This window comes from Artibeus jamaicensis, unplaced genomic scaffold, assembly GCF_021234435.1.
Source record: "Artibeus jamaicensis isolate MK-2021 breed Jamaican fruit bat unplaced genomic scaffold, CSHL_Jam_final contig_252, whole genome shotgun sequence".
Taxonomy (NCBI): Eukaryota; Metazoa; Chordata; class Mammalia; order Chiroptera; family Phyllostomidae; genus Artibeus; species Artibeus jamaicensis.
Genome location: NW_026521538.1, coordinates 49086 through 115222, shown reverse-complemented (window position 1 = coordinate 115222; position 66137 = coordinate 49086). Strand labels below are relative to the sequence as shown.

General features: G+C 45.1%; 1 protein-coding gene across 1 annotated transcript; it reads left to right on the top strand.

Annotated features, from left to right (window-relative positions):
• The first annotated feature begins 11562 nt into the window (after positions 1 to 11562).
• Positions 11563 to 53471, top strand: PDLIM1 (PDZ and LIM domain 1). The gene is made up of 7 exons (XM_037138851.2): positions 11563 to 11781; positions 28866 to 29017; positions 30645 to 30729; positions 34819 to 35018; positions 45395 to 45546; positions 52391 to 52508; positions 52945 to 53471. The coding sequence occupies exons 1-7, from the start codon at positions 11686 to 11688 to the stop codon at positions 53129 to 53131; spliced, it is 990 nt and encodes a 329-aa protein (XP_036994746.1). The 5' UTR covers positions 11563 to 11685; the 3' UTR covers positions 53132 to 53471.
• The last annotated feature ends 12666 nt before the right edge of the window (positions 53472 to 66137 follow it).

Here is a 66137-nt window from a genome sequence, read left to right as displayed (position 1 = left end):
TCCAAAAAGGAGAGGTATTGGAAAAAAACAATGTGCTGGGAGTCAGAAGACCCGGTTTGAAGACTTGCTGCCTTTGAACCCTGTTAGGATGTGAGACCTCACAAATGCTGCAGAAGCTTCCTGAGCCTGAGTTTCCTCAGCTGGGAGGAGGAGATGACTGGACCAAAGTGGAGCTCCGTTAGGAAGGAGGAAACAGTGATGTTTGAAAGGCAACCTGCAACGCCCACAAGGAGCTCCCCAGTTATTCCAGTGCCTACTACACACCAGTGCTTTCTGTACATTATCCCATCCCAACCCTATGAGGTAGGTGTCCATTTACAGGTAGGAACCTGAGACTCAGGAATTCAGCCCAAGGTCATACAGCAAGTAAGTGGATGCAGTCTGACTCCAAAGCCAGTATCATTTCCCTTGATCACCCTCCACTGCCTCCAAGGGTCAAAGGGCTGGGATGAGTCTGCAGACCAGTATACCCCTGGAAAATCTAGTTTACTCAAAGACAATAATATCTCCAAGAGTGACCTCGTGGAATAATGATAGTGATAACCATTTGATGAGCATCTACAATGTGTTTGAACATTGAAAGTTCAACAAAAGATCTATGTCTCTTCTCAGTCTTCTGCCAGAGCCAAGAGAGCAGCAATAGCATAGAAGAAATCTTCATGCACCACTGCCGATTCCATGTCATCCTATTCTTTACCACCCTGAAGCCTTTCAGAACTATGGTCCAGTCCCACTGCCCATCCTTCCTCACCATGCCTGCTCTCTGACTTCTGTATGTAGTGTCATAGATCTGCAGAGCTCAGAGTCCACCAAGAACTTTGCACTCCATATTCTCTGTATCAGTGAAGGATAACTTCAACTGCAAGAGCAGTTGCCCCAACAAGTGACAGCTTATGTGGCACAGAAATGTCTCATATTTCACAGAAAAGAAGATGGGCATCTGGGTTAGCATTTGTGATTTTCCTGGCTTTTCTGTCCTGATTACAAGTTGGCTACTACCCTGACAACTCCAAGCATCCTATCCTTATACGACTGCTTCTGAAGGCAGGAAGTGGGAGCAGTGTAGGGCCAAAGTTTTTCTCTTTGCATGCTCTCCTCATTAGGGAAGAAACATCTTTTCCAAAAGTCCCCAGTAGACATCTTCCTGCATCTCATGGCTAGAGCCAATCACATGGTTACTCCTACCCGTAAAGAAATTGCCAAAGGGAGGGAGGTGGGCAAGGCAGAAGGGGGCGAGAATGGCTTTGGGGTAACCAAAGTCATTGGGAATAATCACCCAGCAGTGAGTATCACCAGCAAAGTCCTGCCTGGGCTCTCTCTGTTTCCTGGGCTCCCATGAGACAGTGCTGCCTTTCTCTCGTTGCTTCTTTGAATTCCTTCCCAGCTTCTCATCCTCTTTTCAGCCCTTAAATATGAATGTTCTTCAAGCTTCTTTATATAATCTGTTGCCTAGGCAATCTTTTCTCCTAACTTTAATTATTACTCCTTTTCTCTACTTTAATTTTTTTCCTTTGGGAGAGGGAAAGGGAAAGAGAAAGAGGGAGAGAAACATAATGTGTGGTTACCTTTCATGCACCCCCCTACTGGGGGCCTGGTCAGCAACCCAGGCATGTGCCCTGACTGGGAATCGAACCGGCAAACCTTTGGTTTGCAGGCCCACACTCAATCCACTGAGCTACATCAACCAGGGCCTTTTTTTTTCCTACTTTGTAAAATTTTTATTATATTTCATTTTTAAATGTGGTTTCTTTCTTTTTAAAAATATTTTATTTATTTTTAGAGAGAAGGGAAGGGAGGGAGAGAGAGGGAAACATCAATGTGTGGCTGCCTCTCACATACCCCCCACTGGGGACCCAGGCATGTGCCCTGACTGGGAATCGAACTTCGATCTTTTGCTTTGTGAGACAACACCCAACCAAGTGAGCCACATTGGTCAAGGCCTTTTTTCTACCTTACATCAAACAAGAGAAAGTTATTGAAGTAAAACAGAACTCACATAATTACTACCATTGAGATATACCCTCTTTAAGAGTTTTACACACACACACACACACACACACACACACACACACATATGAAGGTCTGTTCCTAAAAAGTCAAGCCATTGTTAATATAATGAAAACACTTTGAGTGACATTGATTTAGGGTGTGGATTTAGGGGTGCCCTCATCATCTTCATTTTGGGAATCCAGTTGTAGAAGAATGGGCTAAAGTATTTTTTTCTCAAAAGAATTAAGTGTGGTTCCTTAACACAGGGTCTCAGGAGTGAAGGAAAGGCAGCCTTTGTAGAGGGGCATGTGCCAGAGCAGAGGGTGTGGAACCAGGGTGCACGTCTAGAAAATTACGAGAGGAACAGACCAGATGACAAAGGGGAAAGTGGGACAAGAGAAGGAGAGACCAGAGCTTTCAAGAAGAGCTGCATAAAGGAACATGACAGAGAGGAGCTTAAGCTTTAATCCAGGGGGTAGGATCAGACCAGAAAGAGAATAAGAGTACAGTAGTGTCCCTTATAGTGTAGTAACAGTAGAAACATTGAAGTCCCTTATACACAGTAATATTTCCATGACCCTGCAAAGAAGGCCTAGGCCCCACTTTTCATTTAAAGGAAGACCTCTCCTGTTCCTCCTCCAGCCACTGCCTCCCTTCTCCCATTCACTTTACAGCAAAAGGCCTCAAAAGGACAGTCTGTACTTGCTGTCTCCAATCCTCTCCTCTTGTTTCCTCCTGAATCCACTCCATTCAGGATTTTGCCCCTAAACCCTCACAAAACCCTTCTCTTCAGGACCTTCCGTGACTTTCAGGCCACTAAATCTTGTGCAAGATCTCAACTCCCAACTCCCTGGACTTGGAGCAGCATTTGACACACCGATCACTCCGGAGTCCATCCTGGAAACACTAGGCTTCCGGGGCACCACCCTCTCATGCTTCTCCCAGCTCAGTGATGGCTCCTTCTCAGTCGAATATGGAGGCGGTTCCTCATTTCCCAGGCCAACATCGTACGGTCGGTGTCTTCAGGCCCAATCCATGGTGCTTCCCTGTTTCCCTAGCCCTTGGTGCCTTAAAAATCCACTATATGCTCCTCTCTTGCCTGGGCCTCTCCTGTGGACTCCAGACTCCTACATACAACTGCCTGTTCCACATCCCCACTGAAACTTAAATACACCCAGAATTAAATTCCTTAACATATCCCTAAAGCTGCTTCTCACACAGGCTCCCTGTTTTAGTTAATGGCAATTCCATCCCTGTAGCTGCTGTTTAGGCCAAAACACTTGAGTCATCCTGTACCTCACTTGCTATCCATCTGCAAAGGCTTGACAATATAGCTGGAATCCCAGCAGTGCTCATAGTCTCCTCTGCTTTCCCACCCTGGGTCCCAGCCAATAATCATCTCTCGCCTGGATTATGACAACAACCGACTCACTGCTCCCTGCCCTGCTCTTGCCTCCTCTTCCATCTGTTTCAACACTGCAAGCAGAGTGATGAAAACAAAAGGCAGATCATGTTAATCCTCTGTGTAAAGCCCTCACGACCTTCCCTCTCACTCCTAGTGATTCTCAAATGCCCTGCGAGACTCTGCCCAGTCAGGGTCTCTGTTATTTCTCTGACCTCATAGCCTACTCCTCCCTCACTGGCTCACCCCAGCTCCCCTGGACTCCTTGCCAGGGAACACGCCAGCTGTTCCATATTGGAACCTATTTCCTCAGTCTGGAACGCTGTTCCCAAAGACATCTGCATGGGCCACTCGCTCACTTGGTTCTTGACTCAAATCACTTTCCTGTGCTAGTCTTCCCTTATCACTTTAATTTTTGACATTTGCCATCCCTCTTTATTTTTCTCCATAGAACATAACACTGTCTATCATGCCATATTTTTTTTCCTTTTTTAAGCAACATTTTATTTGGAAATAAATTCAAGATCACAGAAAAGTTCCAAGAATAAGGACAGTGCAAACACCATGTATTCTCTACCAGATTCACTTTTTAACATCTCATCCCATTTGCTTCATTTGTGCTCTCTCTCTCTCTCAGATACACATAACTGTGTTCTGAATCATTTGAGACGTAGCTGCATACATGCAGCCCTGTATCCCTAAATAACCCTGTGTGCATTTCCTAAGACAGGATTATTCTCTTATACAGCCACCATCTAGTTATCAAACAGCACTTTTAACCTTCATTTATTACTTTAACCTCTCATCTGTATCCATTCATTCCCTCCAGTAACAGGGGCAGGTCTACCATGAGATATATTTATTTGATTGTCTGACTCTTTAGTCTTCTTCAATCTGAAACATTTCCACTAAGTTTGTCTTCAATAGCATTGCCATTTTTGAAGAACATAGTTCCTCCCCCAACACTTTTCGTTTAAGAGGGGGTTGCCTGATGTTTCCTTGTGATTATTTTCAGGTTATGCTTTCCCGGCTGGAATGTTATATAACACAACCTCTCCTCAGCCTAGAATGTGGCCTAATGTGAGGGGTCGGGGACAGGTGGTGATACCTGGAGCCAGCATTGTCATTTCCAGCTGGCCTCCTGCTCTGTTCTTACTCTGCAGCAGTTCCAGTGCTACCCAAGGAATGATCACATGGAAGCAGAGTATTAGAGGTAACAGGAGAGAAGATGAACCCAGAGGGGGTGAGTGGGGTCCTAGCAGAGAGGAAGCCACCCTCTAGGAGCCCTGGCGTCATGGAAACTGGCCCTGCCACTCCATCTGTCCCCAAGTGCTATAAATAGTCAATGTCAGTATCAGCCATAGCCAGGCCAGGCCAGCAGCATGCAAACCCCAAGAGGAAATGGACTGGGAGGGGACGTCACAGAGAGAGTGCACGGGTGGAATGGGTGGAATGAAGCCAGAGGGAAGGAAGCCTTTGCCTGTCCTCCTTGCACACCACAGCAGGTCATTGGTATTCAGAGCCCTCCCAACAGAATTTTCCAGCCTGCCTATTGTCTAATGATGTTATTCCAGCAGACCATGTTCTGCCCCTCCTACTAACCTTGTTCTGTTTCTGCTACCTGTTATGGCTTTTCTGCCTTCATATTCGCTGATACTTTTGAAGCTTATCTCAAATTCCAGCTCCTCCAAGGAGGAAGCCCGGAAAGCCACTCGCTAAGAGATTGTCCACTCGCCACTCGCTAAGAGTTGAGTGGCTGACAGGATTGTCGTGTCCCTGCCAGCGGAGCAGGGACATCTGGCCCTGGGACCTCTTTGAACATGGACCTGAGGAGTTTTCTGGGATCCTCTGCATAACCTCCTGCCTGCCTCTCCGTTTTGTTACAATGCTTCACAGACCCTACAGCTCTTCCTCTGCCTCCCCAGCCTAAACTTTGCCATGTTACTTGGTTACTGAGTGATTTTAGGGAAACCTGTTACTCTCTGGGGCTATTGCAGGCTGGATTCTCGGATCCCAGAGACAGAGTACAGCAGGCATGACGTTCATGAAGGAGGGGCCTTGGACTCAACAACACATGTGGAGGTGCAGGAGGAGGAAGCTAAATTGGGCAGAGGGTGACACTGAACTGCGATGTAGGCCTGACAGCCTCAACTTCTTCCACAGGGCGCTCTAGAGCTGGAATGAGTAATCAGGGTTGTCTAAAGTCCTTAACCCCACCTAGATCAACCCAGCGAAGGGCCTGCCCTGGGGCAAGGCTGCTCTCTGCAGCAAAACAGTCCCTGAAGGGGCTAAGAGCTGATGCTATCCACCTCCTAGCAGCCGGGACAAGTCTTTCCATGAAGAGGGATCTGGGCTGTGTTTCAGTGCCTCAACTTCTCCTGTAACAGGAGTTTATGACATTTCACTGGAATCTTGTTCCAATAAAATGCAACAAAATGTGTTAAGTTCTTAGTAAACACTCTCACAGTCACTGTTCAATAATGAGGAAAATGTTTATTGTCTGCGTATTGGGCTGAGGTCTGTTGGGTAACCTTGACCCCAAGCCACCTTTTCTCTCTTGGGTAGGGGGTTAAGGGGTGGCTCCATGTGAGCTAGGCCCAAATGTAGACTTTTGAAGTTTCTCTGGATGAAGTTACATATAAAACTACAGGAATACAATAACATAATTAAATATGTTCATCATACAAATTTACAGATAGGTATGGTTAGCAGATTAATAACATTTTCATTAATTTTTATTATCTTGTGAACAACAGTTATATCACACTTTGTGTGTATGTGTGTGTGTTTTGTCCTTTCTCCAATATAAATGTTTAATATGAACCACTTCAGCTATGATCCTGTTTTTGAAATTTCTTCTCAATATTCAGGCATGCTTGAGAAATGGTAGCGGTCCAGGCTTCTCTCTGCCTTTGAGAACTGTAATGCCACCTGCCCAGGTGGGAGCCAGGAGGCAGGTGGGTAACATAGCTCTGGGGCTGGAACCTCAGTTTCTTGTCCACTGGAAACATGGCCGTAAACCCCACTGCTCATCTGCCAGCACCTTTATCAGCCCGGAAGTAACTCCAGCCAGGTCTAGTGCACAGGTGTCCTACACACCACGGAGCATGCTCTGTGCCTCCTGGAATACAAGAGGCGCCCAATCCCAAGTGGCCACTTCATGTATCCTCTGGGCTGAAGCCGGAAGTGAGAAAAGCAAAAATTCGGAGCCAGTTCCTTGCCCAGGCCCTGGCTCGGCCGCGGGTACCTCCCCTGGAGGTTGCGCTCGTCCTGCCAGCTCTGACCAGCCACCGCGCGTGGGATCCTAACAGAGGACGCGCTGCCCCTGGAGGCACGGTTGGGAGTTGAATGCTCCTGGACAGGCGGGCGAGGGCGAGTGGGAGAGGTGTCTTTGTTCTGCGAGCTTCTGAGTTTAGGATTCATTCTTTTCACAAAACGAGAAAGCAAGTTACTCTCGGCTGTCATTTGACTTAGGGCGCCCCAGGCGGTTGTGCCGTTTCGGGGACCTGGGAGTTGCCGCGCGCCTGGCCAGGAAGCTTCCGGCTCTCCAGCGCCTGGGCAGAGCCTGCGTCTGAACCCAGTGTTGGCGTTATGTGTGGGAGTCACCTACGCTCTCCCCTGGGCCCGGCCCAAGTGGCTCCGCCTCAGGGGAGGGGCCCTGGTGGGAGCTCTGCAGTCCACTGGGGGAGTCCAGGACCAGGAGACTCAGTAACACCATATGCGTAGCCCAGCACAGTCCTGGTCTCTGTCTCCATCCACAGAGTGGCCCCCCGGGGTCGGAGTGGGGCTGTCCTGGCAGTGGTACCCTGGGTGTGGGGTTGCCAGCTCTGCAGAAGCCAGACTGGGGGAATCCTCCTGCAGACTCCTCCCTTCTACCCTGTCCACACAGGAAAAGTGGACTGAAACCTGAAACACCCACCGTCCCCGCTGACTTCTTGGACCACTGCTCTGGTGTTTTCCTGCCCTCTTTGCTCCCATTTCTACAGCGTTCCCCTGCATCCCCTCTTCTTCCCCAACTGTCCCCTCCCTACAGTCCAGATATTTGGTGGAGGCTGTTTAGGTCAACAGAATTTTATGGAATACATTATAATAATAGCAAGGCAACTGAAGTTCAGAGAGGTTGCTTAAGGTCTCCGCAGGAGTCAAGGGTCTGAGGAAATGGGAGAGTAGGGATAAATAAGTACCGGTGTTTAAAACAAGACAGGGTTGCTTGTGTTGGGAGACCCTGGGGGAGTCAGGTCTGTGAATGCTTCTGAGTAGTGCTGTGTGCCCAGCTTGGTGCCAGCCCCTAGAGGAGATTAAAAAGAAAGAAGATGAGATTTTCTGCCCCCAGAAAGACAGGCATTTAGTCTCCAATCCAAGAAGCTGAGACCATTTCATGTATTTTTTATTTTGTAAAATTCTTTAGGGTCCTCAACAACTTTTTCTCCAAGATCGTGGTTGCCTCTCCCGCACCTGCAACTGGGCATCTGGCCCGGAACTCAGGCATGTGCCCTGACTGGGAATTGAAACTGTGACCCTTTGGTTTACAGGCTGGAGCTCAATCCACTGAGCCAACTCAGTGGACGACTCAATAGCTTTCTTTTTCAGGGTTTTTATTTATTTATTGTTAGAGAGAGGGATGGAGGGAGAAAGAGAGGGAGAGAAACATCCATGTGAGAGAGAAATATCAGTTGCCTCTTGCACACACCATGAGCAGAGACCAAACCCACAACCCAGGCATGTGCCCTGATGGGGGATTGAACCTGTGACCTTTTACTTTGCAGGATGATGTCCAACCAACTGAGTCATACCAGTCAGGGTGAGACCATTCTATTTTCATTTTGAAAACTTCACATCGTCATTAGAGGAAATTATTTTTTTAAAATTCCTCAATTCCATCTCCCAATACAAAGTTTTTGTACTTTCTCCTAATTGTTAGCAATAAGAAGACATAATTTTCATTTTTAACATAAATTTTACAAATAATAATATTTGGTTTACAAATAATTTTGCTCCACTTATGTTTATCTATCCTGAAAACACATGTCCCTGTCTCCTCTTAGTCTTCATGGTCATTATTTCCACACTGCACAGTATTCCCTCATATGGCCACACCATATTTAGCCACTTTTCTGTTACTGGTTGATTCCAGGGTTGTTTTTTTTGGTCATTATAAATAATGTGGTTATAAATATCCTTGTACATATAGCTTTTTTTTTCTTTTAAATTATGTCCTTGGAATCACTGCCCAGAAAGGAGATGACTGGGTCAAAGGGTTGGCTGTTTTATAGCTTTTGCTACATGGATCCAGGCTACAGCTGAGAACATTTAACAACTAAATGAAGCAACTGAGGACTCACAGCCCTCACATGTGTACTAGCGCCCCTGTCTGTAAAGAAGGTTGTGTAAAATAAGCACGGTCGGTCGGCACTTAGGACGTACTGGCCCCTGCCAGCAGGACTCACGGGGTTGAAAGAGAGGCAGCCCCCCTCCTTGGGGAGCACAGAAGCTGTGGCTTTTCAACCTTTTTGCTCCTCCTAAGACACAAAATACTCAAAACTGTTACTCAATACTCAAAAATACTCAAAACTGGCGATTCAGAATCGGGCAATTCCCCCCAAATTCTGCAGGGACATGAAACACTAGCGTGTTTTCTAATCAGAAGAATCTTAAAGCAGGTGGATTTGGGGCTTCGATGAAGCAGGTGCATGGTTCCTGGCCGTAACTCCATTCCTTTTTCTCAGACTCAAGAAGGAATATCAGGGTGCAAGGGGATAGAGGATGAATAGATAATGTAAATCCACTTTGGTTTCTAACTTTATGCAAACCATTCTTAAATGGTTTAACCATTATGTCTCATTTGTACTGTGATAACAATAGACAAGTAAGATGACCCCTTCAGGTGTAAATCTGTGTACAGGGCTCCTTGGTAGGTAGGCCAGGATCACAAGGAGACAGAGCCCCGTTTTTCACAAACATTAAATTGGAGTGTGGGGTGGGGGTTGTCCTCACCCCAACAAACAATTCTTAGACACCAGCAGGGTGTCCAAGAATTCAACTCAATTTTGACACTGTCTACCAACCTGGAGACAGCATCAGATTCCATAGGTTACGTAAGGGCTGGGTCCTATAAGACTGCCCACTCCCCTCCACGCACACATACTTTCTCCAGCCTCAAGCCCCAGCTCATACCTATGCTTCTGACCAACTGGCTATAGATTGGCAGTTCCAACGACCCTCTCTAACTCAGAGTGCCAATCACAAGTCCAGGCTGTTACCTGCCTCTTCTGGCTATAAATTTAGAGGTTCCCACAACCACCTCCTTAGATTCAATTAATTTGTTAGAACAGTTCACAGAACTCAGAAACCTGTAACTTGCTATATCACTGGTTTATTGTAAAAGGATATGACTCATGAATAGCTAGATGGAAGAGACACTGGGTAAAGTTTGTGAGGAGGGGTGTGGCGCTTCCAAGCCGCTTCCAAGTGCACCCCTCTGCCTGCATCTATGTGTTCACCAACCTGGACAATCTCAGAAGCAAATTCTCCAAACCACGGAGAAGGGTGTGGGAACTTCTGAGTTACGGTCAGTTGATTTTTATGGAAACTTCATTACCTAGACACGACTGATTAATTCACTGGACATTGGTGGTTGATTAGATCTCCAGCCCCTCACCCCTCCTGTGGGTGGTGGGGGTAGGGAGGGTGGGACTGAAAACTCTAAACCTTTAATCACAGGGTTGGTTTTCCTGACAACCATCCCCCAGCCATCGGGGCTTTCTTTTTCCCTTTATTCACATAACAAAAAACACCCTTACCTTTCTCAACGCTTGGGAAATTTTGTGGATTTCAGGAGCTGTAAGCCAGGAATTGTAAGTCAGGAATTGTGGACAAATCCCAAACATTTTTGTGAAATGTATTTTGGTCATCTAAATGACCAAATATATATGTTTTAGAAATCACTATATCGCATACATTGGACACATGCTCTGTGCTGGGGCCCTGGAGCCAGGATGAATGAGTGCCTGGAAAACTGTGAAGAACCTGGAGTCCAGAGAGGTAAGTGGTCATATGAACAGTCAATGTACATTAATTAACTACTATGTGCCATGCACTATTCTGGACACTAGAACACAGCCTTCATCAAACCGATAAACATCCTACCCCCACGAAACTAATGTTAGGTGTGGGGACAAGTGAAATATCAGGTATATCCCAGGCTGATAAATGCAACAGAGGAAAATAAAGCAGAGGCAAGGTGACAGTGTTATAGAGATGAGGTTTAAGTAGGGAGTTGAGAGATGGTGAGAACTGAACTCGGAAAGCCCTGGGGTGACGAAGAGCATTCCAGACAGGCCCTGAGGCAGAGGACAAAGAACCCTGAGCAGGGTGGGGGCTGCTGGAGATGAGGTCAGAGAGGGTGTTGACCTCCCTGTGGGTGGCCCTACAAGCATTTCAAGGATTTCGGCTTTACCCAGAGTGGACGACGTGCGACGTGGTCTGGTCTGGCACGGCACAGAGAAAGCACTCAAGGGCGAGGGTGCGAGGAAGCCGGCGGGAGCCAGAGGCTGGCTGGGAACCCAGGTCTAACTACTCGTCCCGGTGCCCTTTCGTCGTATTGGCCCTGGTCCCGCCCCAGAGTGGAGGTCTGAGGTTTTAAGGTTAGAACCTACTGCGAACTCCAGCCTGGAGGGAAGTTGTCTGGAAAGGTTTTGAATTCTAATTACAACCTCCTGTGATGGTTCATTAGCATTTAAAAAGTACCCCTACGGGCTTCCTAAGCACTAGGAGAGGCGAACTGTGCTGTAGTCTCGGGCAAGTCTTTGAACCCCTTGTCTGCTTCAAAGCGTCAAATGAGACCTTTCGGAAAGCACCTTTTACACAAAAAGCAAACGTGAAGACGGAGCTGCTCTCAGAGGGCTGACTCCGCACAGTGTTTCTAAACTCGTTTTACGAAGTGCTAAATCCCGGTCTGTCCGTACCTGCATGCCTCTCACCTATACTGCCTTCGGCCGTACTGGGAGCCGAGGCGGAGCTGGAGGACCCGGCCCCCACATTAGACTCCAGGCTCCCTCGGAACCACTCCCTAATCCTCGGCGAGACCTAGCTGGGAGGACGAGAGGCGCAGGCGGCCGCACCGCAGGCTGGGCGGAGCCGCCCCCGCCCTCGCCCTCGCCCTGGCTCCGCCCGCCCGCGACTCCTCTGGCCGGAGGCGCGCACACTTTCTCCGGTAGTTGACTGAGAGCCCCAGAGCGCCCAGCCGGGTCTATCTGCGTCTGTCCCCGTGGGTCGCTGCTCGCCACCGCCGCGCAATGACCACCCAACAAATAGTCCTCCAAGGCCCGGGGCCATGGGGCTTCCGCCTCGTTGGGGGCAAGGATTTCGAGCAGCCTCTCGCCATTTCCAGGGTAAGACCAGCCTGGGACGCGTGGGGAGCGGGGCGCTCCTGGGCTGGGGAGCGGCGTGGCTCAGACGAAACCTGGGAAGGCTGGGGCCCCGCGGGCGCTGTCGGAGACGGCGGTTTCGAAAGCAGGAGACGGAGCTGGTACCGCCGGGCGCATCCAGGTGCGGCGGGAGCAGCGTGCGCTGAGCGCTTTCCGCGCGCCACGGCCCGCCGCCCCTTCCCAGACGGGAATCTTCGGGGCGAGCCGGTCTGCAGCCGGGCGCGGGGTTACCGTGTCCGCGGGAAAGAAGTGGGCAGTTTTCGTTCCTTCGCCCCCGCAGCGCGGCTGGGCGTGTGGACACGCTTTGTCAAACGGCGAGGGGCTGAGGGTCCCAGCAGATCCCGCACACTCTGGGAAAAATCACCTTTAGATTCTTCACAAGTCACAGAGTGACGGAAAGTCGTTTGGAAACACCTGGATCATTTGTAAAGTGAGGTGGCGTGGGTGGGAAGTTTACTGGATGCAAGTGGTATTAACTTTAAACACAAAACCGAAACGACTCGCTTCTCATACTTTGGACCAGATCCATGGCCAGGTCTCAGTTCCCTAATACCTTTTGGAGAAAAGGTGGAATTTTGGAAACAAAAAACCCCGAATACACCCTCTTGGACATTCTCCTTCCCCTGCAGGAGTGGCCATGGCCATATTTCTTCCTGACATTCCCGGATTATCAACCGATCAGCCCTTTTGTAAACCCTGGGAATACTTGAATCAAAGGAACTAATTTCATTCTTAGAAGGGCCTCATGTCTTTGGAGGGCCAAGGTTCAGTCGGAGACCACCAGACCCATCACCGCCAAGTAAAGCAGAAACCGCAGGGAGACCCAGACTCTCAGTGTTTGGAGGCCCAGGCATTGGTCATCTAGTCTTGGGTGAAAGGCAGGTTTGGTGTCCAACTGAGAGTTGTCACATTCAGGGCCTGCACCCGCAAGGCGGCCAGTAAATTTTTTTCGTCTAAATGAGAAAAGGAAACAAAAAGCACTCCCTGGTGTCCAGGCCCTGCCGTGGGGCCTCACATTCCATTCTTGGGCCCATCTACTTGCTGAAGCTGACCCTAAACTTCCCTCCCCGGCTATCTGGCCATCTTTTTTGTTGAAGGAGGGTGAGGGTGGAGAGGGAAGAAAAAGATCCCTATGGGTCCTTTTGATGCAAGTCCTTGCCAGCAGCGGCTGAAGGAGGGAGTGGGTGGGGCAGTAAGAAAAGAATTGGAGACCTCTTGGCTTGTCTGCCACCCACAGTCCTACATACACTTCTTCCAGGTGGGCCTAGCGGGACTGAGGGTGTTTTCTGTGACCACACTACCCCCCAAAATGCAGGTGTCTCAGTTAGTTCTTAGACCCTATCTTCCTTCCATCTTCCATGTGCTGCCCTGAGGTGACCTCTTGGATTATTCTCTAGGTACACGATGTCTTACTGAATTCCTCAAGCACAGAAACTGTGCCTGCTTTTATCTGGATCCCCACCCCCAAGCCTGACACAGAGCTGAACCTGGCCATGCCCAGTAAATCTTTGCAGGCGTATTAATAAATGCCCGTCCAGGGAAGGCACATTTAGACGTGCTTACCTCATAGCCCATTTGTCCTCGCTCTTTGTGTCTATTATTAACCTGTCAGCCCTCTCCACTTCTGAATTTATATGTGACATGCAACCTTTTGTGAGAAGTGGAAGATATATGGGCAATCTGTTAAAAGGACAGCTACCACCTGGCATTTTAACTATTTTAAAAAGGCTTGATGTAGGTGGCACTGTGTAGGATGACAATATGGGGTGCAAAACAACACTGTATATTCATTAGTTTGTCCTTCATGTATTAATTACTTAGCACATGTTTAATGAGCACGTTCTAGGAGCCCTGGGGTCTCAGTTATGAGAGGACACTATGTCCTCGAGGTGTTATGGCCCAGTGAGGGAAGCTAATCTTTACCTTGACAGGTGCTTTATGAAAAGTGAAAGTGACTCAGAGGAGGTGACATTCTCATACTGACAGTAATTTACTTGTTTCTTCATCTCATTATTTCTGCGTAGAAAAATTTGGGCCTCCTCCTGGGAATGGGAAAGTGGCCATTTGAGATCAGGTGCTGGTCTGGTTTCTGCTTCCTTGAGCTGAACCTGGGGTAAGCCTGCTATTGTTGAGGGTGCCTTTAATTCCGCAGTGGAAATAACCCCAGCCATTGGCTCTGAGATACGGAAAGTGCTCTGTAAACAGTGAACAATAGTGAGGAGGTGTCAGCACTGACCTAGAGTTGTACATACCTTTCTGGTTGGTAGGTGTGTTACATTTATAGAGTTTGCATGTATGGTTTTGTATATGTAGACTTTGAGTCTCCACACCAAGGCAAACCATAAAATTAGGCTGGGAAAGGAGTGCCTCTCATTTAAATAGCTATCGTTGCCTTCTCTCTTAAAATTTTTTCTTTTATTAATTCTAGAGAAAGGGGAAGGGAGGGAAAAAGAGGAGAAAAAATTTGATTTGAGAGAGGAACATCGTTAGGTTGCTTCTCACATGGGCCTCAACTGGGGACTGGCCTGCAACCCAGGCTTCTTCCCTGAAGGGGAATCCAAACCCATAGCCTTTGAGTTTGCAGGAGCGATGCCCTCCCCCCTGAGACACCTCTGTCAGGGCTGTTTTTTTCTCTTGCATGAATTACTCTGGTACTGGCTGTAGTCTTTTGTTAAACTGCTAAAACTTCTGAGTGGAACTCTGTAATCTGTATACTTGAAATTGTTTTCTTTTTTAACGTTTTTTAAATTGTGGAATAAAGTCATAAAATATAAATGCATAGCAGGGGATTATAAAGTAAACACCTGTATGATTGCCACCACCCAGGTCAAGGGCGCATTGCCAGCGCCTCAGAAGCTCACTTACACGTAACCGTCATGGCTAATGGCGATCATCTTCTTGCTTTTCTTAGTAGTTTTACCACCCAAATAATGCTTCCTCGACACCGTAGCTTAATGTTGCCTGTTTCTGAGCAGAATTGTACAGAATACATTGTGTGTATGTAGCTGATTTTTTTGTTGTTGTTCTGCAATGTTTTTATCTACATTATTGTGATGACTTAAAATTTCAATCCAGATTTTCAACTTTAAATGAACATAAATTAGCTTTCTTCCTCTCCCCAGTTTCTCAATTAAGGCTTCTACCATGGACTCCCTGATGAACCAGGCATTGGTCACTGTCTCCTGAGATTTTTTTCTGTTAGTTCCTGCTCCAGATCCACACTTGTGTATCTTCCCTATCTCTGTAAGGTTTTTGCCCCCCACTATGTCAATTTCTTATTTCCTCTAGTTGCTTTCAAGGGAAGCCTTCAGAGAATCCACACCCATGCTGAAATTGCTGCTCTGTGCATGTTGACTGTTTTTCTCTCCCAGCAACTGACAAAAGACAGGAAGGGGTGGGGTCACAGATAAGGGATGCTCTTGAGGGGAGGAGCTAGCTGCTCATTTGCCTCCTGAGTCCTGGGAGAGCCCATGGTAGGAGCCCTGTGGTTTTGTGGCAAATTGCTCAATATCCTAAAGGGTGCTTAATGAATACTCTGTAGCCAGAGGGTGTTTTCTAATTTTTTAAGAGTCTTATATCCGGACTCACTTAAGTAGGTTTACATCATGTCCTTAAGGTCAAAAGCAGGGCTCATCTGTCAGATTATAAAAAGCAAGAAATGTCCATGAAGGCTCCTTAGGTATTAATGGCCCATGCTCTCCACTCCCACATTCTGTGAAATTGATGATCTGAGAAATACTAGCTACTCCAGCTGATCCCAGCTGATGTAAGGAGAGAGGAGGAAGAGGATGAATGGAAGGGAGTAGCATGTACTATATTTTTCGGACTGAAAGGTGCATCCCCCCCTCACATTTGGGAGGCATAATGGTTGTTAATGCTGCTTTTGAGTTTTGTTTACATTTACATTGGTGAAATATTATGTTACTTATGTTATTAAATATTTTACCACCCTGGCTGGTGTATTGAGCTCAGTGTATTGAGTGCAGACCTATGGATCAAAGGGTTGCTTGGTTCAATTCCCAGTCAGGGCACATGCCTTGGTTGCGGACCAGGTCCCTGGTTGGGGGTGCATGAGAGGGAACCACACACTGATGTTTTTCTTTCCCTCTTTCTCCCTCCCTTCCCCTCTCTATAAAAATAAATAAAAATCTTAATTAAAAAAAATTTTTTTTGCTTCAAAAATTTTTTTCCTATTTTCCTCTAAAACGTAGGTGCATCTTATGGTCTGAAAAACATGGGGTAAGTGAATGCTCGAACCTCCTGACCTGAAATTCATCAGGCCACGTTACGATCCCCTAACCAGAGATCCTCCCTCCCCACACTGTCAGACTCCTGGATGCCAACAGTGGTGGTTTGGTTTTGAGGAGAGAGGGGACAAGAATGACCTTAAGGTATTGCAGTGTGGCAGGTGACTAAAAAGAGATTATCATCTACCCACTGAGGTCACATTCTCCTGCTGATCAGGACTGGGACAAACACCAAGGAGTTGCTCTCGTGATGGGCCTGGGCTCAGACTGGTTTCCAAGCGGTGCTCGTTCCTAGGCTGTGCCCTGCATTGCTCCCCTGGGGAGGACAGGAGAGCTGGGCTTTGCTTTTTATGGAGAGGAAGCTCAGGTCCCCATAGGTTAGGTAATTTGATTGAATTGACATAATTTTTTCATTGAGCTACTTCTTAATGGCCTTGTAAAGGAAAAGACAGAGACTGGTTAAAAATGAGCAATAGTAGCTATGTCAGATAATTAATTTTTAAAGGATGATCTGACTTCCAGTGCCTCAGAGGAAGGCCTGGAGAAGCCGCCAGAATTTCGATGTGGTGCCTGGTAAAGTGTCCAGGGCAGCGATTCAAGCTGAGCACCACACTGGGTGACCCTGGGCAGGTCCCCTACCTTCTCTAGGGTCCAGTTCTCTGTAAAGATAAAATAAGCAAGTGAACCCAATGGTTTTGTTTACTGTGAATGTGAGGGCCCACTTTTTAGTATGAAAAAGTGTCCCAGTCGTCCTGCTTTCAACCAAGAATTAATTGAGAAAATATATTATGAATTCAGAAGTGTTTTCAGGTGAATTTGCTATTCACCTGTGAATATGGTGTCCAGATGACTGCATGATCATCACACTTGTGCAGTTATACTTGGTTTGTGTGAGAAATGTTTATTCGATTGGCTTTGATAATGACTGTAGTTAAAATGTATGTTGGACTTTTTATATGTGAGGTGCTTTTCTAAGTGCTCTCAGTTATCCTCACAAGTATCTTGTGAGACAGAAACAATTAAAATACCCATTTTAAAAGTGAGGAAACTGAGGCATGGTATCGTTAAAGTACTTTGCCTGCATCGTATGGTAATGAATGATAGAGCTGGCATTTGGCTGGGCAGACTGGCTTTAGGGGCCATGGCCTTAAACTCTGTGGTAGGTGTGCAACTGCATTAGTTTCTGTCCTTCCCACAACCCCTGACACAGGGATGCAAGACACATGGTGTATTGCAGTGCTAGGATTTGAAGCTCGTCAGACTGACTCCAAGCCAGCTTTTAGCCACAATATTCTGCCTCCTAATAAACTATAATTGTCAATATTTCACTGGTCAATATATTTTTATTTATTTATTTTTAGAAAAGATGGGAAAGAGAAACATGGATTTGTTGTTCCACTTATTTATGCATTTGTTGGTTGATTCTTGTCTGTGCCCTGACCAGGGACCAAACCCGCACCTTGCCATATTGGGAGGATGCTCTAAGCAACTGAACTACGCAGCCAGGGCACTAATAATATCACCACACACACAGCTCAGAGAAGTACTGCGGACATTAATGTGAGGGATGGGACCCCAGAGCCTCTTGTGCCCAGGAGTGGTGGCCAGCATGGTCTTTCAGCTGCTTTGTGCCCTCAGCCCGAGTAGCTCAGTGTCCCCAGAGAGCAGGACCTCCCCACCCTCTTCATCCTGAAAGCCACAGTCCTGGCCTCACCTGGGAGAATTAGCTGTCCAGCTGTAGGATTCCGTGCCCATGTGGACAGGGCAGAACAGAAGAGCAGGGGAGTTGAAGGGCTGGCCTGAGAAAAGCCTGCCTGGGGTCCAGGCGGGAATTTGGGGGCAGTTTTCATGGCATATGAAGATAATCAGGGAGTGGACAGACCCACCTTGCCTAGCCAGTGATGGGTCTGGAAAGGGTAGTAAAGCCAAGTCCAAAATGACATATACCCATGATGACCTAAGACAAAAAAGGTAATTTCTGTATGGCAGCAGTCCCCAACCTGGGACTGTTATAAGAGGTGAAATGCAGACCCCAGGTAAGCTTTACTCCCCTGCTGTGGATGGGAGATGAGAAGATAGGAGGCAGGAGCTCAGGTGAGCTTTGCTTGCAACCTGATTACTAATAGACCTGAAGCTGGGGGTTGGGACCCCTGCTGTATGGTACCTAGTACCTTGTGTGATTGGTGCTATGGTTATTAGCCTTGCTTGAGGCTGTGCTTGACAGAAACTGAGGACCGTGGTGTACTGTCATGTGTACAGCACGCTGCCGTCTTGGTAAATGCCATCAGTGTTTTCCTGAAGAACACGGTGGTCTTGTAGGAGGTGGAGCTCTTGACCAAGGAGTCAGGGCCTGATTTTTATAGACATATGACTACTCATAACAAACAGCAGAATAAAGACATAGGTTTGACATATATATGATAAAGATGACTAAAATGCATATAGATAAATTTGGGTAATGCAGCATGTCTTTATTTTTTTTTAAAGATTTTATTTGTTTATCTTTAGAGGGGAAGGGAAGGAGAGAGGGACAGAAACATCAATGTATGGTTGCCTTCGTGTGTCCCCTGCTGGGAACTGGCCTGCAGGGAACCAGCCTGCAACCCAGGCATGTGCCCTGACTGGGAATCGAACCACGATTGTCTGGTTCGCAGGCCCGCGCTCAATCCACTGAGCTATACCAGCCAGGGCTGCAGCATGTCTTTAAAAAAATTATTAAAAATACTTATGCTTCTGAATCTGAATGTACCAGTGACTCAACAATTCTAGTTAAAGACTCAGTAGAAGTATTTGCATGTGGGCACCAAAAGCCATGTGAAGAATTTTCAAAGTAGCACTATCCACAGTAGCCCCAAACTCAAAAACTGCTCAGCTGTCTAAGGACAGGAGAATGGACAAGTAAATGGCGAGTTATATGATCTCAAACACCACAGCAATGAGGCTGAAGGAGCTATAACTGCCCACAATGATATGGATGAGACACACGAGTATGTAAGATGAGGGAAAGAAGCCAGACAAAAGGGTCGCCATATACATTTACATATTCATATATTTCATAGAGTTACCATTGTATGTTATCTATATATTTATATTGAACAATGTTATCTGTAAGTATATTTATATATAAACAATATGAAAGTAATGAGGCAAAATTATGGTGTTGGGAGTGAGGACCATGGTAGCCTTTGCAGGAGGAAGTTGGTGATGGGAGGAGGCACCAGGGGGCTTCAGAGTTCACCTCCGGTTCGGTTACCAGCTCTGATGAACCGCCGCTGGTTCCCGGGTGTGCTCTCCTTGTGGGAGCCCAGCCAGCTGTGTATTTACGATTTGTGGACTTGGCTATATGTGTGTTATACTTCAATAAAAAGTTTACCTAAGAACCATTGTGCTTGTTAGAAAAGATCAAATTGTATAAAAATGTGGAACGCATAAGGTAAAAGCCTGCTCTGCACCCTTCTGCAGTCTTACTTCCTAGAGGCAAACTCTGCTAATAGTTTGCTGCTAAAGTTTGCAGATGGTTTTTTCCATTCGTGGAGCTTTTTTTTTTTTAGCCTCACCTGAGGATTTTTTTTCATGGCTTTTTAGAGAGATAGGAAAGGAGAGAGAAACATCAATGTATGAGAGAATCATCAATTGATTGCCTCTTGTATGTACCCTGACCAAGGATCATACGTGCCCAGACCAGGGACCGAAACTGTAACCTAGGCATGTGCCCTGAGAACTGAACCTGCAACCTTTTGGTTACAGAATGCTGCTCCAACCAATTGAGCCATGCTGGCCAGGGTTCATTTAGCATTTTTGACATCAAAACCATAGCTGGGCAAACTATTTAGATATTGCTTTGTACTTTCTGCCTTATTTTTACTGTAGCAAATGAAGAATTAAAGCCATCTTGATGTGGGAAAATGTGGTCTGGGTATCAACCCGATCTGGGTTCCACCCTGTCTTGTCCATTTATTAGTTGTGTGTCCTGGGGCCAGGGCAGCCCCTGAGGGTTCAGTGCTCTCATTTGTAAAGCAGGAATAATAGTACTTGTCTCAAAGGCTGTGGCTCACACATAGAAGGTGCTGGGAGACAGTGGTACTATTAAATAGTAATGGTAACTTCTGTATATTGAGTGCTTATTATATGCCAGTCTTGTAATCTTGTTTAATCCTTCCAACACCCTAATGAAATTGATGCTGTTATATTTTGCTTGATAAGTGAAGAAACTGAGGCCTAGAGAGCAACTTGACCAATATTATGTGTTTAGTGGATGGTTAGGATTCAGGTTATGGGTGGTTATTACCCATGGGGTCCTGGGGGCTTGTTTGGAGACTTCTGAGAGATTCGCCAACTTCTTGGTAACTCAGGTACTCTGTCTGTTACCTCATTTTAAATTATATTCCTACCTAAGAAATGATGGTTGGTCTTTCACACCAAGAGCAGTGAGTCTCTGAACCGTCACCCCTGGGCATTAATAACTTCTTTGCACTGAGCATGAAGTGAAGCTGGATTAAGGCACAAATCCTCTACGAGTACCTGAACCTTATGCTATTGCTGCATTTCCTTGAGAAATGGTTGTGGAGTAACCAAGAACATCTTGAAACATTCTTGAGGTTTTTAGGCCAACCCGCATAAACTCGTACTGTTTCTGTGGTTGTAATGTGGCTTAAAATTGGTGCCGCACCCCGGGCCCACAGAGACATCGATCGAGTCAGAAGCCTAACTGCAGGGAGTTCAGTTTCCACGTCTAAATGGTACAGTGCAGAGCTGGGTCCTGCTTTGTCCCCCAGTTCAGGATTTTTTGAATTTATGCCTGAATACTTTGGTGACAGAGCCATTAAATCAATGGAAGTTGTTCCTAAAGGCCCATTGCACTGAGAGTGAACTTGAATTCCAAATTTCTTTATTTCAGTCTTGTTTTGTATTCTATTGAATTATAACTTTCTTCATTTATCCTCTCACCTACTTGTAAGAAGGATTTAAGGTGATTTACAACAGCAAACAGATATTTATAATACTTAAAACATAAAAACACACGTAAGATTTAACAAAAAATTGGAACATAGAAGAAGAAAGAGATGTGCCAGGGCCTTTAAATCAGGTGGTTTCTGAAATTGCATCCTACGTTTAGCTGTGAGTTTTCTGGGCAAGGCAAAATGGGAACCAGGTTGAGTTATCGATATTTACACATCTGGAATGAAATTACTTCTATAGTATTCCATTTGCAAAGAATGTCAAGGATGCTGACCAACATTATAGGGACTATATGTTTTTTGTTTTTTTTAACTTCTTAGAAAAATACTGTTCTAATGACCATTTCTTTTTTTTTGTTTTTTTTAAAAATATATTTTATTGATTATGCCATTACATTTGTTCTATTTCCCCCCTTCATTCCCCTCCACCCTGCACACCCCTCCCCCACCATTTCCCCCCTTTAGTTTATGACCACGTGTCTCAAGTTCTTTAGATTCTATATTTCCCCTACTATTCTTGCCCTCCCCCCTATCTATTTTCTACCTACCATCTATGCTACTTATTTTCTGTACCTTCTCCCCCCTTCTCCTTCTCCCACTTCCCTGTTGCTAACCCTCCATGTGATCTTCATTTCTATGGTTCTGCTCCTGATCTAGGTGTACTCTTAGTTTGTTTTTGTTTTAGGTGTGGTTGTTAATAACTGTGAGTTTGCTGTCCGTTCACTGTTCATCTTTTTTATCTTCTTTTTCTTAGATAAGTCCCTTTAACATTTCATATAATAAGAGCTTCGTGATGATGAACTCCTTGAATTTGATCTTATCTGAGAAGCACTTTATCTGTCCTTCCATTCTAAATGAAAGCTTTGCTGGATAGAGCAATCTTGGTTGTAGGTCTTTGGATTTCATGACTTGGAATACCTCTTTCCAGCCCCATCTTGCCTGTAAGGTCTCTTGAGAAATCAGCTGACAGTCTGATGGGAACTCCTTTGTACCATTTCTTTCAAGGGCCTTCTATGCACTTTATTGGGAGTGTAAGCCCTTACAGTTTCTGGAGGAGCTGTGGTTTAGGGCTAAGTATTTTTTTGTTTGTTTGTTTGTTTACCCAATGACTTAGTGCCATTCAGGGAGGGAACTTCAGGGGAAAGGATACACAACATTCCCCTTGATGTTTCTAAACCTGGCAAGCATCAGAATTTTCTGGGAAGCTTTAAAAAATGTAGATTTCTAGGTCCCACTGTGGAGACCCTCTTCAGTAGATCTGAGGTGGGGGTGTAGAGATCTGTTTTTATTTTAAAACCCCCCAGGGGATCTGATGACTAAAGGTGGGAACCATTGCCTCATCCTTGCAAATATTGGAGTTTCCCTCTGACTTATTGGTGAGTGCAGTCAATATTTGGCCTAACATTTAGATGCCAGTTCCAAGGGGCATGGTTAACAATGTTGTATGAAATGAACATTCAAGAAATTGCCTTGTATGCTACCAAGGCAGGGAGTTATAGCAGCTCTACCTAATGCATAGAAACAAACACAAGGAGGCTGCCAAAAATGAGGAGACAAAGGAACATGGCCCAAATGAAAGAACAAAGCAAAACTTCAGAAATAGAACTAAAAATGGAGATGAGAAATCTATCAGATGCAGATTTCAAAACACTGGTTATAAGGACACTCAGGAAACTTACTGAGGACCTCAGCAACATAAAAAAGATGCAGTTAGAAACAAAGGATACACCAATTGAAATAAAGAACAATTTACAGGGAAACAGTAGTACAGTGGAGGAAGCTAAGAATCCAGTTAATGTTTTGGAACTTAAGCAAAAAACAACCGATCAGAACAAGAAGAAAAAAGAATCCAAAAAAAATGAGTATGGTTAAGTATTCTTTGGAATTTTAAGCATTCTAATATTAAAAAAATAGGGGTGCCAGAAGAAGAGAAAGAGCAAGAAATTGGAAATATATTTGAAAAAAATAGTGAAAGAAAACTTACCTAATTTGGTGAAGGAAATAGACATGCAAGTCCAGGAAGCACAGAGAGTCCCAAAAAAGATGGATGTGGAGGCCCATACCAAGACACATCATAATTAACATGCCAAAGGTTAAAGAGAAAGAGAGAATCTTAAAAGCAACAAGAGAAAAGCAGTTAGTTACCTACAGGAGTGTTCCCATAAGACTGTTAACTGCTTCTCCAAGGAAATTTTGCAGGCTAGAAAGAATTGGCAAGAAATATTCAAAGTCATGAAAAGCAGGGACCTACAGCCAAGAGGGGTATGTGGTGCAGTGGGAGAAGAGGTGAGGGGATTAAGAAGTACAAATAGGTAGTTACAGAATGGCCTGGGAATATAAAATACAGTGTAGGAAATGGAGTAGCCAAAGAACTTATATGCATGACCCATGGACGTGAACAATGTTGTGGAGATTGCCTAAGGGAGTGGAGGTGCTGGGTGGAGGGGGGCAAAGGGAGAAAATTGGGACAACTCTAATAGCCAGCTCCCATTGGTTGGCCTGGAGGCTGACTGGGTGAGTCTTGAAGGGTCTGTTTCTTTGAACTGCCATTGTGAGAGTATTGCCATTCAGTCACCTTAATCTCAGCAAAACTAAGGCTCAGTGGTTGTTTCTTGGCAGTAACTGGGGGCAGTTGAGTCAGAAGCTATGTTTAGATTGCTTTGTTGTTCCCCATTGTTTTCCAATAAAGTATAGTCTTCTTAGAAGGAAAATAACAGGCCTTTTACGGCCTCGTCTCTTTACATCTCCAGCCTCATTCCCTTCTTCTCCCTTCTGTTCCTGTGTTTCATCCATGCCAGTCCACATGCTGTTCCTATAACTTAGCATGCTTTTTCCCACCTCTTGTAGTGCCTTTGCAGTTTTAAGTAACACTTCTTCCAGGGAGTCTTCCCTGATTCCAGCCTTAGGTTCCCACTGCCTCTTTGCTTGTTTCTAGCACAGCACTCCCCAGCTGTGTGCATGCCTGCCTCCCCTAGTAAGTTGTGAGCTCCTTGAAGACAGGCATCACCCTTTTCCATCTGTATGCCGTGCAGTTCCCAGAATCTACAAACAATAGCTCACATTTTTAGAGCTTGACAGTGTGCTCTTCCTGAATCATCTCATGCAGTCCTCACAACAGCCTTTTGATGCCAGGACTGTTATCATTCCTGTTTCATAGATAAGAAGGGCAAGGCACACAAAAGTGAAATATCTTGCCCAAGGACATTTGGCTTATAAGTGGCAGACACAGGGGACTTGAACCCTTCTGGTTTCAGAAGCCACATCTTAATAAGCCCCACTGTCTTTCAGAATGTACGTAAGGAGTGACTGATGAATGAATGAATCATAGGAGGGATAAAGTAGAAACATGCCATGATCACAGAGGAAGGTTTTTCTTCATTTGTCATGGCCAGCGGGTATGCATCCAGTTCTGTATAGAACTGGATGTAGCAATATTTATTTAGATGTAAGTTGAAGAAAGCAGGAGAGCTGTATCATAGTCCTATTCTGCACCATTTACAAGTGAAATTAAAATCTTCGAAACCTGTGTGTTCAGGAGTCTGGTGCAATGCACAGGCTTTAAAGATGCATTTAGGAACTCAGAGGGTAGGGCGGGTGTGCAGGCTGGTCTGCCTGGTGGGGGAGGGTGGGGCGGGAGTGCAGATGACAGGAGTGCATTCTGCAAAAAATAGCAGGCTGTCCATCAGTGGAAATTATTGTGCCTAAACCCATTCTTAGGCAGCAAGAGTTGTGTGATTGAGTTGTATGGTCTCTGGGGAAGAAAACTGAAAAGGGTTTTTGAGGATGTCCATTGACCTGCTAGGTCTGTTTCTCTGGAGGAGAGTATAGCATTTCCACTTTAGAAATTGAGCTGACTTCATCATGAGCTGGTTCTGATGGAATGATGGTCGGGAGGAAATTAGAAAGGACATTGTGGTATATACTGGGTTAAGTGGGTAGACTCTGGAGCCCCACAGCCTGCCACTCACCAGCTAATAACCTCAGGCAAACCACTTAACCCCTGTCCCTCCATTTCCTCATATGTAATGATGAGTAACAATCCCACCTGATAGCATCATATGGGGATTGGTAAGTTAACCTTTGCCAAATACTTAAACTGTTCTTGGCACATAAAAAGCATTCATTAACTGATGATGACAATCAATAGTTAGAGTGTAGTAAGGGTTGGAGTCCACTGGTCCAGATGGGAAATAAGTGATGTTGGAGATGCAGGCAGGTCTCTCCTGAGGCCCTTTTCAGTCCATGTTCTGATTTGTGTAGTTTTTAAGGGATGAGGTTGCTGGGCTCAGGCTCCGTTCAGAGCAACTGAGATGACTGTCCTGTGGCAGGAGCCACCCAGGCAGTGGCAAGAGTCTGTGACACTCCGGTACCTTTTGTAGAATGCCATGGTAGATGAGTCTCCTTAATTCTGGGTTTTTCTTTAGCTCCGGCACTTGGGCTTGGACCATCTGCCTGTGGCATCCTGGTAAAGCAGAAAAGGAGTGGGATAAGGATCCGGTGTTGAGTTCAGGCTCAAGCCTTTAGCTGTGTGAACTTGAATCAGTTACAGCTTCTGTGAGTCAGTTTCCTCATCTGTGAAGTTATATGTTGGTGGTGAAGTCACCATTATTAAAATCTCAAATAGGAGACTGTATGTGAAAGGGCTTTTGTAGAAGGCAAATGTATAATTTGTTTAAATCCCTTAAAAAAAAAACAATGGCTCTCAAAAGAAGGTTAATTTAATCTGTTTATGGGTGAGTCCGTCCAGATCCCACCTGATGCTCTGGCCTTGTCACACTCCAAGATTTCCTTTGGCTTCCCGTCAGTTTGGCTTTCAAAAAAAAATCAGACCTAAAGAGAGGATGTCCAGGCCTTGAGTATGCAGGCCCGGAGCTCTTTAGACTGGTTCTAGCTTGTCCAGGACCTCCTGGGATGTACTTAGCAGAAATGCCTCTCCCACATGACAGTTTGAACCAAATGCTGGAGATTCCAGAGCTCTTAGCAGCTGAACATATAAAAGAAACTTCCATTTTCATCTTTTCAAACTTCCCCCCATCCCCCATCATTTTAGTTTTGTGAGTGGTCATATTCTAGGGTAGCAATGTTGTGAAAATGATTAGTTGATCCCCATTAAAATAGACATCTTTTAAAGGATAAAATTAAATAGCATGATTACACATTTATTTATTTTTGATGACAATGAAGATGAAAGGCAGATGAAATCTGCTTTCACACACCCTACTGGAGGTCCTCAGATATTAAATAAATAAACCCACAAAATAGATTTATAAATCGAATGCGACAAGTGCCACTGTAAAGAAGAATAGAGTGTATCGGGATGACGTGGGCATCTAACTTAGATGGGAGGACAGAACGGCCTCTCTGAGAAGGGCCATTTAAGCTGAGACCTGATGGATGAGAAGCTAACTAGAGGTTAGAGCAAGTGCTCAGGTCTTGCGGTGAGGAAAGAAACAAGGAAGACCCCTGTGGCCAGAGCTTAGCCGGGGAACGGCATGATGAGGGTGAGGAGGGAGACATGGTCTTCAGGGACCTGGTTGATAATTTTGGATTTTATTCTTGGGGGAGTCTCTTTAACACTATTAGGGTTAGTCATGGTAATAATGAGTTTGATCAGGCTGCTTTCTCTGGGGGTAGAGTTTGCCAATCCAGAAGCTTTGCTGATCCAAAATAAAGGCATGCATAGGTCCATTATTTAAAAATCATCACTCGAGGATATGTTTATTGATTTTAGAGTGGGAAAAGGATATGGAGAGAGAGGAAAAACATTGATGTGACAGAGAAACATCCAGAGAAGTTGCTTCTTGTATGCTCCTGGACCGGGGACTGAACCTGCAGCCTACATATGTGCCCTGACTGAGGATCGAACCTGCCATCTTTGGGTGTACAGGATGACACTCCAACCAACTGAGCCACCTGGCCAGGGCTGTAGGGTCATTTTTTTAAACAGGGGGTCTATTTATTCTTTAGAAAAAGTCACATATACATGAAATCACATAAGATCAGACTTCTCAGTAAGATGGGCAGAAAAGGAGAAGAATTTGTTTTCACTGGGTGTCCTGTGTGACTCAGAGACTAGTTTCACCATGTTGACTCAGAGAGGGGCCCACACTTGCCTGTATAAATGTCTTTTCCCAGTGGCTGGATGAGAAAAGGTCTGACCTTGGGCTAGTGTTCTGGTAGATGGATGATGGGAAAGCCAGAAAGGAAGGTTAGAAGGTCAGGATCTCCGCACTGGTTTCCACATCCTGCTACATTCCAGGCAAGTTTTGCCTGATAAAGTCATAGCATGTCTAAGCCAGAAGGGACCTCAAGGATCAAGTCATCCACCCTTTGTTTATGGGGCTGAGGTGCTGACGAGGACGTGGACCGTGACAGCACACCAGCCTCAGAAGGGTCAGTATTTTTAGTTTGGTGAAATTGGAAACCATGGCTGCTGCATTCCTGCATCAGGTATGGAGACTTAGGGCTTAAGCCTTGTGTCTTGCTTTGGTGCCTTGTAGGGCCTCTTACCTCTGGTTCAGCTTTTCAGAGGCACATGTGCTCACAAGGTCTTCCCCAGTTGGTTCCCAGGTGTCAAGGGCCCTCTCCAAGGGGAGGGCAGAACCCAGTGGGCCCTGGATGTCCCCATGTGTTACCACCACTCTGCTCCTGGGGGACTTAAAGAATTCCTTAAGATTCCCATTAAGGAATGTCTTTTACGTCAAAAGTCATGGACTGACACTGATGTGGTAGTAATATTTTTAGTATACCTTGGTTTAGAAAATACCTAATAACAAAAAAAATTACTCCAGGGTTAGTACTACTTCAAACTGAGTTTGTATTTTGTTCATCTCAACAGCATCTGCATTTACCTGAAAAGTAGTTGTGCATCTGTGTGAGAGTCGGTAGCAGGTGGGTTCGATGGCCCATTGCAGGAACTGACTGGCTCCCCCGGCACTGGGGGTCCCTACCTGTGGAACCATTGGTCCAGAAGCCTTGACCTGGACTTCAGCAGAAGTCCAGGAACCTATGGGGACGACCCTCATCATAGTCAGCTTCTCGGATGGAGAAAATGAACCAGTGTAAACTCATTCTACCACATTATGAAATAGTTTTTATTGCCTTTTTTAAGTACAAAAGTATCCAAGCTTATTGTAAAAACCAAAAACATTATAGAAATGAATAACTGAACAGTTTTGTGTGCAGTGTTCTGATTTGTTTCTGTGCATAAATGACATTAAGGTTTTCATAGACATAGATGTCATTGTACACGATGTTGTCTAAGTGTGTGTGTGTTTAATGCGGTGGGTAACTTATTTTAAAGAAGCAATAAGGTTCAGTGGGAAGGCCATTGGGTCTGAATTCAGGTCTGAGTCCCAGCTCTGGAATATACTAGTTGGATGGCTAGGAATACAGGGTGGGACAAACATAGGTTTACAGTTCATGTGGAAAGTAATACAATAAGTAATAAATAACAATACAAGAATAAACTCTTTCACGTACTCACAATTATAAACCTACTTTTCCCCCATCCTGTGTAGTAATATACTACTTGAGTGATTCCCAGGTAAGTAAGGCACAGGTCTTTCTAAGCCTCAGTTTCCCAGTCTCTAAAATGGGGACTGATACTTGTCCTCCCTGCTCACAAGCCTGTTAGGATCCCCTGAGATGGTATATGGGAAAGGACTCTGTAAACCCTGACATATCACGTAAATGTAAAGGATTGTTACTATTGACACTTAGGATTTCAGTCCCTTTCCTTTTTGCATGTTTTGATCCACATCTGTGAATACTTAACTCCGTGGTAACTTAGTGGTTGCCTTGGAGACGAGTAGTAACTAGCCCGCTCTTTCCCTTTTTCCAGGTCACTCCTGGAAGCAAGGCTGCTATAGCTAATTTGTGTATTGGAGATATAATCACAGCCATCGATGGGGAAAATACCAGCAACATGACGCACTTGGAAGCTCAGAACAAAATCAAGGGCTGTGTAGACAACATGACTCTCACGATAGCCAGGTAAGGCTCCTGGAAACGCCCTTTCATTTCTGATCGACTGGCAGCTGCACATGGGCAAGGACTGCCTCACCCTTCTCAGAATCCCCGACACCCCCAGCTCAGTGCTGTGCACACCACAGGCAGGTTAAAAGGTCTGTGGAATTGGAATTTCAGGTTGCTTTCAGGTTTCCTCTCTAGTTGTCATAGTGCTTCTTACATTTTGGGCATCTTTCTGCATTTTAACTTGATCCAATACAAGTAGCCAAGATTTCAAGGAAGTAAGATCAGTTAACTATTGTCAGGTATAATGAAATGAAAGCTTTTTTTTGGAAACCATTGAGAATCTACTCAGGATGTTGCTCCCGCCACACCATGCTGAACAGTGGGTACTGCGCCAGGCAATTACAATGACAGAGAAGGCAAGCACACACCAGCCAAAGTGCTGAGTGTAAGTTAAAGTGCACAGCCAGAAAGGGGAGCTGACTGTTCTCAATAGGCTGATGAGTGGGCAGAGTGCACTGGGAGTTATACTCGGGGTGGAATTCCCATTCCTCCGCCGTTGGGTCTTGGAAGGAACCCCGCAAAGGCATGATTTCAGGAGTGATTTGGTTCAACCTTTATGGCTCCGTATTTCCTGTTGGATCAAGTTCATATTCTCCATTCTGATATCCTGTTATGTTAACCTGCTCTTGAGTGTCTCATTAACCTTGGCTTCCACAGCTCTTCCTCATGAACCGTTGCTCAGGTTCTCATCTGTGAAGTGGGTTTGTGGCTTTCTTCTACCTGGTACCGCAGGACTGGCTGGAGGACCAAGTGGGGAGCAGGATGTCAGAAGTTTTGTACACTTCAGTGCCCTGTTGTCCTTGGAGGTCTTTTTATGACTACCCTCTTGAAAGCTCGTTTTCCCCTCATTCTCATCTCCACTTCTGTCTCAGTCCGGATCTTTTCCTTCAAGCCTTAGTTCAAGATGTTCATTTACTTATCCATTCGTAGGTGGATTGATTTTTTTATTCACTTACCAACCAATTGAACAGGATTTTTTAATGTATATCTGGCACCGTGCTAGGCAGTCTGACAGTACAAAGATAAGTACAAGTGTTCTCCCCGTTGTAGGTCAGAGAGAAAGCAACCTACACTACTGAAAACTGAGCCTGGACTGAGAGTGTTGCTGTGTGCCTGGTGCAAAGAAATCCTTTGCAAGCTCAAAAAAGGAGGCGTCACTTTTATGGGGCCAGATAAGCTGCAGGGATGAGGTGGTTACTGGTTGGACCAGGAATACTGGGAAAGACAGAGGAGACCTCATTCGGTCTTGAGTGGAGATGGGTTGTGTAAGGCATGCTCAGGAGCAAGGAGGAGGCCACTGTGGCTGGGGGTCAGCGACACAGAGTGGCATGAGGGAGGCCGAGGCTGAAGAAGTCCCAGCGGCTCAGGGCTGAGCATGGGCAGCCATCCTGTGTGACAAAATCAGATTGTAGCTTTTGAAAGATCACCGTGGTGGCAAAAAATATGCAGAAACAGGTGGGAGGTGGAGTGCTAGTTCAGAGTCTAGGAGTCAGGTGAGAGGAGACGTTTTCCCATTCTGTTTTTAGTATATGTTATTTCCAGCATTTAGCATGCATGAAACGACAGCTTTGTCAATCTCTTGCAGATCTGAAAATAAAGTCTGGTCTCCTTTAGTGACGGAGGAAGGGAAACGTCATCCGTACAAGATGAATTTAGCCTCTGAACCACAAGTAAGTACTGTACACCACTGCTCGTCCTCTCTCTACTCAGTGTCTTTTTTGCTTTTCTAAAAATTTGTTTATTGATTTTATTTTTATTTATTTATTTTATTTATAGATGGGAGGGAGAGAGAGGAGAGAAAAGTATGTTTCTGCTAGTATTGATTTTAGAGAGAGAGAGAGAGAGAGGGAGAGGGAGGGGAGAGAGAAACGTCGATTTGTTTTCCATTCATCTATGTGTTCATTGAGCGAATCTTGTACATGCCCTGACCAAGGATCAAACCCGCAGCCTTGGCATATCAAGACGATGCTTAAACCAACTGCGCACCCAGCCAGGGCTTCTTTTTAGCTTTTGGCACAGCTCAGCACACTCCCATTTTTTCCCACTGCTGGGATTACTAGGTCCTGGCTGTTGTTCAGCTCTTCCCGTAAGGGAACTGTAGGAGGAAAGGGCTGGAAAACCCCAAGGCAGTGACGCCATGGCCTGGAAGCTGGGGGTAGGAAGACATACAGGAAGCGGGTGGAAGCCTTCCTGTGCAGAACGGGGTGGCCGGACCCCGTCAAATAAAGGAGCTGACTCAGCTCATTAGGTATTTCAGATACAAGCCAATTATGCCGTAGATGCAAGTAAATTTGAGCCCCGAAGCCTAGAAGCTAGAGGAGCTAAGGGGCAATTTCATAGTAAACTGTGCTTCTCTGCCTGGTATCCCACTGTCTGATTTCCATGATGCTTAGGGTGGAAATCTCTGTTTTTGTTACCGTGAGACATCTAGTAAGACCTTAAATTTACTAAAATTAAGTGGTAATTCATTTTAAAAATGAATGGGAGTCAGTGCACAGTTTGGATTTCCTTGGAGAGTAGACTGACCCAGGATCCCATATTTGTAAATAAATCTTTCAGTACTTAGAGTATAGGTGATTTTATTTCTCTCTTCCTCAATTACATCTTTTAAATAATTTACAGGGAATGGGCATTCTTTTTTTAAGTAAGGGGGAAAACTTAAATGAAAAAGTTCAGAACACCTTTGCAAAATTCCACACACCTGACAGACTGCTTTCACAAAGTATGTGTCTATTGGATAAGTGAAGGAGTTACTAATGGTAAATTAATAAGTAAATTGGTGTTTCAAAACTTCTTTTAGACTAGTTTGTGATTGTTATCTGTTTAAATTCCAACTGAAGATTTGAACTTTAATGTTTTTTCTAAATTTTTAAAAATTGATTTCAGAGAGAGAGAGACAGAGGGAAAGATCGATTTGTTGCCCCACCCATTTGCATTCATTGGTTGATTCTTGTATGTGCCTTGACCAGAGATTGAACTCAAAACCTTAGGGTATCAGGACGATGCTCTAGTCAATTTAGCTACCTGGCCAGGGCATTTGGAGAGGCTCATTTCTGTGGTGAATTGAAATATAATCAAAAGATAACATAGCTAGCTACTTTTTATACATAAAACAGAAAACTTGTCTGAAATCAGACTCACTGGGTGCATTTGCATGGGTGAACCAAGTTTTCTCAGCTTCTATTAAAATGTCAGAAATCTAGTCACACAAAATTTTTTCCATTAATATAATAAAAGTCATACTTAATAATCCTAAGAGTCACATTAAGAGTCACTTTACATCTGACATTTCAGAACGGACATGACCCTGTTACTCTTTATAGGTCATGTGAGAGAAGTTCATAAAATGGGTCTCAGTCTGTAAATGCCCGTTGTGCCGACTAATTTAAAACACGCCACAGTTAATTCCAGTGTCCTGGGAGGCCCAGCCACTTCATTAAATTCACTGTTCATGTTATGTTTTACTATGTGAAATTCTCATATGTTTTATAATATATAAGGAATGATTTTGTTTTAATTTGGTTGATCTGAAATCCTAGTTTTAACCTAGGGCAGTACTTATTTTTACATGCGTTATGCTTGAATTTTTATTTTAAACATATGTAAGATGATTACCTTTATTAATGTTTTGGAGGTAGTTCTCATCAGATTAAAAGAATTGTCAAATACTTTAACTTCTAACTTGGATTTTTTCTTTTGAATGCAGTAATTCTTTCTTCATATAAAAATTTCTCACCTCTCCTTTTTTCAGTCTCCACTTCCCAACCAATTCTAAAATAGAGTGAGCAGGGGCAGAGTTCATCTCTAATGAAAAGATCTGTTAGTTCATGCATTGCCAGCCAACACCCCAGCTTATCTTAGGTCAGAGCAGTTACACACCTAGTTTATATTTCCTCATTATTGAGTTTCCTAGGCGACTGATAAATACGAAGTCCAAACAATTACATCACCCCTTCCAAAAGGCAGGCCCTGAATTAACTGCCTGAGTTCTGGAAAGACTAGTATTCACATGGGGTTACAGATATTCCTTTTATGTGCAAAACAGATATATTCTTGGAAGATTCTCCATAAAGTGAAAACCAGAATTTCCAACCTGAATTCTCTCCCGACTTCCATTCTAGTGGAAAATGTGGTTCTGTGGAGAGAAAAGGGGACAAATGCTGTTGCATATCCATGTGCCGGGCACTGTGCTTGGCACGCTGATACGTCCCACCAAGTCCTTGGGGGAAAGGGGCTTTATTTACTTCATTTTAAAGAGGAGAAATGGGCCGAGAGAGGTGCATGTAGCTTGCCCAACGCTGAACAGGAAGTGACAGGGAAACACTGAGCCAAGACAGAGAAACAAGGGCCGTTCCCCGGTGCATGGCACTCCTGGCTGCAGGTGTGCACCTGCCCCGTGGTGCTGGGGGGCGGCCGCTGACGTGGGCCCGCGTCCCAGGCCACCCGCCTGCTGGTCTGCTGCCGTTAATAACGGCATGTGATTCCTTGGATTGGTTGTGCCATACAATTTACTTCACTATTCTCTGATTACTGCCAGACTTATTTTCTTAATTCTACTTACTTCCCCTTTTGTGAATCGACGGTGTGTCCCTAGCTTTGGTCCGAGTGTGAACAAAGTCACCTCAACTTCCTTTATACAGTCAAGCCTCACGGCTTTGGACTTGTTGAAGAGGGTGCTCATGTGAATAGTGAAAGGGATATTTTCATGTTGTTTACTTTAAATCAGTGCACAGTAAATTAAGGTGTTACTTTTCATCATAATGTTTTCTGTGAAAGCACGAAAGACTCGAAGGTTTAGCCAAAAAGGAAAAAGGAAGAACAACAGAGAACAGAAACTCCTTGGGAGCCGTTGTTCTAGGCCTGGGTGTTAAGAAAGAGACCAGGGTTCATTCAGGAAGATTACTGAGGAACCCAGAAAATACCACGTGGGTTGAGTTTAGTCAGCTGTACAGGAGTGTCTGTTGCCTGGGAGCCAGGGTTGACCCAGACTTGCTAGCCAAGCCATCAGAAAAGCCATGATTTTTTTTTAAAGACACGTTGTTAATTTAAAAAATTTTGGCTGTGTGTAAAAAAGCTCTGAGGTGTTGTAGCTGTCGTAATTATCCACAACTTCTGGCAAGCTGGCCCGGCGGTGGGGGGCGCTTTCTCAAGTTACAGCTCCCTGGGCCCCGCCCTGTAACAGGTATCCCCTGGCCTTCATGTCATTGGCCTTGTCCTTCACCCACAAGAAACCTCAGATTCTGAATTCCCTTCGGCCCCTTCCACAAGCTGAACTTCTCCGCCTACTCAGGGGATGCTTCTTATCTTGTTTGTCTAACCCTCTCCGTTCTGGGGACTTCTTCTCTCCCTTTTATCATCTTTTGCTTTGCACTGACTGTGAAGTGACTGCCTGTTCTCTCCCTGGAACCTCAGTCCCTCTGTAATGTGCCCTGAAAGGGTGTTTCAGCTCCAAGGCATCAAAAGGGGTCCTGCCCAGGGCTCCTCAGTGAGGGGTCAGCTTCACTGGGCCTCAGGGAAGAACCAGAAGGCAGAGCTGGCATGTGAACCTGCACACATGCCCCGCTTGTGAGACTCCCTGGTTGTGGCCCATATCTAGTGGGTTACTTCAGAGCCTCTCAGCTAAAATTTGGTGTTGGCCAGGGCCATCGGAGCTCACTGGAACACCTCTTTCCCTGGTGCTCATCCAGCACTGTCCATCAAGGGGGGTTTGTTGGATGCCCCTGACCCCCCTTGATGCCTCCTCTGGTCTCTGCCTGTAGGAAGTACGACACATAGGAAGTGCCCACAACCGGAGTGCCATGCCCTTCACCGCCTCATCTGCCTCCAGTTCGGCCCCCAGGGTCATCACAAACCAGTACAACAACCCCTCCGGCCTCTACTCTTCTGAAAACATCTCCAACTTCAACAGCGCCTTGGAGTCAAAGACGATGGCCAGTGGGCCGGAGACGAATGGCAGAGTGTAAGTAGAGTCCTGAACCCTCCTCCAGGCCAGGACTAGGGTCGGGTGTGCAGGCAGGTGGGAGAAGGTTGGGCCACTGACCTAGGGGAGAGAAGGTCTACTCGAGCACAGTTCTCTCTGGGTTCATTTTCCTCATCTCCAAAAAGGAAGTAGTACCACCTGCTTTGCAGGGTTGTTGTAAAAATAAGTAACCTATAAAGTGCCCAGTACTGTGTTTGGCACAAAGTAGTCAGTTACTTGCTGAGACCTATGTTGTTACTGGCTCGATAGCTCTGGTTGTCGTCATCTTCGAGGTGATCATATTCTTCCTTGACAGCCCCACTGTGTCCTGAGAAATTCTTCAGTGTTTACAGTTTGGGGTTTCTGCTGTGTTTACCATCCAAGGGAAAGGTACTTCGATGCAGTTTTTGGTTTGCTTTCCCCACCCCAAGAGGCTGGTAGAAATAATAGAAGGAAGAGAAGTCCATGAGTGCTGCGGTCCAGCCGCAGCGGGTCAAGGGGTCCCACAGGTGAGGGTAGGCGTTGGCGCTGGGTAACAGACGACAACACGCCTCAAAGGACAGTGAAGCTCTGTTCCGTTTATTGCAAGTACAAGCAGGTTTTTATATTTTCATTTTAGGTAGTGATTAACATTTGCAGTATAACATGATCATTTAAGCAGAAAAAATCAATACAAAGGTAATCAGTAAAAGTACGAAAGTTCCCATAGATTTAATTAAAGATTATTTTAACTAGGAGAGCCCTTAATCAGACAATTAGAAGTATCTTATTGTATATTAAAGTTTCTCAGAATTTGTCATAGGGCAAAAGGATACGCTAGATTGAATAGAGAAAATAGGAAATTTATTATAAGGCCCTTGTGATGTCTAACTTAGCTATCTACCTTTTTTTTGCTTACAATGTTTTTCTGTGTACTATAAATTCTGACTCCCTAGTGACTGTTTAGTTTGTAATAACTAACTAGCCTTTGTTATTACTTTGCCTGTCTAGTTGATATATATTCCTATTCAAGGTAAAGGAGGGGCTATTCCTATGTTGCAGGGGGCTTTCCAGGGTACTTCTTTTAAGTTTCTCTAGGAGTTCTTTTATAGACATGTTTTGTACTTTGATTCCCTCTAAGAAAGTAGTGAGATCATCTCCTGATTTCCTAGAGTATTCTATCTTATCTTGGGTGTTTTTCTAATGATCTGTTATTGATTAAGCTTGAATTCTCAGATTGTTCTGGTTGTTTCTTTGTACCTATATTCCCTGACGTTCTAGTATGATATTATTATTTTGTTCATTGAGCCGGGAAAGGTCTAGGCACACTATCTGAATCACTGCCAAGGGTATTCATAATGATTAAAGCAGAAAAGGTCATGATCCCCAAAGCAAGCACAATCACAATAGGTATTGCAGGGCCTTCCATGCCACGTCCACCAGGTTGGAAACTGCTTCCTTGAAGTCTTACACCCCCTCTCAGGACCTTGTCACGGAGAGAGGGATCCAACAGTGGACGCAGCAGTGGACGTGGCACATGAGGATATAGACACGTGTCCACAGGAACAGGTTCTGATCTGGAAGCAGAAGCAGCTTTGCCCAGGGTGGGGCTGCAGGTGGGCAGTGTGGACAGGTCTAAGGAAGCATCTTGCTCAGGACTGAGGAGGTGTGTCCCCTCCTGTTCCTGACCATAGCTGCCTTTATGTCTTTTTTTTCTTTTAATTTTTATTTATTGATTTGAGAGAGAGAAATGTCAGTTTGTTGTTCCAGTTAGTTACACATTCATATCTAAGGTGATTCTCGTATGTGCCCTGACCGGAGATCAAACCCACAACCTTGGTGTATTGGGACAATGCTCTAAGCAACTGAGGTGCCCGGCCCGGGGTGGGGGGGGCGCTCTGTGTCTTTATTCAGCAGAGGGGTCCCAGTGTCTGCTCCATCCCAAACTCTTTGAAGATGAATCCAAAACCTGGGAATACCACAGATAGTGGCAGAGAGCTGGGTTTGAGGATAAAGATGGGATGGACGGACTGTGTCACCCATTGCCATGTCAAATGCCCAAAGGTAGCAGAGATAAGGACACGAGGGCAGAGCTGAGTGCAAACAGACGGGAGCAGAGTGGCGCGTGGCAGCTTGCCAGTGCGTGCCCCATCCAGAGGGGGAACCTCTCCTTGGCTCTAGGCAGACACCACGTGCTGGCCTGGGAGTCCCATTTCTGATGATTAATTGCATTGAAGCAGAAGTCCAAATGCCTTTTTTATCTGAGATTTCTTGATCTTTTAAGTGCTGGTGACAGTCACATTTGTTGGAAAATACTGTGTGGTCCAAACTTGTCTGATCTCTGAGAATCGAATGGAATCCACAGTTCTCATGTTAGCTCTGAAGCCCATTTTGCTGTTTAGTTTTTCCCCAATTCACCATTGATAGGAATCTGCCCAGATCTTATGGTGGTTCAGTTATAAATCCATGGCTTCAAATGCGGGGTAGGAGAGGGTTAGGCACGAGAGGGTAAATGACTTAACTATTTGGGAAGGGCTGTTGTGGGGACCTCTTGGGGGCTCCTGGGCCATATCCTTTATCTAATTCCCCTTTCCTGAAGAAGAGCAGATGGCATTGGGCACCCACCCGTCCACACAGGTGTCTGTGCCCAGCACTGAAAGGCACTGTAAAGTTTTGAGTCTAGTAGGGGAGACTTTGCTAGGTGACTCTTGCTTTAGAAGCTGTTACTGCGTTTGTTGTAGTATCCAAGACAGAGTGGCTACTAATGCTTCTTCCCCCAAATTCTGATTCCTGCAGTGTGGTACTGGCTTGAGATGATGGTGTCCTACCAGGTGACTGTGGGAGAGTTTGGAGTACTTGAGACAGAGCATTTGGTGGCCCTTGAGACAGGGCCACCCAAGCTTTCCACAGACACACACTGAAGGGAAGCTTTTTCTCCAACAGCTCAGGGGGGAGCTGACTGGTGGAAATGCCATGGGCCACAGTTCTTGTTTTTTGCTGCTTTGGCGCTGGGGGAAGGCTGAGAATGTGACCCTCTGTTACTGTCCCCAAGTGGAATGTTCCATGTTCTGGGTTTAATAACCCAGGAAATGACACATCCTTAATTGAAAGAGCTGCTATGCATTGGGACAAATATGTGCCTGGGAGGTATTTTTAGTATGGCCTCGGCCATTATTCCTCCGTTAATGTCTTCTTTCTTCCCTCATGCTCCCCGCCTGCACCCTCCCCTCAGCCTGAGACAATTAAATCTGAAACTGTCTGGACACTGCACAAGCCTTCCCTCCATCCCCATGGACTTTTGGGCTGTGGGGCCCTCTGGGTCCTTTTTCAGATTTTTTCAGCAGAGGGGGCCCAGGTTCTGCTCCATCCCAAAGTCTTTGAGGAGGAATCCAGAAACAGTGGGATTCCCAGGAACCCATGGCCCAGAAGCGTGCTGAGCAGGCTGTGCTGCCTGTCTGGGGGTCTCTGCTTACTGGGCTGTTGCTGGAAAGGCCCTGTGCATTCTCAGCAAACCCAGCAGCCACCCGGTGACTTTGCTTTCTCCCTCTGAAGAAGTCTCAAGCTCACCCCCGCTGTTTAGTCTGTGAAATCCGCTGAGATTCCAGAGTTGGCTCACTTCATACTTTGCATCTGAGGTCATTACTGATTCCCTGGGGCTCATTCTGCATTTCTTCGTCCTGTGCACTTGAAAGCAGACCGGTGTGTGTGTGTGTGTGTGTGTGTGTGTGTGTGTGTGTGCCTGCCTGCCTGTCTGTCTGTCTGTCTTGTAGGACTTCCCAGGGTCATGTCCCACCAGACAAGAACACAGACAGCATTGTCTTTTCCTAATTTAACTGGGAAGTCAGGCGAGAGGGTGTTACCCACTGTCTGCTCTCCAAGCACACACCCAGCCGAGTGGGAGGGCCTGTAGATGGGTTTCAGTTTAACAGTTGTTTGTGGAGTGCCTTCTGTGTACCTGTGGGTGCAGGAGATGTTGCTGTGTTCAGCATTAAGCTTTCGCCTGCCCTCTGACCTCTTTCAGCTGAGTTTAGGGATTCTTGGGTCATTTCTTGATTGGGGGTCTAGATTTCATTTTCTGTGTGATGACCCTCAATACTTTCCTAAAAGCACAGGCTTCGTAGATAGCAGGGCCTGGGCTTGAATTCCACCTCTGCCTCTCACTAGCTGTGTGATCTTGGGCAAAGCAGAAAACTCTGAGATTCTGTCTTATCAGGGCGTGCAGGTAATACTAACCACCTCCCCCGACCAGGTTACTGAAGGAATAAAATGAGATGTATAAAAAGCACCCAGCATGGTACCTGGACCCTGGTAGGTGCCCGGTAAATGCCAGTTACTGCTGATTTCTCTGGCCGTGAGGAACTCCATGCCCATCCCCCAGAAAGGCAGTAGCATGTAGACCGAAGTCATGGAGAAGATTTTGCTGTAGCTTACGGGAAGCTTCTTTCTTTCCTAACATTGTAGCTAACCAGTGCAGCCAACCAGTGCAGTTAATCCGTCACCTTCCTGATGTAGCAGTGCCCTCTTAGGAAATAATTGGTTGGGTTCCTACAATCAACACAAGAGTCCGAAGATGCTAGTCCCAAATTGTGTTTTCAGGCAGTCCCCTCATGTACTCGGGAGGCAGAGTTCCAAGCAGGCGTGGTGGGAATAGTGGGATGCATGGTGCTGCTCCAGTGGTGTGGGGGTCATGTTAAGCCTAACTCATTCGGAGCTGGATCAGAAGAAACCTCTGTCCCGAAGGCAGCTGTTTGCCCCTCTGGCCAAACTTGTCCGCAGCCCACAGAGAACTGGCTCTGGACTCTGGGCGTCCCTCCCTCTTTTCCATGTGCCCATAATGACTCTTTTGGTTTCTTATTACAGGCCCAACATCTAGGCCTTGGGAGACTAAAATGTAGGGAGTGTCCTGGCCAGGCTCCCTTTCCGAACATGGTTATGTAGGATTACCCAGCACTGCATGTTTTGTGGACACAGGGTAACCAGGTTGGGGCCTCCCAGACACAAAGCGTTTTTCTGTATCAACGTACTTCTTCTACGCACACCTACATAAAAACCAGGCATTAAAATCTCCCCTGCATCATTTCCACGTAGCACTTAACCTCCATCAATTGGGGGAAGGATTCTTAAAATTAATTAAACTTTTTATTTTGAGGTAATTGTGGGTTCATATGCAGTTACAGAAAAAAATAGAAAGGTGTTCTAGACCCTTGACCCAGTTTCCCTCCATAGTAGCATATTGAAGACCAGAGCCCAGGGTCGGAACTAGAATGTCGGCATGAATGCAGTGGAGACAGAACCGCTCCATCACCGCAGGGCTCCTCCGGTTGCCCTCTTCGAGCCCCGCCCACTTCCCTCCTGTCCCCGCACCCTCCTGAACCCCGGCATCCCACTAATCGGCTCTCTGTTTCTCTAATTTTATCTCAAGAATGTTATATTGATGGAATCATTCAGTATGTAACTTCTAGGGAATTGGCTTTTTTTTTTAACTCAGTATAATTCACTGGAGATTTATTTGCATTATTGACATCTTGAAACATGTATGTATATCAGTAGTTGCTATGTTCTATTCTAAGAATTTATCTCTTTTCATTTTGATAAAAACACATAGTATAGAGGATGTCATCTTAACCATTTAAAAATATATCCGATTTATTTATTTATTTATTTATTTACTTATTTATTTATGGAGCGAGGGGAAGGCAGGGAGAAAGAGAGGGTGAGAAACATTGATGGGTTGCCTCTGTGTGTGTCCCAGCTGGGGACCAGGCCTGTGCCCGGACTGGGAATCAAACCAGCAACTTTACACTTTCTGGGACAACACCCAACCAACTGAACCACACCGGTCAGGGCTTTAACCATTTTTCTTTAAAATTTTATTTTTACTTTTGATTTTAGAGACAGGAGAAAGGAGGGAGAAAGAGAGGCAGAGAAACATTGATTGGTTGCCTTCCATAGATGCCCTGACCAGGACCAAACCTGCAGCTCAGGCATGTGCCCTGACCTGGAATCAACTGGTGACCTTTTGGTTTGTGGGATGACCCCCAACCAGCTGAGCCACACTGGCTGGGGGCTCATCTTAACCAGTGTCATGAAGCTCAAGCTCTTCCCCTATGTTTTCTTCTAAGTGTTTCATGGTTTCAGGTCTTGCATTAAGTCTTTAATCCATTTTAATTTTCATATGCCATGAGATAAAGGTCCAGTTTCATTGTTTTGCATGCAGGTATCCAGTTGTCTCAACACTATTTATTGAAGAGACCATCCTGTCTGCATTGTGTATTTTTGTCGCCCTTATTGAATATCAATTGACCATATTATATATGCTAGGGTTTATTTCTGGGCTGTATATTCCGTTTCATTAGTCTAAGAGTTGTATGCAAGTGCCATACTGTTTAGATTAATGTAGCTTTGTGATACATTTTGACACCAGAGAGTATGCTGCTTCTAGTTTTGTTTTTCATTCTCAAGATTGTTTTCACTATTAGAGGTTCTTTGAGAGTCCATGTGAATTTTTTTGTATTTCTACAAAACAAAAAAAAATTTCTTTGGAATTTTGATAGGGATTGCATTGAATCTGTAGATCACTTCGGGTATGTGGACATTTTAACAACATGAAATTTTCCAATCCATGAACATGGATGTCTCCCCATGTTTTGTGTGTCTGCTGTACTGATCCAGCTCCTAGAGCCACGGGTGTGCTCTTCTCTGTCCTTCTTGACACTCTGACCTTCGTGCCTCCGTTGTCTGCAATAGGCCTGGGTGCCACATGAGGCCTTCAGACTCAGCTTCGGAAATTCTCCTCTGGAAGATCAGCTCAGGGGGAGTTTCTTCTTACATTCCAAAGACCACTGGCATCTGTAAGTGCCTGGCTGCGTCAGCCACCTCCACAGGCCGGGAGTGGCCTGTCTGTGATGTCCCTGGGAAGACAGACCCTGTGGTCAGTCCTAAAAGAGTAGGAGAGAATAGTAAACATTTAGGTAACTGGTGAACATTCAGCACCAAGTTTGACTCAGGAAGAAACAGAACTAGGAAGCAAGAAGAGTATAATGTATAGTTTATGCCAAAGGAGCTGAGTTCGATTAAACTCTTCTACCTTGTTACGCAGGTGTGCAGAACGGGTTTGGAAGAAAGTGGTGACTCCTACCTCCCGCCCTCACGAGTTTTCCTCCTGGTGACTCAGGCAGACGTGTTATATTTTTTGAAACCTTATCACTGTAGAATTCCTTTCCTTTATTGTTGTTACTATATATAAAGTGACAGTGCTTTTTTGGCTTCATTTCTAATGCGTATTTTTGTCTTAGAATTATTTTTTAAGATATCGTGGTGTCATTTACTAATATCTTATGGCCTAATGCCTAAAACTTAGACGTGGGGTATATGAATGCCTCAAATAAGGTAGTGGATATCGAAAGTCCTGTATAAATTGTCAAGCACTGATGGATATTAATGGCTATTACCATTATTTGAGAAAATAGTGAATTGTTTTCCTTTTTTTAATGATGGAAACACTCTGTAAGACTGTTTTCCGGAAAACTGCGAGATGACCTTGTGGTTTGGGTTCTGTTGTTTTCAGCGCTCCCTTGGCGGCTTCCAGACATAACAACATACTCCAGAGGAGGAGGAAAGTTCTCCTGAAGCACATTCCATGGTCTGATCTTGATTTTAAAATAGTTCTAAGTATGGTAGAAAAAAAGATTCATCAAAAATAATGTACATTATTGTAGGGCAGGCTCAGAACTCAAGACCCAAGGAGAGAGTGAGGCATATACTCCAACGACAGGGCGGAGTACGTGGGCCAGAGGAAGACTGCGCTCTTGGTTAGAACTGCTCTTTAAGCCCTGGCTGGTGTGGCTCAGTGGACTGAGTACTGGCCTGTGAACTAAAAGGTTGCCAATTCGATTCCCAGTCAGGACACATACCTGGGTTTCAGGCCAGGTCCCCAGTAGGGGGCGTGTTAGAGGCAACCACAGAATGATGTTTCCCCTCTTCTCTTTCTCCCTCCCTTTCCTCTCTAAAATTAAATAAATTAAATCTTAAAAAAAACCCAACTACCTCAAGGTGGCCCATCAGAGAGGCTCCCACAGCCCCCTGTGGGACAGGCAAGAGCAGGGACCTTGGCCGCCAGCCTGAATGATCGCTGATGAGTCTATCCTCTGTACGTGTTGACCTTCCCTGGTGGCTGCAGCAAAGCATTTGTCATTCCTTGAGGACTTCGTCCTCCACTGTGAGAACCTGATCGTGGTCAAAGGGAAAACCCGGAGCTCCACTGGTGCCCGTGACTCTGCTTCCAACCAGAACTCGAGGATGTCAAGTGCCCTGGGATGCTGACCAGGAAACAGAAGGAGAGGGAGAGGGACGGGTAACTTGGGCAGCTGCTGGGGAAAACACGTATCTCAGATGTCTTTGTAAAAGGCACTGTGACATAAGTACACCGTTGAGTGGGAACAAGTGAGTGAAGCAGAATCAGCGTAGTGCATTTGTACCTGTAACTGGCTTCAGCCCTAAGGACAAGTGGTTAGATTGGCCGAGAAACTTGGTAGTCACTGCCTCCTGCACCCTCACGCCTGGGAGGCAGCCTGGTGGGTGGATGGTCTGTAGTTTCTTACAAATTACACCTGGGTTATGTACAAACCTATCCCTCTGCTTTGGTAAACTGCACCACCTTGTGGCATTTGCTCTTTGGCCCCCTGGGCACACTGCCCCCCCTTCCCTAGGGGGTGGCAGCTTCTGAAGAAGCATCTGAGGCTGAGAGGCAGGGGGTGGCCTGGGCCCTGGAGGCTGGGCTGCCCCTTTCCCTGGCTTAGCCTCAGGAGGTCCCGCTGCCCTAGAGGATGCCCTGTGACTCTCCCTGCAGGAGCAGGGGGAGAGGGCGCGGCCGGGGGTGAGGGACTTGACCCACGGGGCAGTCTTTGCTCACCTCCCTGGTACCTGCTGAGCCCTGACCAGGGCCCTGGAGCACAATGGTGAACAGATCGACCAAGGTCTTGCCCTTGTGAGGGTTACTTTCTAGGGGGAGACAGACAATAAAGAGACAGACAACTGCAAGTATAAGTCATGGGGAAGGAGGAGAAAAGATGGAGAAAGATGCAGGAGAGTAAAGGGGTAGAGGGCTGGGGTGGGGTGGGCTGTTGCAAGGGGAGGGTCGGGGAGCCCTCTCTGAGGGGTCCCATCAGAGCAGAGACATGAATGATGTCTGCTCCGTGTGTGGGAGCCCAGGGAGCAATAAGTGCAGAGGCTGAGGCTGCTGGACTCCGGAAGCAGCCTGAAGCTGGTCTGACCGGGGCCGGGTGAGCCAGAGGTGGCAGGTGATATGTTGAGAAAAGAAAGCAGAGCCGTATCTTTTATGGCCTTTCTACTATTTGTCATGAATATTTACTCCAAGGGAGATCAGTTTGACGAAACTTGCACTGTGTTATTAAAACTGTAAATACTTGGTTCTAAGTGGGATGAGAACACTTTGAGACACATCAGGACAGTCTGATTCACGTGTTTAAAATACTCTTCTGGCCTCCGGTCAAACACAAGGCCAAAGACAAGTCACCAGCCTGGTCAGCTGTGCTGATACGCAGTGGCATGGCTAGGACACGCTGTGCAGGTGGGGATGTTGAGGAATCGTGGGATTCGGGTTAGTCGGCAGGTGAAGCAGACTGGAGTCTCCCTCTGACACCTCGCCTTCCCGAGACCAGGCAGCAAAGCTTCTCCCTTGGCAATGGGCCCTGGGGGCAAAGAGCCCCCAGCTCTACCTGACTCACCGTATCTGGGGAACCCAGACAGACGGGGAAGGTGTGGGAGGCAAGGCCTGGCTTGCTCTGTCCCTGGGCCTGAGCTGAGTGAGGCCTCTGCCCCTGCCCTTGCAGTGGAACCGAACTTGACAGTTTACAAAAGCACTTGCATTTTTCACCAGCCCTATGAGAACTGTGTGTTGTAGGTGAGGGGACCAGAGCTTCCCACCACGACAGTGGTGAGTTTATGGAGACAGAAGGACTCTGATATCCTGAGGAATAAAGAACACTGGGACTTCTGCTCTTGGAAAAGAACACACGTGGCCTGAACTGAGGGGACCCCACTGAGGTTTTAGTGGTTAGGTCGTGGTGGACATTTTCCTGTTTCTAAATTTTCTTTTGGCATAACATTGTTTACGTAATTGAGAAAGAAGCAAAGCATTCCCATTCCATGGGATTCGGCCAAAAAGTAATTGAGTGACTGAGGCTATTTTGAAAAATAGCTTCTGACTGCGTTGAAGCGGCAGCCAGAGCTGACTGCGGGCACCTCGCAGTCCTGGCGGGAGTTAGGAGAGGCCTCCTTCACGAGGGTCCCAGGGTGTCTCTACTGGGAGGGGGTGCCTCAGGAGGTCCCCCCTCACTTCTGACATGTCTTAGTGAATTTCCAAACATTCTTTACAGCTTAGAGCATTCTCAGTCTCCCAGTGGACTCGTCATCGACAAAGAATCTGAAGTTTACAAGATGCTTCAGGAGAAACAGGAGTTAAATGAGCCCCCAAAACAGTCCACTTCATTCCTGGTTTTGCAGGAAATCCTGGAATCTGAGGAGAAAGGTAATCAGCTCTGTGTGTGGGCAGCGGCTCTTGTTGAAGGCCTAGGGTGAAGGTCAGCCATTGTGGAAACAGAGGTGACCGCAGCCCTGTTGGAAAGAGCACTGTGTACTTTGGAAGGCGTGGCTTTTGAAATGCTAAAACCTGGTGGAGGGAAGATGAGGAAGGGAGGAGGAGTGAGAGGGAAGCAGAGGGAGAGGGAGATGGGGAGGGGGAGAGAGATGGAGAATGTGACTGAGCTCCCGCCACACCTGGCCTAGCGTTTCCTGTCACGTGAACTTCTTCGGGAGGCTGAGGTCATGGTGAGCTTGACAGTGGTGGGATTTTGTTGGTCTGTCCCTTGCCCTTTCGTTTGGTGTGTGCGCATGTGCCAGGCTTCCGTGGCAGCTGACATGTGCGAGTGGGTGAAAACCACAGATGACGACAGGCAGAATGGAAATGAAGCAGCACAGCACGCCAGGTGCGGGGCTCTCACTTTCAGGCCTGCGGTGGTTGTGCTGCCCGCCACATGTGACCTTTTGCAATTCTCTGAGCCTTTCCAGGCCCCTTTTCTCGTCTGTCAGTTGGAGATCAAAATCCTTCTGACAGGATGTTGGGACGCATGAAGCCATCTGAGAATCCTGTGGGGGCCGGGGTCAGGGTCAGGGTCAGGGTGAGGTGAGGGAGGCACCTCTTGGATTGGGGCGAGGATCAAATGTTGCAAATTGCACTGAACACCCATCACCGTGACCAACACACAGTGGGTGCTTCATAACTGTTAGGAGGTTTGAAACCTTATCTAGAGGCTCCAGGCCAGCCTTCCCTTGTCCACGGTGGAAGCCTATGTCCCAGGCCCAGGGCCACTTGTGTGGTTCAGCAGGTCTCAGGAGATAGTCTTGGCATTGCATACATCCTATGTTATGCATTTATGATGCCGACTTTCATTCAGGTGGTTAACAGTAATAAGTGTCTTCGTTGAACAACGACAGTATATTGTGAGAAATTTTTGATGGGTGGGTGTGTTGAGGAAGGGATGCTTTTCTCCATTCTCTCGAGGGTCACCTGTGAGCAGCCGCCTTCAGGCTCACCTGCCTCCCAGGTGGTTATTCTGGAGGGCCTGTGGATTCTCATGACTTCTCTGCAGAGTTGGATTTTGTACCCCTTCCTGGTCTCTCTGACTCCCAGCCCTGCACACACTGCCCCTGGCTGTTTCTCTGAGGCACAGGTACCTAGAAGTCCTGCGTTTTGCTGCACACTTCTCTCTCCAGTGTTTCTGCCTATGAAGAGACTGTGGGTGCTCCTGGGAGGAACACCTGGTGCTTCTGATATGAGACCTGCTTCAGCCTGGCTCCAGAGGGTACTTGTGTGCTCAGGGCAGCCAGTTAAGGTCAGAGCTGAGTGTCCCCTGGAAGAGTAACCCCCCTCCTCGTAGGAGTCCTTCGAGAGTGAACCAAATGTTCCCTATTAAACACCCCCAACATGGAGGCGACTTCCCATTTGGGTGGGTTCTTTAGAGAAGTTGGCAATTTACAAGCACAGGAAATTAGTGGGAAAGTTCTTCTTTTATGCTAAAGGGATATTGTTCTATTAGTAGCTCCCCCCTTTGCTTGGAGTACCTGCGCAGTTGGGAAGTTAATGAGCCCTACTCTGTATTAAGTTCCACTGTTAGGCCCCTGTGAAAAATGACTTGGGGGCCAGCCCTAGAGGATGACAGTTTTGTCGAACTATGAGAAACCACAGCTTATGCTGAGTGTGTGCAGAACCCTTCAATTAAGAGGGGAGAGCTAGCCCACTCCAGCCCACACTGGGACCCAGACAGATGCTGCAGAGGTCATCTTGTCAAATGCCCTCGTGTTACAGTGAAGGCCCTGAGGTCTAGGATCACAGAGGTACCCTGAGGTGGTCAGCTCCGTGCTCGTCAAGATCTAGACTCCTTCCATCCTGTGTTCCATCACCAAGCCTGTGGCTTTTGTTTTCAAGGTTACCTCATGCTCTGAGTTGGCAGCTGGTGCTCCAGCTATCATGCCCACTTCCAGGCACCAGGAAAAAAGAAGGTGGGGAAGGTTTAACTGGGGAGTCCCCCTTCCAGAAGGACCAGCTTTCTCTTTCCCAGAAGTCCTATACTACCCAATTTCATTTTGACCAGAATTTAGTCACATGGCCACATCTAGTTGCAAGAGTCTGAGAATGATAGTTTTTCCCTCCCTGGGCTGGATATCTTCTTGTCCCAAAGAAAATTTTAAAAATTGTGAAAAAATGAGGGAGATAATAGATCTTGTAGTCACTTCAGTATCCCTTCATATATATTTGCATTACATTTTTACTGAAAGGAACAGTATAAATTCCAATCTAAACCTCCCCCACTTGCAGAAGGTGCTCGGGAGAGACCTGCTTTTATTTGAGAAGAAAGAGTCTAAGCCTGGGGCTCTATCTTGCACTTCCGTAAACACCTCATCAGGGCTACCTTCACCCAAGAAGGGCTCTGGTTTGTAAAGCAGCACTGCATGGCAGAAAAAGCACCGACATTCAGGATCTGCCCATGACCTGCTGTGAGACCTTCAGCAAGTTGCTCATCCCTCTTAAGCCCATGTTTTTACACATGTTCAGTAAGGCTGCTAACATCTGCTTTGCAGATGGTTAAAGCATTAAGAGAAGCGATGTAGTCATTGAGGGTCCTGTAGGTTTGCAGCAAGGTTTGGTGATAAACCTCCAAAGACTCAATGTGGGACTTCTCACTTTGAAGCATACAGTTCAGGGGCATCAAGTGCATTCATATTATGCTGCCATCTTGCAGAACTGAAACTCTGTACCCATTAGACACTAACAGCTCATTGCCCACTCTCCCAGTCCCTGGAAACCACCACTGGACTTTTCCGTTTCCATGACTAGGACAACTTCAGGTGCTTCATTTGAATGGAGTCATACAGTGGTTGTCATTCTGTGACTGGCTTATTTCACTTAGCATAATGTCCTCAAGGTTCATTCATGTGGTAGCATGTGTCAGAATGTCCTTTCTTTTTAAGTCTGAACAGTATAAAATGTATATACCACATCTTGTTTACCCACTCATTTGTCCAGTGAAGGAAACTTAATGAGAGAAAACTTGGAAGGAGACAACATGGGCTGAGAAGTCACAGAGGCTCTGAGATAGGAAAGCTGGACTTATTAAGTACTGAGGGTTCATTATGGCTGATGCCTGGGGTTCCAGGAGAATCCTCGGATGTGGAGTCAGGTCACTGAAGACCACCAGGTGCTCGGCCAAGGACCATGACTTTGATTCAGTAGACCATGTGGAGCCCTGGAAGGCTGTTGAGCAGTGAAGTGTATAGAAAGCAAGCTGTGTTTTACTTTTTTTCTGGAAAGCTTTGAGATGCAGGTTCACTGGAAGAAGGAAAATCTGGAAAATTTTTTAGTTGCCCAGGGTCCTAAGGGAGCTGGTATTTTTACTGTAAGTTGGTTGAGAGGGCAAGCTCAAAGTGAAGTTTCTTTGAGCTTGCAGCGTTGGCTGAATGAGGGAGAGAAGAAAATCGAGCCAGTAGGTGGCGCTGCAGGGCTGAACAAGCCGCAGCCAGAATGCCTTTATCCAGCTGCTCCCACTGTGCCCTGTTTTGAATTTACATCTCTTTATTTCACAAAGGGATATGGATTCTCTGCCTACTGTGTGAGGCTCCCACATCCCTCCTTCCTTCTCTCTTTCTATCCTCTTGCGCCCCCTGCCCTTTGCTGGTGGTGAGAATGAGTTAGATGAAAAACAGCCCAGAGACCGTGATGGCACGGGGTTGTTCCTTCAGTGCAGTTTCCTTTCCAAGGGGTCCTGCGCTCAGAGGTGCTGCCATTTCCTCCTTTGTACAGAGGGAAGGCAGCCAAGGAGGCTTCAGCCCAAACAGCCAGAACCTGAGGGAACTTATTTGGGATGTTGGGACACATGAAGCTGCCCACCCAGGCCCATCTGAGATTCCTGTGGGGGTCGGGGTCAGGGTCAGCGTGAGGTGAGGGAGGCACCTGCCTTGGGTACAAGTTTTAAGGGGGTGACCTGATCTGTGTGGCTCAATTGGTTGGGTGTCGTCCTGCAAACCAAAAGGTTGTCGGTTCAATTCTTAGTCAGGCATATGCCTGGGTTGCTGGTGTGGTCCCTGGTTGAAAGGTGTGTAAGAGGTCCATGTTTCTCTCCCTCCTTGATGTTTTTCTCCCTCCCTTTCCCTTTCTATAGAATCAATTAAAATTTAAAGGGGCACTGAAAACTCACTAGTCAAGACATAAATAATACTTCAATGCAACATTTAAAAAAACATAAAAGTTAATACAAAAAAAGAGTTTATAATGAATAAAGTTGGGACTGTAGCCAAGGAAGGGAGGAAGGTTTGGGAAGGCAAGAAGGTACCTCAGGTTGGGGATAACCAAAGCACCGAGGTGGTTGCCCTGATGGATCTGTTGAGGGCCCTGCGTGGAACCTGCTTCTCCAAGCTGCCCTGTAGAGCTCCCAGCCGGAAACGGTGGAAAGCCAGAGCCTCCTCGTCTCCGCCTCTTCTCATGTGTTGCCAGGTGAACACCTGTGTTCATCACTTCCCCTGTGCAGGACATTCCCAGGCTTGCTGGGGAAAACCCGCAAGACTACTGTAAACAGCCATGCTGGGCCATTAAAATCCCAGGCTACTTTGAAATACTCCCTTTTGTTGTTCTCTAAAATGCAGCCAAGTAACCCCAGCTAGCTCTCTCATTGTATTAGTGAGTGGTGGGCTGCAGCCACAAACACATTTCTTGCTCCGATTGTGAAGGGCTGCTGGTCAGTGGTGGCTTGGCAGAGCTACGCCTGGCTCCGTGGGTCTTCTCATCCCCGAACAGGGCTCACATCTGCTCACATCCCATTGGCCAAAGCAAGTCAGGTGGCCAGACCCAAAGTCTATGGGATGAGGAAGTACACTCCACCAAGAGTAGGTTTTCTCAGCTTTACCTGCTGTTGACATTTTGGGCCAGATAAGTCTTCGTGGTGGGGTTGTGCTGTGTATTGTAGGACATTTAGCAGCATCTCGGGTCTCTACCCACTGGATGCCAGGAGCATCCCCTCTAGTTGTGACAACCAAAACTGTTCCCTCAGGTACAAACTCCGCCCCTGTTGAGACTCACTGACATAGTGGGAAGCGTGACAAGGGGAGGGAAGGTATGGAGAATTCATGGACAAAATATACAGACTGTAGTCTACCACACCCAGCCTATTATAAATGCCTCTTACTTGAATACAGCTCAGCCTTTGGTTCAGAAGCACCAGTCAACATATGGGGACTCGATTTCTAAACTCATAAAAGAGCCAGGGCCCTCCTCTGTCTGTCTCAGGATTGCCCAGCATGGCTGCGGTTACAATGACCCTGCCCTTATCCAGGCACCTTACATAGAAAGCCATTTTTGCGGGGTGCTTATCCAGTTGTTCTCAAAGTGTGATTCCTGCACCAGCAGCACTAGCAGCACCTGAAAACATATTAGAAATGCACCTGCTGGGGCCCTGTGCCGGGCCTACTGAATCTGAAACTGGGGTGAGCTCCATAGTCTGTTTGAATATGCCTTCCAGGTGATTCTGAGGCACATAGACTTGGAGAACAGCTGCTTCAGTCTAAGGAAGTGGGGGTAGACAGGATCTCCGGGGGCCCCTGCACCCAGAGGGGCTTCAACAGGTCTGGGGTAGGGCCTGGTCTGGGAATTTAATGAAATCTCTCCTGGTACCCGGAATGCTCCTGGGTGTCTGTTTGGAACTGCTGTTGTGGCAATTTCTCTAGCTTCTTGGGCCAAAGCTTGTCAGACTAAGGTAGGGACCATTGTGCTGTTGTCATGACATGTCATCATTCGTTTCCAGGTATTTATTTTATTTATTTATATTTAAAAATATTTTTTAAAGATTTTATTTATTTTTAGAGAGGGAGAAAGAGAGGGACAGAAACATCCGTGTGGCTGCCTCTCACATGACAGGGACCTGGCCTGCAACACAGGCATGTGCCCTGACTGGCAATCAAACTGGCAACCCCTTGGTTCACAAGCTGGTGCTCAATCCACTGAGCCACACTGGCCAGGGCTCTGGGTGCTTATTGAGACACCGTGCTAGGCTTTGTAGGCTGTGGAAAAGTGTGTAGAACAGGGTTCTGGTGCTCTATTAATTTGCAATCCAGACTGACACATGTGTACACAGCTGATGAATATAATAACAAGACAACTAGGCCACATCACGGTAAAGGAATACGTGATGTGGAAACCTAGCCCACCAAATAAATAGCAATAGTAGTAAAATTAGAAGCGTACCATTGTTGATAGCTGCCATGACACAGGGCTCTGCAGACGTGATGAACTGGGTTATAGTCGGCTCAGCCCAGCAACCAGGAGCTTCTTTTATAGCCATGAACCTGACTTCAGGAAGGCTGCTCACTGTGCCCTGGCTGCTTGGATCAAGCTCCACTGGAGTGACTTTGTTCTAGTGAATTGGATTTCTTTCCAAATACAGTCTTTTGGTGCTTTACTTACTCTACCTAAGGCATTGATAAATTTCCATAGTGATGTTTGCATGTATTTAATCAGGTCATGTTTGTGTTGAGTGCTGACCATGTACCAGGGATGGTAGGAGGGCTTTGTATACATTTGTAAATCTTTTTATGCCACTGTGAAGAGAAAAAAAAAAAAAGATCTGTTCTTTAGAAAAGGAAGGTGGGAACCAGAGAAGTTAAGTGACTTGCCCAGGATCACACAGCAGACTCAGGTCTGTTGGACTCCGTTGCCCACCACCTTGGTGGAGCAAACGTAGAAACGGCTCTGACAGGACTCAGTGATACTTACTGCAGTCCTGCAGTGCTACTGTTCCTGACCAACCCAAGTGTTTTTCTCATTGTAGGGGATCCCAACAAGCCCTCAGGATTCAGAAGTGTTAAGGCTCCGGTCACCAAAGTGGCTGCATCCATTGGCAATGCCCAGAAGTTGCCCATGTGTGACAAATGTGGCACCGGCATTGTGTGAGTATCTGCTGTCCCCAGGCACTGGGGGGCCTGCAAGTTGAGTAAACCATGAAAATAGGGAAATGCTGAGTGTTGCACATTTTGTGTGTGATGGGGAAAAAAGTCCTGCCTGGAATATGGGGCAGGGAGGCCAGGTAGGTTCTGTGTCCCCGAGTCAGGTGGTGAAGGTTTTCCTTGGCCATAGACCATCGGGGTATGAACATACAAAACCCGAAGAAGCAGGGCTGCTCTGTTGAAGTGGGGCAGACTTCTGGAAGGTTTCAAGAGTAATGTCTCTGGACCCCAGGAATGGGAGGTCCCTTTATCCATGGAGGCCAATTGGGAGGCCCTCATCTGCCTTTCGAGGGGCCTCTTGGGAGGATGCCCTGGCCCTGCTGCACCACCTTCCTGTGCTTGTCACTAATGGAGCCACTTCCCTCCCTCCCGCCTGCAGCGGCGTGTTTGTGAAGCTTCGGGACCATCACCGCCACCCCGAGTGCTACGTGTGCACTGACTGTGGCACGAACCTGAAACAGAAGGGCCATTTCTTTGTGGAAGATCAAATCTACTGTGAAAAGCACGCCCGAGAGCGGGTCACCCCACCCGAAGGCTACGATGTGGTCACTGTGTTCCCCAAGTGAACCAGCACACCTGCTCAGAACCCTCTTCTCCACGGAGCCCGTTGCTACTTGTGCTCTCAGTGCTCTGGCCCTCTCCTCTCTCGGAAGTTCTTGCTCACTCTGGTTTTATCTCTGCTCATTAAACGTCGCCTTTCCGCCTTTGCCAACTGACTCACACTGCTGTGTGACGTCTGCTTTTACAGCACATGGAAGATTATCTCATTCAGTGTCCCCTTGCCAGCATCTCTCTGCCTTCTCTTCACCTCAGTTCATCTCTGCTGCAAGGGGACTGCCAAATTGGAACCCAGCCGAATCGTCTGCCATTGATTTTGTTTTTACTCAATAAATTTATGGACTCTAAGGCAGTGTGGTGTCCTTTTTCATTTGACCATGTACCCTATTTCCTGTCTCACGCCAGATGAGATTTCTGAAACCTTTCCTCTTGTTTTGGATTTCCCACTTCTCTGAGGTTTGCAGGATTTTTCCTCCAGGCCTGAGAAATCTGGCATCTGAATGAGCCTGTTCTTGCATTTCTTTGAAGCTTGCTCCAAATTATCTTTGTATCTTTTGTGCTACTATAAGATTCTCCATCTTTTTTAGTCTTTCCTCTCTTCAGTGCCAAATAGAGAGATAGTCCACAAACGTCTGATGAATTAATCTATAAATGAACACTTCATTACTGTCTAATAGAAGTAGGATGCAAGCCATGCATGTAATTTAAAACTTTCTAGTAACACTGGAAAAGAAAAACATAAAATTAATTTTACTAATACATTTGTAGTACCATATATCCAAAGGATCATTTCAGTGTGTGCCACTGACTTGCAGTGGATGACACTGCCTTAACCATGAAGCAGAGGCACCTTGGGTTTTCGCTTCCCTTCCATGTACCTCGTTCTGTTGCCTTGTTCCCAGATGTTCACCACATTTCTTCTGATCGCCGTGTGCTCTGGCTTCCCAGTTTGGCCCATCCTCCATGAGGACCTCGGTTTGGAAGGCACCCTGTTGACCTCTGCAGCCGAACCCAAGAACCTATTCTTGTTCCTCACCGTTTCGGCCCCTCAGTGACATTTCCATCCCTGTTCACCTAAGGCTTTGGTCTGCATGATCTTGAACTTTCTGGGGGCACCTTCTGCTTCTCTTGACTGCTGGGTCTCTGTTTATCTCCTTACGAAGGTCAGGGATGACTCTTTCCTCGGACGATGCCTTTTCTTTGCTTATAAAAAACAACCTGACTGAAATTTCAGGAAATCAGACCAAAGGCCTTTGAAAAGTTTTTCTTTGCTTTTATTCTCTATTGATAAGGCCAAGCATTACTTAAATTTTATGTGCATTTCCTTTTCCCCAGATGTCTGAGGTGTTCCCAGTTTCCCTGGGTCAGAGGGGCTCAGAGGAGTGTGCCCTTCCTCCAGAGCTGCGGAACGTCTGGATGGTGGAATGAAAGGAGAGAGGTGTCTTGACCCCTGCCCAGGATTAGGAAATCACTAGTTAAGGGGCATCCGGTCACGACTTTATGTCACTGGAGGTATTTAGGACTGGCTTTCCTGAATAGAGGGATTAGACAGAAAACAAAGAGTATTTTTTAGGCTTTAAAGGATATTTGCAAAAATTAAACATTCTCCTAGAGGATGTGACCGTGTGACCCTCCCTTGCAGGAGCAGGGGGAGAGGGTGCAGGCGGGGGTGAGGGACTTGACCCACATGGCAGTCTTCGCTCACCTCCCTGGTACCTGCTGAGCCTTGACACTGTGCCAGGCCCTGACCAGGGCCCAGGAGCACAATGGTGAACAGAGACCAAGGCCTTGTCCTTGTGGGGGTTACTTTCTAGGGGGAGACAGACAATAAAGAGACACAACTGCAAGTATAAGTCATGGGGAAGGAGGAGAAAAGATGGAGAAAGATGCAGGAGAGTAAAGGGGTAGAGGGCTGGGGTGGGGTGGGCTGTTGCAAGGGGAGGGTCGGGGAGCCCTCTCTGAGGGGTCACATCCGAGCAGAGATCTGAGCATTTCTACGTATACAGTCTTTAAAGAAGATAAAAAATAAATAATAGTCTATAATATTCTAAACAATTTTCTGCACGTACATTCCCACATTACCCTTTCCAGTGGCCTTTGTTCTTGTGCAGATTCATGCTTTCATCAGGGACCATTTTTCTTCACCATGAATAATTTCTTTCAGTCATAATTTTGGGGTGGTCTACTGGTGATAACTTTATGTAGTTTTGAATTGTCTAAAATATATTTTATGTAGCCATTTTTATTGGTGTGTATTTTCTTTCTTATTGGTTTTTATTTTTAAAAAAGGTTTCATTTATTTTAGAGAGAGGGGAAGGGAGAGAAAGGTTGATGTGAGAAGGAAACATCAGTCAGTTGTCTCTTCTTGCACACACCCCACCCAGGAACCCAGCCTGCAGCCCAGGCATGTGACCTGACCCAGAATCAGACCGGCAACCCTTTGCTTTGTGGGATAATGCCCAACCAACTGAGCCACACAAATGGGGTCAGGGCTATTAATATGCATTTGCAATATATAATCTTACATAGTTTAAAGAAATCAATTATAAACATTTACTACATTATTTTTCAGATATTTTCTTTCCCTCATTTTGTTTCTTCTCTCTCAAAGACTCTTACTAGACATTTATTATAGACTGCTGAACATCACAAGGCACTGTGGTACTTTTTTTTGTCCATTCTTTGGTTTCCCTGCTGTAATTTGTATAATTTTCTAAAATTTATATTCTTACTTAGAGTTGGTATACACTCTTATATTGGTTATGTTAGTTTCAGTGCACAACACAGTGATTTAACATTTTTATACCTTGCAGTGTGATCATCCCACTAATTCTAATTAGTCTGTCACTCTATACATTTATGACAAAATTACTGACTATATTACCCTACTCCTTTTCCCGCATCCCCCCAACACCTCCCTGTGGTAACCATCCCTTTGGCCTGTGTGTGTATGAGTCTGTTTTGTTCTAGATCCATGTATAACTTCTGTTGACACTCTTCTGCTTTATCCAGTCTGCTGTTAATGCCCATCCAACACACATTCTTTACTCCAGGTATTGTAGTTTCAAACTGTGAAGTGTCCATTTGGTTTATTTTAGGGTTTTCCTTCTCTGCTAAATTTCTTTAACCTTTCATCCATTACCATCATTTTCCCACTTTTATCCTTATTTTCCTTACTCTTTAATGGATTATAGTAGCTAAAAGCTTTACCTACTAATTTCAATATCTTCATCATCCATAGGTCTGTTTCTGCTGATTTTTATCTTGATTATCTGTCATGTTTCCTTGCTTCATTAAGTGTCTCATAAATTTCGACTGCATATTAAAAACCCTGTATACAACAGCAGTAGAAGTTAAGTATTCTTTTCCCTGAAGAGGCATGCTTTTTTCTCTATAAAACAGGGAAGAGCTAAACACTTTGCATTAATCACAGCTTTGGTTCTTTGGGAGTTAGGGTTCAGATTCAGTTAGTTGCAGTTAACCATTAATTTCAATGTCTTGATAGCAGGATTAGGCCCCTTTTTTTCAGCAGGGCTTGGGATCTACCATGTGAAAGTACAAGGTCTTTTTTTGCTAACCAGCTCAGCCTCCAGCTTTTCAGACTGGGAGATCTGGTCTTCCAGCCCAGTCACCAGGGCCCCATACTTTCTGGGCACTTGATGAAAGTCTGGTGGAAATTGGCTGGCAGTGAAGAACAGCTTTATGTCTAGGGCACCTCCCAATTGCTATGTCACTCTATCAGGGATGTCCAACATTTTGGTGTCTCTGGGCCACACATTAAATATATTGGGACATGTAATCATGAAGAAATCTCATAATGTTTTGAGTAAATTTACAATTTTGTGTTGGGCTGTATTCATAACCATCTTGGGCTGCATGTGGCCTCAGGCTGGCCACAGGTTGGACACCCTGGCAGCTCACTCAGTCATTCAGAATTCAGCCGGTTTCTCCTCGCTCCCTTGAGAAAAAAAATGAGTCATCCGGGAAGAGCCCATCCTTTTAGAATTGAGTTGCAGCCTCAACTCTATTAAATAAATACCATCCTGTTGCCCTGTATGGTGTGGCTCAGTGGATTGAGTGCTAGTCTGCGAACCAAAGGGTCGCTGGTTAGATTCCCAGTCTAGGTCACATGCCTGGGTTACAGGCCAGGTCCCCAGTAGGGGGCGTGTGAGAAGCAACCACACGTTTTTCTCTGGCTTTTTCTCCCTTCCTCTCTCTAAAAGTAAATAAATAAAATCTTTTAAAATATAAGATCCTGTTGATTTTAATATTTGGCCTCTTCAAAGAGATGGCCCTTGCTGGTTTCCTCTCCTTCTGCCCTGGAATGGGTGTGATCCTGAGGATGAATCATCTTTTTGTATGATGAAGTCAGAAAACTCATCATCAGGCAAAGCCCTCGGGCCAGGTAGAGAAGGAAACCTACTACTGCTAGACCCCGTCCTGCACGCTGTAGAACACCACGCCACACACTACACCACTTACCCACCCTCTCCTGTGTACTTCAGTCTTGGAATTCAGAACTCGACTCGGATTGGAAAGCATCAAAGCATGTTGGGGAAGCGAGATGTCCAAGTGGGGGAAGCAAGACTTCCCGGAACGAGGGTGTAAGCTGCATGGGGAGCAGCACGGCGGGGGGCTGCTTGATGCACATTTATCAGTAGGAATGACAGCAGGGAAGGGTTTCATGTGCTATTTTGATTTTGTAAAAAGAAAATCTCGGAAAGACTAAAAGAATACATTTTATATCTGGATTTTTACAAATAAAGATGGCTATTATAATGGAAAAAAACATGATTTTGCTGCTTACCTAAGTGTTTTCTTGACGTTCTTGGGGGACTTCACTGTTTGTGCCATTTAGACTCAAGTATGATTCCTCTACCCCCAATCAGCTTTATAAAAGTTTAATCAGAAAGTCATGAAGGTATAATTTTTAATGCATTTCCGCAATCAGTTACAGGGCAGTGTTTTCTAACAGAATAATTTTGTGTTAGCTCTGTGAGTACTTTATGTGGAAATTATTGCATTGACATCACCTCATCCCTCTGGAGCATAATACAGGTTGCATTTGCCACTTAAAAGGTTGTATTTGTGTGACCAGGCACACATTTGCTTGTTTCTCCCTGGGCAGTGCCTGTGGTGACTTTGTGCCATCAGACCAATTATAGTCCCTTCAAATGGATTTAGTTGTCTTGGTACCTGTTAGAACAAACCTTACCAAGTGTGGTTTCTCTTTAAATAAAAAATTTAACCACACAGACTTCTTTACTTACTCACTGATTAGTTTTTGTGTATATTTTAAGGAAAGATGTACCACAGAACAGTTCTGGAATATACACAAATATCAGGGTATAAATGTGTACATTTAACCAACACTGCTTCCTCTTTGCTCACAGTCAATAATTTGGTTCCAGCTTCATTATCGGTTCCCTGAAAACAAAGAATTCATATTGGATGATGGGTTAAGGCTTTGGTGGTAATGATTTAACACCCACCCCCAGCTCTAATGTCCCATACATTGTGCTTGCCCAGGTGAGGGCCTAGACTCGACTCACACAACGGTTCTGATTGCTGTGTTGCTTTTCAAATTTTCCCATCACTTGTTTTTAGGTCTCATTCTTCAGTCTAAAGGAATGAAGAGATAGGGTGAAAGTCCGTTTTTAGTCTGATTAGCATCATAGTCTTACTTTACACGTGCATGTCTCTGAAAGAAACTTTCTTATTCTTTATTAATTTGTCTATCAGATAAAGGAGTTGAGCTAAATTATAGTGGGATTTTAAGACATGCAAACTCACTGTGGTCATGGCAATATCCTGAAGTTCCACAAGATGACCTGCCTTCCCCTAGAAAAGCAGAACTTTGGGCCTGAGTGGATACCTTTTATAGAAATTTGATTTTTTTATTTATCGAAATAAGGTAACAAGACCTTTTTGGTTTTTAAACATTTTTTATTTAATTATTGTTCAAGTACAGTTTTCTGTCTTTTACTTCCATCCCAGATCCCAGCCCACCCCCCCCAGTGCTCCCCACCTCCCTCCCATTTCCACCCCCCTTAGTTTTTGTCCATGTGTCCTTTGTACTTGTTCCTGTGAATCCTTCCCCTTTTCCCCTGAAATTCTCTCCCCTCTCCCCTCTGGTCCCTGTCAGCCTGTTCTGTATTAAAGTGTCTTTGGTTATATTTTGCTTGCTTGTTTGTTTTGTTGTTTAGCTTCCTGTTAAAGGTGAGATCATATGGTATTTGTCCTTCACTACCTGGCTTATTTCACTCAGCATAATGCTTTCCACTTCCATCCATGCTCTTGCAAAGGGTAGGAGCTCCTTTCTTTCTGCTGCATAGAATTTCATTGTGTAAATGTACCATAATTTTTGGATCCATTCATTTATATGATGGGCACCTAGATTGCTTCCAGCTCTTGGCTATTGTAAATTGTGCTGCTGTGAACATTGGGGTGCATAGATTCTCTTGGATTGGTGTTTCAGGGTTCTTAGGTTATACTCCCAACAGTGGAATTGCTGGGTCAAAAGGCATATTCATTTTTAGTTTTCTGTGAAAATTCCGTACTGTTTTCCATAATGGTTGTACCAGTCTGCAATCCCACCAACAGTGAACTAGGGTCCCCTTTCCTCCACAACCTCTCCAACACTTGTTGTTTGTTGCTTTGTTTATGATGGCCATTCTGACTGGTGTAAAGTGGTATCTCATTGTGGTTTTGATTTGCATCTCTCTGATACCTAGCGATATTGAGCATTATTTCATGTGTCTCTGGATCCTCTGTATGTCATCCTTGGAGAAGTGTCTGTTCAAGTCCTTTGCCCACTTTTTAATTGGGTTGCTTGTCTTCTTAGAGTGCAATTGTGTAAGTTCTTTGTATATTTTGGAGATTAAACCTTTGTCTGAGGTATCATTGGCAAATATGTTTTCCCATACAGTTGATTCTCTTTTTATCTTAATACTGTTTTCTTTAGCCACGCAGAAGCTTTTTATTTTGATGAGATCCCATTTGTTTAATTTTTTCTTTATATCTCTTGTTCTAGGGGCCATAACCAGCAAAAATGTTGCTGCATGAAATATCTGAGATTTTCCTGCCAATGTTCTCCTCTAGGATTTTAATGGTGTCACGGCTTCTATTTAAGTCTTTTATCCACCTTGAATTTATTTTGGTGTATGGTGTAAGTTGGTGCTCGAATTTCATTTTTTTACACATAGCTGTCCACTTCCTCCAACACCAAGTGTTGAAGAGGCTATTTTTAGTCCATTTTATGTTACTGCCCCCTTTTTCAAATATTAATTGCTCCTAGAGACTTGGGTTTATATCTGGGCTCTCTGTTCTGTTCCATTGGTCTATGTGCCTGTTTTTATGCCAGTACCAGGCTGTTTTGATTACAGTGGCTTTGTAATACAGTTTGGTGTCAGGTATTGTGATCCCTCCTACTTTGCTCTTCTTTTCTCAAAATTGCAGCTGTTATCTGGGGTCATTTATGGTTCCATATAAATTTTTGAAGTGTTTGCTCTATGTGTCTGAAATATGCCATTGGTACTTTAAGAGTTATTGCATTGAGTCTGTAAATTGCTTTGGGTAGTATGGACATTTTGATGATGCTAATTCTGCCAATCCATGAACATGGTATATGTTTTCATTTGTTTATGCCTTCCTTGATTTCTTTCTTCAGTGTTGTGTAGTTTTCTGTATACAGGTCTTTTACCTCCTTGGTTAGGTTTATTCCCAGATATTTTATTTTTCTTGTTGCTGTATCAAATGGGATTTTTTTCTTGATTTCTACTTCTGGTGTTTCATTGTTAGTATACAAAAAAATGCCTTTGGTTTCTGGATATTGACTTTGTATCCTGCTGTGTTGCCAAGTTCATTAATTAGTTCGAGCAGTTTTTGGGTAGACTCTATAGGATTTTCCATGTACACTGTCATGTCATCTGCAAACAATGACAGTTTTGTTTCCTCCTTTTTTATTTGGATGCCTTTTATTTCCTTTTCTTGTCTGATCACTGTGGCTAAAACTTCCAATACTATATTGAATAGAAGTAGTGAAAGTGGACAACTTTGTCTTGTTTCTGATCTTAGTAGAAAAGCTTTTAGTTTTTGCCCATTGAGTATGATATTGGCTGTACATCTCTCATATATGGCCTTTATTACATTGAGAAATGCTCCCTCTATTCCCACTTTGCTGAGTGTTTTTATCATAAATGGGTGTTGTGCCTTATCAAAAGCTTTTTCTGCATCTATTGATACGATCATGTGATTTTTGTTTTTGCTTTTGTTTATGTGATGTATTACATTTACTGATTTGCAAATACTGAACCATCCTTGTGCCCCTAGGATGAATCCCACTTGGTCATGGTGTATGATCTTTTTAATGTATTGTTGAATGTAGTTTGCCAATATTTTGTTGAGGATTTTAGTGTCTTTGTTCACCAGTGATATTGGCCTGAAGTTTTCTTTCTTTGTTGTGTCTTTATCTGGTTTGGGGGTTAGGATGATGCTGGCTTCATGAAAAGAGTTTGGGAGTCTTCCATATTCTTGTATTTTTTTGGAATAATTTGTGAAGGATGGGGATCAGCTCTCCTTTGAATGCTTTGTAAAATTCTCCTGTGAAACCATCTGGTCCAGGGCTTTTGTGCTTCCGGAGATTTTCGATTGCTGCTTCAATTTTATCAGCAGCTATTGGTCTGCTCAGGCTTTCTCTTTCTTCTTCATTCAGTTTTGGATGATTAATTTTTCTAGAAATTTGTTCCTTTCACCTAGGTTTTCAAATTTCTTGGCTTATGGCTCTTTGTAGTAATTTCTTACAATCCTTTGTATTTATGTGGTATCAGTTGTAATCTCTTATCTTTCATTTCTGATTGTGTTTATCTGGGCCGTCTCTTTTCTTTTTTCCCTTTTTTAAAATATATATTATTGATTATGCCATTACAATTGTTCTATTTCCCCCCTCATTCCCCTCCACCCTGCACACCCCCTCCCCCACCATCCCCTCTTTTAGCTTATGACCACATGTCTCAAGTTCTTTAGATTCTATATTTCCCATACTATTCTTGCCCTCCCCCTATCTATTTTCTACCTACCATCTATGCTACTTATTTTCTGTACCTTCTCCCCCTTCTCCTTCTCCCACTCCCCTGTTGCTAACCTTCCATGTGATCTTCATTTGTATGTTTCTGCTCCTGATTTAGCTGTCCTGTTAATTTGCTTTTGTTTGTTTTAGGTGTGGCTTCCTGCCACTGGGGCCTGGACTGTCTGTCTCACTGCTCGCTCCTTCACCGGTTAATCTGCGCACAAATGTGTGACCATGGTCAGCCCTCAGTGAGATCACCACCTTGCGCCCTCAGTGGGTCTGCCTGCTTCACACCTGGGATTCGCCCACGGCTGCTGGCGCACCTGGGTTGTGCACCCGGGTCGGTCCGGTGGATCTTTACTGCTCGACCCCGCTCTGCTGCTGGCTCTGCCCCTCTTACCGGTTTGGCTGAAGGGTTCGTTGTTGTCAGACTTCCGTGTAGTTCAATTTTCTGTGGTTTGGCTGTGTTTTTGTTGCTAAAACTTTGTTGTTTTTAAACTTGGTTGTGCGAGAAGACACAGTGCTTCCACCTACGCCTCCATCTTGGCGGAGGTGCTCTCTCTTGTTTTCTTGATGAGCCTGCTTAAAGGCTTGTCTGTTTTGTTTATCTTTCCAAAAAACCAGCTCCTGGATTCATTGATCTTTAGAATTGTGCTTTTATTTTCTTTGTCATTTAATTCTGCTCTGATCTTTGTTATTTCCTTCCTTCTACTTGCTCTGGGCTGTCTTTGTTATTTTTCCTCAAGTTCTTGTAGGCGTAGGGTTAGGTTGTTTGTTTGAAATGTTTCTTTTTTAGGTAGGCCTGTATTGCTATGAAGTTCCCTCTCAGGACTGCCTTCACTGTGTCCCATAAGTTTTGGGTTGTCGTGAGTTCATTTTCATTTGTCTCCAGAAACTTTTTGATTTCTTTCCTAATTTCATTCTTGACCCATTCGTTATTTAATAGCATGCCATTCAATCTCCATGATTTTGTGTGTTTCGGGTTTTTTCTTAGGGGTTGGTTTCCAGTTTCAGTCCCCTGTGGTCGGAGAAAATGCGTGGTATGATTTCAGTTTTCTGAATAAGACCTTTTCTTTTTCTTCCTTTCCTTACCTATGCTTGCAGTTTGAAAACAAAAGAAACAAAACATCTTATTTTACTTTTTAAAATAAAAATGAGAATAAAAAAACTTCTTTTAGTACTTTTAGTAATTTCTACTCATTTTTCTTAGTTTTTCTTCTACAGCAATAGGGATTTTTCTTTCTGACTTGTAATTTTTCAGATACATGACTTCATCTTTGTTGTCTTTCTTTGCTCTTCTCCTCCTGGGACCTACTCTCAGTTATTTCAACTTCTCAGTGTATGAAAGGGTTTCCCCTCCTTTTTCTTAGAGCAATGCTTATTACCTCCAGGCTTTGCAAACAGCTGTGAATCTGTGGTGATAACTTTAATTACTATGTATAAGGATGTAAAAGACTAGCTTCTTTTAATATTTTTCTTTTGCTTTGCATGTAGCTTTTGGTTACAGAATAGTGTAGAGAAAGGCATGATGTGTGAGTGGGTATTTGAGAGACATTATTAAATGAGCTAGGATGGCTCTTCACCATCTTTCCTTCTTGCCTGCAGCTGTAGCCGTGACATTGAGCTGTGTAGTCTCTGGGTGCAAGGTCTACCCAAGATGCAGGAGGTGCTATGCCAGCACCCATGGGAAGGTTTTCCAGTTTCTTAATGAATAATACAAGCTGGCATCCTTTTCCTAGAGGAATCCTGGACAAAAGCTGGACTGCCCTCTCTACAAGAATGCACTTTTAAAAGGGGCAGTTGGAAGAAATTCAAAAGAAAAGAACCATGCCCTGACTGAGGTAGCTCAAGTGGTTGGGCATCCTGCTGCAAAGCCAGGGATCACTGGTTTGGATCCTCGTCAGGGGACATACCCAGCTTCAGTGTTTGGTTCAGTCCCTGGTTGGGCAGGTGTGAGAGGCAACAGATTGATGTTTCTCTCTTGAATTGATGTTTCTGTTCCTCTATGTGTCCCTTCCCCTCTCTCTAAAAATAAATAAATAAAATGTTTAAAAAAAATCGAATTCCAGAGGGCAGTCAAATTCCAGGGGCTCACCACTAGTGCATCTCTTGCTGATACAATGGCCAAAAGGAATCAGAAACGTGGAATTAGGAGGCTCCAGAGTACAAGCTATCAGGGTGGTCAAGGAAGCAAAACAGGCTAAGCAAGCATCTGGCTGCCACAAACTCAGCACCTGAGCAAAGTATGTGAAGCCTGTGAAGGTTTCTGCTCCCCATGTTGGTGGAAAACACTAACTTGGCAGATCATATTTTTAAATAAAGACATGACTCAATTAAATAAATAAATAGATAAATAAATAAATAAATAAATAAATAAGCAAGCAAGCAAGCAAGCTAGGATGGACCAGTTAATTGAGGTTTGAGAGGAAAATGGTGCTTGATTTCATGCACATTAACTTTTTGGTGATAATAGCATTCTTTCAGTGGACATCTCTTTAGGGCTTTTAAAGTTAATAGGTCTTTGACCTCAAAGACAGAATTACAGTGTATGCTTTAGTCCTTAAATTTTTTTTTCACTATTTGCTCCACCCTTTGATCCTTCTTTTTTGCCTGAGCTCTGCTGCCTGCAGTGTGATCTGCTCCTATATTTTGGTTATAAAGATAAGAATTGTATTAATTTAATGGAGAAGTTAATAGAAAACATCAGGACTCTGAGCTTACCATAGAGCCAAAGCAAGGCCAAGATATTTTCTTCCTAAGTAATCATTTGTGTTCTCATCTTTTCCAAGTATAAAATTTATCTAGACCTATCTGTGCCATCTAGTGTTTTTGTAAAGTATATTTTATTGATTATGCTATTACACTTTTCCCAATTTTCCCCCTTTATCCTCCCTCTGTCTTACACCCCCCAACCCTCCAGCATTCTCCCCCTTAGTTCATGTCATGGGTTGTACATACAAGGTCTTTGAATTCTGTTTTCTATATTATTTTTTAGTTCTCCCCATCTATTTTATGCCTACCAATCATGCTTCTTCCCTGTACCTTTTCCCCCATTCCTGCCCTCCCCTCCCCACTGAAAACCCTGCATGTGATGTCTATTTCTCTGATTCTGTTCCTGTTTTAGTTGTTTGCTTAGTTTTTGTTTTCATTGTTTTTATTTATTTTATCTTTTTAGGTTCATTTGTTGCTGGTTGTGAGCTTGTTCATTGTACTGTCCATATTTTTTATCTTCCTTTTCTTAGATAAGTTCCTTTAACATTTCATATAATAAGAGTTTGGTGATGATGAACTCGTTTAACTTAACCTTATTTGGGAAACACTTTATCTGCCTTTCCATTCTAAATGATAGCTTTGCTGAATAGAGTAATCTTGGATGTAGGTCCTTGCCTTTCATGACTTCAAATACTTCTTTCCAGCCCTCTCTTGTCTGTAAGGTTTCTTTAGAGAAATCAGCTGATAGACTTATGGGCACTCTTTCATAGGTACCTGCCTCATATCCTCTTGCTGCTTTTAAGACTCTCTCTTTATCTTTAATCTTCAGTAACTTAATGATGATCTGCCTTGGTGTGTTCCTCTTTGGTCCACGTTATTTGGGACTTTCTGGGCTTCCTGGACTTTCTGGAAGTCTATTTTCTTTGCTAGATTGGGGAAATTTTTCTTCATTATTTGTTAAAATAAGTTTTCAATTTCTTGCTGTTGTTCTTCTCCTTCTGGCATCCATATAATTTGGATATTGGAATGTTTAAGGTTGTCCCAGAGGTTTGTAAGACTGTCTTTACTTTTTTGAATTCTTTCTTCTTCATTCTGTTCTGGTTGGATGTTCATTTCTTTCTTTTGTTCCAAATCATTGATTTGAGTCCTGGTTTCCTTCCTGTCACTGTTGGTTCCCTGAACATTTTGCTTTATTTCATTTTGGGTATCTTTCATTTCTTCTTCTACGTTTTTTG

Excerpts from the sequence above, each read along its gene's own strand:
- PDLIM1 (XM_037138851.2), top strand. The coding sequence starts at position 11,686 with ATGACCACCCAACAAATAGTCCTCCAAGGCCCGGGGCCATGGGGCTTC. Across the intron at positions 35,019-45,394 it reads CCGGAGACGAATGGCAGAGT|CTTAGAGCATTCTCAGTCTC; the intron begins GTAAGTAGAGTC and ends CATTCTTTACAG. Across the intron at positions 52,509-52,944 it reads AAATGTGGCACCGGCATTGT|CGGCGTGTTTGTGAAGCTTC; the intron begins GTGAGTATCTGC and ends TCCCGCCTGCAG.